This window comes from Leucopleurus acutus, assembly GCF_964270905.1.
Source record: "Leucopleurus acutus genome assembly, chromosome: X".
Classification (NCBI taxonomy): Eukaryota; Metazoa; Chordata; class Mammalia; order Artiodactyla; family Delphinidae; genus Leucopleurus; species Leucopleurus acutus.
In genome coordinates this window covers 23,556,718-23,628,806 of record NC_139148.1, presented here as the reverse complement: position 1 = coordinate 23,628,806, position 72,089 = coordinate 23,556,718, and the positions used below count along the sequence as shown (strand labels likewise).

The 72,089-nt window shown below is 37.1% G+C and overlaps 1 protein-coding gene across 1 annotated transcript; it reads right to left on the bottom strand.

Moving 5' to 3' along the window:
• Positions 1-18,760: 18,760 nt before the first annotated feature.
• On the bottom strand, positions 18,761-54,720 carry LOC309978528 (programmed cell death protein 7-like; the record flags this gene model as incomplete). Its single annotated transcript, XM_082865079.1, has 2 exons — positions 18,761-20,017; positions 54,599-54,720. The coding sequence occupies 2 exons, from the start codon at positions 54,718-54,720 to the stop codon at positions 18,781-18,783; spliced, it is 1,359 nt and encodes a 452-aa protein (XP_082721205.1). The 3' UTR covers positions 18,761-18,780.
• Positions 54,721-72,089: the final 17,369 nt, after the last annotated feature.

The following is a 72,089-nucleotide window of genomic DNA, read 5'->3' as shown; positions in this document are numbered from 1 at the left end:
GCTCGAGACCCACCAAGAGGCAAACCCAGTTTTCGGGTAGCAGTTACCTTTTGGAATGAGGAATATGTTTGGAACAAGATAGAGGCGGTGATTGTACAACATTGTGAATGCAGTAATGCCACTGAATTATTCACTTTAAAATGTTATGTGGATATACATCAATGAGTTATATTTTTAATATTATATATAATACAATCAATAGATTGATTGATCCCACTATATATATAATATATATAATATATAGGTATATGTATGTATGTAAAATCAATGGAATGATAGAATCAGATAGAATGAGAGAATTACCATTCTACAGCCCCTAATGGATTAATGGATAAGGGTGAAGATCCTCACTACCTGTCAATACCACCAGGAAGCAGAAAACAGACACTATGTATCTCCTAATGGAAGCACACAGCTTGGTCTCAGGAGTGAACTTGCCAATAAACAAACTGGTAAATCAATAAGCCTTAATCTGAACAAGCTGTTTCCTACAATTATGGAGGATCCTTGATGCTGAGTTCCAGGTATATTGGGTTCATTATTTTATTCTCTGTAATGTTGTATATGATTGTTTTTATTATAAATATCATGCCTTTAAACTTGAAAACCCAAGTAAAACGGAACAATTTTTAGCAAACTATAAATCACTAAAGTGAAAATGTAGTCCAAACCCAGAGCACCATCAAAATGTGCCAGGACAATCCAGGTTTGGAGCTCCCTCACACCAAATGATCAGGGAAAAACTAATCACCACCTTATTTGAATTCTTCCAAACCATACAAAAAGATAGAAAACGGATCAACCATTTTAATAGGGTAGCCCTCCTTGATACAAAGTCCAGGTAAGAATGCCCCAATAAAAGGATACTCACACATAACCATGTGATTAAATGAAGAAATGGGCTATGACTAAGGAACGCAAAGATATCATATTAGAAAATACTGACAGTTGGAAATCACTGCACTAACAGAGAAAGGAGAAAATGCATTTCTAAAGGGAAAGAATATTTGTCTCTACACTTCTATTCCCAAGCCTGTTGACACCAAATGTATGGGCTTTTTGTTTTCTTTTGCTCACACAAACCAATTCTCTACCACCAGCTGAGTATCCTACAATTCAATTCAATTCTGACAATACCTACCTGCAGTTAGCATCAGATCCCACAAGGTAAGGGCTCATTCCCAAAGGATTGCCCTACACTTAATCCAAACCCAGGTCTCCCATAATTCTGACTGACTGGCTATAAATTGGGGGCTCCCACAACCCCCTCCCTGGGTTTGGTAATTTTCTAAAGTGGCTCAAAGAACTCAAGGGAACAGTGTACTTACTAGATTACTGGATTATTATAAAAGGATGTGACTCCCTAACAGCCAAATGGAAGAGATGTTTAGAGTGAGGTGTGGGGAAGGGGTGTGGAGCTCTCATGCCCTCTCCAGCTGCATCACCCCCATAGCACCTACCTGCGTTCGGCAAACTGGAAGCTCTCCAGACCATTTTGGTTAGGATTTGTATGCAGGCTTCATTACACAGGCATAATTAATTAAATCATTGGCCACTGGTTAATTAAGTCAATCTCCAGCCCTTCTTCCCTCAGAGGGTAGGACTGAAAGTTCCTAGCCCCTGATCACATGGTGGGTCCCCCAGGCAGCCCCCCACCCTTAGGGGCTTTCCAAAAGTCACCTCATCAACATAAATTCAGGTGTGGTTGAAAGGGGCTTGTTACCAGTAACATGAAACACTCCTTTCACCTTTCTTGCTCTTTTCACTTAGGAAACCCCAACAGTTTTAGCAGCTCTGGGGACAAAGACCAAATATATATTTCTTAGTATAAATCACAATTTAATTATATGCAGGGGTAAAGAAAGGGCCTTTGATAAAAATTTTACACCAGTCCATGGTAATAACTTTTAGCAAACTCACATTAGTAGGGAATTACTCTTCTGTAAAATCTATACGTATTAAACATACTTAAATGTGGAATATTATCAGAATTCCCAGTAAAATAAGAAACAAGACACAGATATATGGTACCACCTCTACTATTTGACAAGAATTTTCCTGCTCTGCCACGTGAACATCTTGGAAGTCATCACTCCCATCCTCACAATGACAAAAAGCTGAACAAACTGAAAATCAACAACTCTTCTTAGATCCATCAGAGAATTGAAGTTACAGGGAAAACCAATGCTTCAAAACTGAAGATGCAGGGAAATACAGGGAATCACAGCTCACTGGGAGCTGAAAGTCCTGGATCCAGGAAGGAGGAGAAAAATATGCATTGTACTTGATGCAACACTGGAAGCTATGTGTGACAAGCTTCAGAGCCCAAAACTCCTAGGAGCCTAGTCTTAGGGGAGCCCACACACTTCTGTGAGTTTTACCTTCTGGGGTCCTAACAGGTTCTCACCGTAAAGATCCAAGAAAAATGTCCTCATGCTTCTGGCATGAGGGGGACATAAACCCTTTTGAAGTACACCTAGGAAAAAGTAACCACAGGCCCAGATGTTTCTGTTCTGTGTACTTTCCTAAACCAACTAACTTGGATGAAGGGAAAATCCTAACTCCAGCTCCCTCCAGACTTCCTATGTCACATAACAGGGGGGATAAAAGCTGAGAAGCATTTGTGAAGGCAATAGCCCAGGGGGCACAGAGCCACTAAAACATGGACAGCTAATCACAAGATTATAGAACACTTCCCGGACAACTTACCACGGCATCAACAAGGTCCAATATAATACCAGAGGATTCCTGCTGAAAGAACTGCAAGGCTTAGACTACTTATGAAGGCGTTCCTAGGGAAAACCAAAGACAACAAGAACACTCAAGGAAACTGAAATCTCAGGTGCCTACATTAAGAGCAAACACAAACTCTCATGCTAAAGGCCCTTTAAATCAATTCCTATTTTCCAATACATTAAGTCCAGCCTTCAACGAAAAATTATAAGATATGCTAAAAGGCAGAAAAGCACAGTCTGATTAAAAAGCAAGTAAATTAACCGCACTCAGGTATAGGAGATTATTTGGAATATCAGACTAGGATTTTACAATACTTATGATTCATACGCTAAGCCTCTAATGGAAAAAGTGAACAACATGCAAGAATAGTAGGTAATGTACGTAGAGAGACGGAAACTGTAGGAAAGCATCAAAAGGAAATGTGAGAAATCAAAAACATCGTAACTGACATGAAGAATACCACTGATAGGCTCACCAGTAGACTGCATATGGCCAAGGAAAGACTCAGTGAAATTAAAGATATACATTGATAGAAAACCCTCAAACTAAAAAGCAAAGAGAAAACAAAATAATTTTTAAAAAGGAAAAGAGTAACCAAGGATTGTGGAACAATTACAAGAGATGTAACATATGCATAGTGGGAATAATCTGAGAAGAAACAGAGAAAGCAGCAGAATTTTCAAAGTAATAATGACTGAGAATTTCCCCAAATTAATGACAGACACTAAACCACAGACCTAGGAAGCTCAGAGAACACCAAGCAGGATAAATAGAAAAAAAAAATCTACACCTAGGCATATCATACTCAAACTGCGGAAAACCAAACAGAAAGAGAATTCTTGAGACGAGGTAGAGAAAAAAAGAAGTTACTATAGAGGATCAAGGGTAACAATTACCAAGATTTCTCTTCACAAGCGATGCTATCAAGAAAAGACTACAGTTAAATTTTTAAAGCATTGAAATGGAAAAAACCCAACAACAACAACAAAAACACTGCCACCAACCTAGAATTCTGTAGCCAGGGGGAGAAAATCCTTCAACAGTAATGAGAAATAAAGACTTTCTCTGACAGACAAAAACTGATGGAAATTTGTCACGCAGATCTACTTTGCAAGAAATATTAAAAGAAGTTCTTCTGGGAAAAGGAATATGATATAGGTCAGAAGCTTTGGCCGACATAAAGAAAGGGAGTAACACAAGGAGTAAATGAAGATAAAATAAAACCTTTTATTTTTATTATTTTCAACTGATCAAAAAAGATAACTATTTCTTCAAAATAATAATATAACAGCAATGCATCCAGTGATTATACATTATGGATAAGAGAAATAAATGGCAGAAATGGTATACTTGCACTGTTACGAGATACTTGCGCTAACCGTGAAGCAGGATGATGTTATTTGAAAGAGGACTTGAATACGTTGGAAAAGTATAACGCAAATGCTACAGAAACCACTAGAAATTTTTTAAAACTATAACTGATATGCTAAAGAGGACAGAAAACGGAATAACATTAAATCTTGAATTAAAAGTAGAGAAGGCAGAAAAAGAGCAGGGGATTAAAAAAGAAACAAAGAGTAAGCTCAAAGAGTAGAAAACAGTTACAAATATGGTCAACGTTAATCCAACTGTATCAATAATCACTTTTAATGTGAATGGTCTAAATATACCAATTAAAAGGTAGAGATTGATAAAAAGAATGAAAACAAAGGTGACCTAACCCTATGCTGTTTATAAGAAACCCAGTTTAAATATAAAGACATGAAATGATTAAAAGTAGAGGGATGGATACAATAGCTGGTCATGGAAGCAACCTAAATGCCCATCGACAGATGAATGTATAAAGCAGATGAGATACATATATACAATGGAGTATTACTCAGCCATAAAAAGGAACAAAATTGGGTCATTTGTAGAGACGTGGATGGACCTAGAGTCTATCATACAGAGGGAAGTAAGTCAGAAAGAGAAAAACAAATATCGTATATTAATGGATACATGTGGAATCTAGAAAAATGGTACAGTTGAACCGGTCTGTAAGGCACAGATAGAGACACAGATGTAGAGAACAAATGTATAGACACCAAGGGGGGCAAAGCGGGGGTGGGATGAATGGGGAGATTGGGATAGAAATATATACACCAATATGTACAAAATAGATACCTAATAAGAACCTGCTATATAAAAAAATAAAATAAAATAAAATTCAAAAAAAAAAAAGTAAAGGGATGGAGAAAACTCTACCATGCTAATAGGAGTGGAAAAAAACAACATCTGCTCTAGCTATATTTATTTCAAACAAAGCAGTATTCACAACAAGAAAGTCAGGAATAAAGATGGGCATTACTTAATGATTAAGTGGCCAATTCTCAAAGAAATCATGGCAACCCTTAATGTGTATGCACCAAAAAATTCTGTTAAGATACACGAGGCAAACACTGATGAGACACATCTACTCTTATAGAAGGAGATGTCAACACATCTCTTTTCATAATTGACAAATCCACTAGGCAGAAAATCAGTAAGGTGCAGTTGAACTGAAAAGCAACATCAATTAACTAGATCTAAATGACATTCATAGAATACTTGACAAAAGCAGAAAGCACATTATCTTCAAGTCCACATGGAACATACACCAAGATAGATCACATTCTATGCCATAAAACACACATCATCAAACTTAAAAGAATATAAATGATACAAAGAATGATCTCATTCTGCGATGGAAATAAACTAGAAACTGATAACAAAAAAGTAGCAAGAAAATCAAGGGTATTTGGAGATTAAACAATATACTTCTAAATAACACATGGGCCAAAGAGTAAATCTAATGAGAAATTTTAAAATATGTTTAACTAAATGAAAACAAAATTACAACTTATCAAAAGTTGTGCAATATAGCAAAACCAGTACTTAAAGGGACATGTATAGCATTGAATGTCTATACTAGAAAAATCTAAAATCAATAATTTAAGCTTCTACCTTAGTAAGCTGGTGAAAGAAGAGAAAAAAAGCAGAGGAAAAAGAAATAATAAATCAAAGCAGAAATCAATGACACTGAAGAAAGGGAAAAAATAGAAAAAAAACAGCAAAACCAGAAGCTATTTCTTTGAACATATCCAAAAGAAAAAACAAGAGAACATTCTAACCAGGGTACTCAAGGAAAATAAAAAGAGAGAAAACACCAATGAAATCGCTAATAGCAGAAATGAAAGAAGGGCCATCACTAGTGATTGCACGGACATTAAAAGGATAATAAATGAATGTCATAAACAACTCTAGGCCTACAAATTTGAAAAGTTAAATCGACAAATTACGTGAGGATACAATTTCCCAAAACTATACAAGGATAAATAGATAATCAGAATAGGTCTGTATCTATTAAAGAAATTTAATCTATAATTAATAAGCTTCCAATAAAGACAGCACCAGGCCCAGATGATTTCACTGATGAATTCTAACAAAAATTTAAGGAAGACATGAAAACAATTCTCTACAATCTCTTCCAGAAAACAGAAGCAGAGGGGACACTTCCTAATTCATTCTATGAGGCCAGCATCACTCTAATGTCAAAACCAGAAAAAGAAATTAAAAGAAAGGAGAATTGACCACCAATATCTCTCATGAACATAGATGTAAATTCCCCAACAAAATATAAGCGAAACAAATCTAACAATGTATAAAAGGAATTATATACCACAACTAAGTGGACTTTATTTCAGGTGTGCAACATTTGAAAATCAGTAAGGATAACTCATCATATCACTAGGCTAAAGAAAATAATCACATTATCATATCAATAGATGAAGAAAAAAATTTGATAAAATCCAATACCGATTCATCATAAAATTTCCCAGCAAACTAGAAGTAGAGAGGCATTGGCTCAGCTTCATATACTGAATAGAACATGTAAAAAAAAAAAAACAACAACAGGTAAAACATCCTACTTCATACTGAGAAGATAGATGCTCTCACACTAAGATCAGGAACGAGGCTAAGTTATCCCTTCTCACCATGCCTATTCAACACTGGACTGGAAGTCCTAGCCAATGCAATAAGATAAGAGAAGGAAGCAAAAGATATACAGATTTGAAAGGAAAAAATACAACTGTTTTTGCTCACAGATGACCTAATTGTCTATGTAGGAAATCTCAAATCATCAATCACAAAAAACTCCTGGTATCAATAAGCAAAGGTTAATATTCAACAGTCAATTGTTTTCCAATAAACAAATGGAATTTGCAATTGAAAAACCTAATGCCATTTACATTACCACCAAAAAAAGATTGATTATAAATAATTCTTAGAAAAATATGTATAAGATTCATATGAGAAATACAAATGTCACTGAAAAAAATTAAAGAAGATCTAAATAAATAGAGAAACACTCCATGTTCATGGATAGGAGGATGCAAGATTGTTGAGATGTCAGTTACTCCCAACTTGATTTATATACTCAAAACAATTCTGCTCAAAACTCCAGCAAGGTATTTTGTAGATAGCAACAAACAATCTAAAGTTTATGTAAAAAATGAAAAGATCCATAATAACCAACTCAAATCAATACCGAAGAAGATCAAAGTCAGAGAACTGATATTACTGGATTTCAAAACGGACTTTAAAGCTACAATAATGAAGACCACATACTATTAGCAAAAGAAGAGACAAATATACCAAGGCACAGAATAGAAAACCTAGAAACAGACCCCCTCATACAGTCAACTGATCTTTAACAAAGGAGCAAAGGCAATTCAATAGAGAAAGGAGTCTTTTAACTCACAGTGCTGGGACAACTAGACATCCACATACAACAAAAAAGAATGCTGATACAGACTTTACATGTTGCAAAACAATTAACTCAAAATGGATCACAGACCTAAATGGAAAACTCAAAATTAAAAAAAATCCAGGGACTCCCCTCACGGTCCAGTGGTTAAGACTGCACTTCCACTGCAGGGGGCATGGGTTTGATCCCTGGACAGGGAACTAAGATCCTGCCTGCCATGAGGAGTGGGGAAAAAAAAAAAATAGAAGGTAATATAGGAGAGAGTCTTGGGTTTGGCAACGAGATTTTAGACACAACACCAAAAGCACAATCCATGAAAGAGAAAAATGATAAGCTGAACTTCATTAAAATTAAAAACTTCTACTCTGTAAAGGGTACTATTAAGAGAATGAAAAGAGAAGCTGCAGACTGGGAAAAAATAATTGTAAGACACATATCTGATAATAAACGTGAATCAAAAATATACAATGAACTCTTAAAAAACTCAACAATAAGAGAACAAAAAAGTCAATTTAACAGTGGTTAAAAGAGCTGAACAGACGCCTCACCAAAAATATACACAGATGGCAAATAGCATATGAAAAGATGATCAACATCACATGTCTCCAGGGACTTTGGGATTAAAACAACAATGAGATACCTATCAATATGGCTAAAACAAAAACAAACACCTGACAATACCAAATGCTGGCAAGGATGGGGACCAAGAGGAACTCTCATTCAGTGCTAAAGGGAATGCAAAGTGATAGAGACACACTGGAAACTGTCTGGAAGTTTCTTTTAAGCTAAACATAATCTTATCACATGATCTAGCAATTAAACGCCTAGGTATTTACTCAAAAGAGTTGAAAACTTATGTCCACCCAAAAGCCTTCAAACAAATGTTAATAGTACACTAATTCATAGCTGCCAGAAACTGAAATCAACCAAGATGACCTTCAGCAGATGAATGGGTACACAAACTGTGGTAGTCCACATGACGGAATGCTATTCAGCCATGAAAAGAAATGACATTTCAAACCACAAACAGATATAGAGAAACTTAAATGTATATTGATTAGCAAAAAGAGCTAGTTTAAAAAACCTACTTATTGAGTTATTTGTAGTGAGGTGGATGGACCTAGAGTCTGTCATACAGAGTGAAGTAAGTCAGAAAGAGAAAAACAAATACCTTATTCTCACACATACATCTGGAATCTGAGGGAAAAAAAATGGTCATGAAGAACCTAGGGGCAAGACAGGAATAAAGATGCAGACCTACTAGAGAATGGACCTGAGGATATGGGGTGGGGGAAGGGTAAGCTGTGACAAAGTGAGAGAGTGGCATGGACATATATACACTATCAAATGTAAAATAGATAGCTAGTGGGAAGCAGCCGCATAGCACAGGGAGATCAGCTCGGTGCTTTGTGACCACCTAGAGGGGTGGGAAAGGGAGGGTGGGAGGGAGGGAGACGAAAGAGAGAAGACATATGGGGTTATATGTATAACTGATTCACTTTTTTATAAAGCAGAAACTAACACACCATTGTAAAGCAATTATACTCCAATAAAGATGTTAAAAAATAAATAAATAAATGAAAAGCCTACATACTGTAGCATTCCATCAATATTATATTCTGGAAAAGGAAAAACTTCAGAGAGAGTAAAAAGTTCAGAGTTGTCAGGGGCTCAAAGTGAGGTTTTGAGGGATGGACAGGTGGAGCACGGGGGATATTTAGGGCAGTGAAACTCTTCTGCATGATGCTCTGTTGGTGAGTAGATGATGTCATGCCTCTGTCAACCATTATAGAAGTGTAAAGCACAAAAAGTGAAATGTGTTATAAACAGTGGACAATAGTCAATAATAATGTATCACTATGAGTTGATCAATTATAACAAATGAACTTGTATCCACTGAACCAATACAAGATGTTAATAATAGGAGAATCTAACTGGAAGAAGAGAGTGGCTGTATGGGAACTCTCTGTACTATCTGCTTAATTTTCTGTAGTCCTAAATCTGTTCTTTAAAAAAGTCTATTAATTTAAAAACTGGAAAAAAAACCTGGACAAGAACACATAGCCAGTACAGAGCTATACACAACAATAGCAAATAAATAAGAGTCATGAGTGACGAAAAGCAAAAGATAGCAATGCCAATAATTCGATCCTCTAATTAAAACTCTAAGGGAATCGGCACAGAGAATAGTCAAACATATAAGGAACTTCAGAAACCTGGTGGAAAAAAGATCACCACAGCAAAATCAAGAGACTGGCCTGAAACAGTCAACAATTACTTAGATCATGTTAATCAAAAATACACCAAAGACAAAAGCAACAATATAAAAAACATACCTAGAAGGAAACCATACAAAAATGTATATAATCTACATGGAGGCAACAATAAGAATTTCCTGATAGACTTTGGAAAAAGAAGTCTCAACCAGAATAGTATGTTATGTGTATTCATGAGGAACAGATATTGTAAGAATATCGATTTTCCTTAATTCTTTTACAGATTTAGTACCTTATCCATAGCAGCTGATGATAATCAAACATGGGCTACTGTTTCCTGTACCCAAAATCAACCATGGAAAAATTATAGAAGGAATAAAGAAAAAAACATTAACAAAAGCAAAAACACAAAACTGAATAATCCCTGAGGGACAATAAGTCTTCACTGAACAAGAACCTGAGTGTGGGCAGGTAGGGGGATGCCCTGAATTCGAGACAGGTCTGTAGCCTGCAAGAGAGGCAGATGACAGGGTTGACTGGAGGAAAGCCTTTAAACTTGAGCCCTGGATTCTTCCACTGTGCTCTGGGACCATGAATCTCCACTGCTTCACTGAAGGAATCTGAGGCAGCATTTCAGAGCCCACATGCCAGGATGGCACCAAAGGTTGGTGTTGTTTGAAACAGAATAATGAGTCCAGAGGCTGTGCAATAACCACATGAAACCTCTTTAGAGGATCAGGACTGACCTTTTAAAAAAATTAATATTATGATCAAACATAAGGAATGGAAAGAATGAATCACACTTAACAAGGGTAGGTGTTCTTTCATGAAAAAATGCATATACACACACACTTGTTAGAGATATAAATATATTTCTTAGTATGAATGAGGGTCAAAAAATAAAAGTGACCACACTGGACTGAGCAATGTGAGATAATATAAAAGAGCTAGGTCTCACAAAATCCTGTAGCTTAGCCTCTTCTCCTCAGAAAGTAGATCTTTTAGAGTAGAAGGTTCCCCAAAGTCTAAGTATGGCTGGCGAACAAACGCTATGGGCCAGTGTGCCTTTTCTTTTACAACCCACCATGTGTCCTGGGACCCCGCCTTATACTGCAACTTTCCCGTCTGGTATGTAGCCTGGGACTCATCCATTTTCTGCAAGGTTTGCAGGGAAACAGCTCAGAGCTTTCAGAGAGTTAGTATTTCCCAGGAAGTCTTTAAAGAAGCAGCCAAGAGGAGGACACCCTACTCCATGCCTCCACCTTGAGGAATGACGCGACAACCCACCCCAGAATAGAGGAACCCGCACAGAGCCCCGCCCCCGCTTTCGCTCCTGGGAAACCCAGGGCAGAGCTGTCACCATGAGGTACTGACTGACTTCCACCTCCAGGGTCTCAGGTCTCTGGAGGGGAGAGGAGACGCTGAGAGTGAAAGGAGGACGCTTAGAATTGCAGGAACGTGCCTCCCTAGAACAAAGGAGACATCATAGAACGCCTGCTACAATCCGAGGCGTGCTAAAAGGCTAGCGGCAAAACTGTTAGGCCCAACGCACCGTCAGTTTTGCCTCGGGGTCTCAGGGAATGAAGACGTTGATCTGAGGCTGGTGGTCTCAGATCAACAGAGGAAAACATCCCAGGCTTTACCTGGCGTCGAGAGGAGACTGAGCGAGGACTGAAGGCACGCTCAACCCGGCACACACACTTGCTGTCCCTGCGGTCCACCCTGGGAGGCCCCGGGCAGGGCTGTCAAACTCCGGCGGGGGCCGGGGATGGGGGCGGCTTGGCCTGGTGGGGGTGGCAACATGAGCGACGACTGAAAACCCTAACAAAGGGGGTGGCAACCTGAGCGATGACTGAATCTAAGTGTATGAATGATATTGCGGAAACGCAACGCTGGCTGACTGTGGATCTGAGGCTCGTAAGCAACGCAAGCCGGGCTCTGGGAGAGGAGGCGGCGGGGCGGGGCAGGTCTGATTTTCTGTTTCGTGCAGCCAGCTGAAGGCTAAGTGCAGCTCTAGATGGCGTGAAGCATGCCTGCATCCGCGAGCAAAGGAACTAGCTCCTTGGGACTCACTGAAGTATAAAAGTTTATAATTTTACAGCAGTTGAAATACTGACATCAATATTAAACCCATCAACCCCTGCTCCTGTTGTCAGCTCTGGAAGGCCCCAGCAGGGGTGGCCCGCTAAGGCTCTCCCTCATTTCCTCCTGGGATGGGGGGTGGGGTTTAGGGAGGGAAGGCCATTGGTGGAAGGAGTTTAGCTTCAGAGCGGTAAAGGGGAGGATGGCCGGGCCCTGCCAACAGTTGACACGATGATCCTAAATGTGAACTGAGAGAATTATAGAGGGGACCACACAGAGCCTAGACCTGCCAGCCCAAGGCACACTGACTTCTCTGCAGGGGTCTCAGGGGACAGGCTGATCAGAAAAGAAGCCCTTTGGGTCCTAGTGCAGTGACCTCACAGAAAACTGCAGAGGTGGCCTTGGTTAAAGCCAGGGAGGAATCTCCCCGCTGAAGGTGCTCACAGCATCTCCTTGTCCCTCCCCCAGGTGCCCTCGTTGCCTGCCTTCCTGCCCACACTCCCGCCTGCTGGCCCTGACCTGTGTCATCATGCCTCGGCGCCGGAGGAACAAGCGCCGTCCCCGCGAGAAACACAGTCAGGCCCGGAGTGAGGCTCAGCGTCTCCAAGATGCTCAGGCCCCTGCAGCAGAGGAAGAAGAGTCTCTCTCCTCCCCCACCCCTCCTCTTGGTGGTAATCTCCAGAGCTCCCCTGCTTCTGGGTCAGGTAGAAGATCCCAGGGGTCTCAGAGAGCCCCATCCACTACCACTACTTCTGCAGGTGTTTCATGCACAAGATCTGATGAAGGTGCCAAGAGCCAAGATGAAGAAAAACCAAGCACCTCTCGGCATCACTCGGCACTGATTTTTCCTGCAGAACCGTTGTAGACCAGAAGGCAATTCTGTTGGTGCAATTCCTGCTGTGCAAGTATAACATGAGAGAGCCCATTACAAAGGAGGGTATGCTGAAGCATGTCATCAAAAAGTACAAGGAGCAGTTCCATGAGATCCTCAGGAGAGCCTCTGAGCTGATGGTGCTGGCCTTTGGCATTGATGTGAAGGAAGTCGATCCCACCAGGCACTGCTACGCCCTTGTCAGCAAATTTCAGCGCACCAGTGATGACAGGATGAGGGGTGAGGAGATCATGCCCAAGACCGGCCTCCTTATGACAGTCCTCTGTGTGATCTTCATGAAGGGCAACTGCCACTGAGGAGGATATCTGGGAAGTACTCAATGTGATGGGGATATATGCTGGAAAGAAGCACTTCATCCATGGGGAGCCCAAGAAGCTCATCACCAAAGATTTGGTGCAGGAAGGGTACCTGGAGTACCACCAGGTGGCCAACAGTGATCCTCCACGCTATGAGTTCCTGTGGGGCCCGAGAGCCCACGCTGAAACCAGCAAGATGAAAGTCCTTGAATTCTTGGCCAAGATTCATGATATGGTCCCCAGTGCCTTCCCACTCTTGTATCAAGAGGCTTTGAGAGATGAGGAAGAGAGAGCCCAAGCCAGATTTGCAGCTATGCTTCTCACTGGTGCCGTGGCCAGTGTGCGTTCCGGGGCCGACTTCCAGGGCAGCTTCTCCCACCTGTAGTGAAATCTGAAGCACCTTCCTGCAGTAGTGTAGGGGCTGAGGTGGTGTTGGAGGGATCACAGTGAATAGCATATTAGAATAACTTACAGATTTATGTTTTGTTGTTGAAGGTTTTCAAATGTTGCTTCTTCTTTAAAAAAGTTTAATTAGCTTCAGAATCTAAGTATATGAATGATATTGGTTACATACTTAATGCTGTTTATGAAGTTTAAGAGTAATAGTTTTGCCATTTTATTAAACAAATAGGGTAACGTTCCATCTTTTTTAGTGACCTGGAACAAGAAAAGATAGCATTGTAATAGGCATTTCCTTAGAAATGTGAAAGAAATTAGCAGTAAAATAGTTGGGATCAAAAAATAGAGAAAAATGTAAAAGATGATCAATTCTCGGTTTCCCTTATTCCTTGTATTTTGCTGTTCTGTAAAATAAAAGTTATACACCTGAACTTGCTTTGTTTATTCAATAATATAGGAGAAATAAAATCATAATAAATTGTTCACTTTTTTTCCCCTCAAACATTAGTTGAACATCTGGTCTTTGGAAGGCTCCATGGTAGTATGGGGGGTGGTAAGAAAAAGAAGACTGCGCCTTTTCCCATTGAATTAGAGTCTAGCAGCAGCTAACATATAAGGAAGATGGTGAGATGCCCTCTAAGACAAAAAAGACAAGCAAAAAAAAGGATGAGGGGGAGGGGGAGGGCCAGATGAGAGCACTTAAGTATAAATGTCCTGAGGTAAGACAACTTGGAGCCTTGGAAAAACCTCAAGTCCTTCAGTGAGAGGTAATTTTCAGTTAAGATGGGTGGTGGGTCAGAGGAGGGTGTGTGAGGGTGGTGAGCAAGGGCCAGACCCTTGCGTGGTGTGTCTCAGAGTTGAGAAACTGAGCCTCCTATGGAGAACTGCTTTTAGCGGTTATTTTGGGATCATGGATTAACCAGAGAGAAATCTCCACGCGGGGAGGGAGTGGAAGGTACCCTGTGCTCTTGTCCCAGTGCACAAACTAGGTGTTTTATCCACATCATCACCAAGGAGATTCTGATAAATAAGGGTGATACTTCCTTGAGGTGGGATGCCAAGAAGCCACTGTGCCCATATCCTACTCTTTAACCTGGACTGGGAGAAACAGAGCCTGCTCCATTAGTAGGGTATTTTAACTGGGTTAATGTGAGTAAAATTTGGCGACCCCTATGGGAGGGCTTGATTTTGGTAGGAGTTAAATGAATGAAAATAGGGGTGATTTGGATCCAAGGGCAGCTGGGAGGGAGAGAAGGAGTTGGTTCTTGATACACATTTAGCTTTGAGTTGCATCCAGATGGGGAGGATTCCCCAACATCCAAATTAAATAATACATCCTCTAAGGGGCATGACTTACTGAGGTATATTTTCTTGTTAAGCAGAATTTTTGGCTGACTTGATGTTCAGTGTCCTATAGCACTGCATATTCTCAGATATCTCCTGGTTTAAAACAACAGCAAAACAAAACAAAACTTCTCGGCAGGAGGGTTGGTATTATCTGGGTCAAAAAATCATGGCAAAAATTGCCACTCTTTAAAGTTTCAATGCACACCAGTCACTGTGCCAGGTGTTTTGCATACATTATACACATTCCAACAGTCCTAGAAGACAGAGCTTATCAAACACACTTCATTGAGGAAGAATCCAAGGCTCACAGAATTTGGTAATGTGCTGAGTTCACATAGCTAGTGACAGGGCAAAACTAAAGCCCTGGTCAAAATTCCTCCAGAGCCCATACTGTTCCACTCCTCCCAGCCTGAGGCAGCCCTTCTGTCTCTTAATTCATTTCTCTTCTCACTGCTCCATGATGTCTCTCAGGCAATAAGAAAGAGGAACTTGTAGCCAAAATATTAAAAGCAGGCCTAAAGAAGGAAGGTGAACATGAGAATCAGACACCATTTGGGGATTGTCTGTGGGCTTCGTTTACCTAGGATCCTCCTGCCCCTCGCCCCAGACTTCCCTGAGAGCTGATTGCCCCGGTCCCGGCACGGGGGTCCAGTCCCAGCACCTTGCGGCATCACAGCGCCCTGCCCCTGGGTCTTCCCCAGTGTGCCCTCGTGTCCAGACTGGAAGCTGACCTGCTGGCCAGCTCTTCTCTGCATCTTCCTCTGGAGGCTGCACTCAGTTCCCAGAGGAACGGACAGCCCATATGCCCTGCCCTTCCCTGACTCGGAGCATCCCGACTCCCCACAGATCCCGTTCGTCACCGTGGACCCCTGGGACAGCAGCTGCCCTTTCCATGTAACTGTTCACTTCAGACAGTGACGTTTACACACCTCCTCATCCCCACTGGGTGCCTCCACCACATTCTCAGTGTTTGCAAACCTGCTGGTGACGAGACTCTGATTTGGCACAGAATCTACTGGTTGTTAGGGTAATAACCCTGAAGTTAGAGAGGAGGTTTTGGAAACCACCCTGGCATTTGCAGTAGAATTTTAATGGGCTGAATTATTTGAGATTGGCCACTGACCACATACCAATGGTTGAGTTTACCTTTTTGGTCAAAACCAAAGCCTCCTCCATAAGAAGTAGATAAGAAAAGATCATCTACATAGACAGAACTCCTAAAAACTTAGGTGTACTTCTAGGAGGTGGAAAATGGTTCTGTGGCAGATGTGCCATCCTTGATAAGAAAAGAAAAAGTCAACATTCTTCCACTGCCTCTTGTCTCTATGTTTGCCCCTGAGGAAAATTTTGGTTTTAAGTAATAGTACAAATGCTCTTACTGCCCCCAGATTCTAATAGTATGGATAACTCACAATTCCCCTTCCCTATCACATTCCTCTAGAATTCATCCCTCTCCTCAGAAGCAACCACAATTAAAATTTTGTGTTATTTTAAAATTGATTCTAGACTTTTCCTTACATAGATGTGTTATAAAAATACATTGTGAGTTTCTTAATATACATGGATAACAGTGTACATATTGTCCCGTCTCCTGCCCTTGTCACTTACTAAAACGAATGCAGGGTCTTTCCCTGAGAGCACATATAGATTCATCTCACTCTTTTAACTGCTCCTAAGTATTCTGAAGTGTGTATGTGCCATAATTAATTTAAACATTCTCCTCCTGATGGACACATAAATTATTTCCCATTTGTTGCTATGATTAATAGAACTTGTATCAACATTACTGAGCATGAATTCTTGGGCAAATATGTATGTTTTCTTATAGGAAATACATAGCAAAGTGCAAACTGGATTGAATTGGAAAGAATGTGATGATTGTAAATTTTTATGAATATTGCTGATACTCTGTTCAAATAAAGCTGTACTGATTCATATTCTCACATATTAACGTATGTAATTTGCACTCTCACAGGCATTTTATTGTATCAACCTTTTAAATTTTGGCCAAACTTTTAGGTGAAAACATATTGTCTCACTGTTATTTTAATTTCCAGGTTTTCTAAGTAGGTTGAGCAGAAAATTAACTTAAGCCCTCATCCATAGAAAGTGGGATTTCTTCAGTGATGCTTTGAGTATCAGAATTCCTCTGGGCATGCTTTAAAATTCTGAAATGTCAATAAGATTTTTCTCTTTACTTTGAGAAAGAAGAATTTGATCAGACCGACCAGGTGTCAGTGAAAGGGTTCAGACAGAACACCCCCAGCCAGTGAGGAACATTAGAAAGAACCGGGGAGAGAGCAGTGACCAGAGTCCATGAGAGGGAATATGAAGTCCAGAGAGGCCAGAATTTCACGACACAACCTGTTATCTAACTGGTCTATAGCAGCTATAAACATTTTAGACTTAGGGCCTCTTATTCCAACTTAAGCCTTCCCCAGAAATCCAATCTGTGATTTGAAGGCAGTTAGGATGCTGTTATGGTAGCCATTATTTTTGGACTACATTCATCCTATTCCTACAGCTTAGACTTGTCTGAAACTGTACCAAATTACTTGGGGTGTTCAAAGAGGATGCTCCCCTCTGGCTGTTCAATATTTAAAAGTCTCCCAGCCATGTTTGTCTTCCAATAGTTGTTCAGCTCACTGCTCTCCAGTATTTTTTTTAACTCCCCTGGTAGTTGCCCTTTGCCCAGTCCCATGGAGTCCTGCCCTTTACGTGAGCAGCTTAATGTTCAGTGAAAGACCCAAGGGGACCTTCTACAGATTTCTGGAGCATTAACTCCACCCAGCTCTCTTCTCTCCACCAACTTGCTCTGCAAATTTCAGCAGCTTTACTATTCCCAAACTCTACTTACTGTATCCTCAGTTCAATGAGTCCACCACGCTCTGTTGTGGCTTATCCTCCTTGCACTACAGTCTAGACATTGCCTCTAAGCAGAAATACAGGGTCATTTGGGGAGCCTACCTCATCTGTTTTCCTACTTTTTGGGATCATAATCTTGTGCTGACTGTTTTCCAGTCACTTCATATATTCTGCCTATTTTGAAAGTTGTTTACAGCAACTAACGTGGAAGTCCTCCTGAATATTTTATAATGGCAATTTTTTTAAATGAGTATAAAAAAATAAATTTTATTATTTTTATCTGCTTTTCCTCCAGCTTAAACTACATGTATATTTTTGGAAGCTTGAGTTCCTAAGAAAATTCCACAATTTCCACTATACCAGCTCCCACAATGTGACTGAGTGAGGTTAATCAAGGTCCTACTCCCATAAGGAAATTAATTTTTATCCTTGCAGATTCTGAACAAGCAGACCTCTAGGAACTTAAAAAGCAGGTGCTTTCATTAGGATCCTTCTAATATGGGGAAAATGCAGCCATCATCCATTAAAACACAATCCAGTTTGGGTACAGGTACTCTTCAGGCTTTCCAAGTTCTCCACTTGACTACCAGACAACGCCACCAGCTTTTCTGGCAACCCAGCCTCTCCAGCTGCACCAAAAGTGGGATTCACAAAACTGAAGATAAAGCATTTCTGACCTTTCTTCCTGGAAGTTAGGAGGCTCTCTGGGTAAGAAAGGTAAGGAGGTTTTGCATCAAGCTTGCCTTAACAAGGAGTACTAGGGGAGGGACTGCTAAATCTACCCAGTGCACACCTGTGTCGATGGTATGAGTGTATAGCGTATACTTATCCATCACCACACAAGAAAGATAAGAGTAAACTTATAAATCAATCTGGACCAAGCCCCTCAAAACAGAGGCGAATTTCATGAACCAAGGCCACTGCCTGTCGTAAAAACCTCAGTTCACCTAGGTCCTTTCCTGAGGAACCATATTAATCTCCTGATTCAAGAGGCACCTTGGCCAGGACAGAGGACAGAAGGGAAACGTAACTTCTGGGTAGGGCAATGCCACATGGAGTTTAGAGGTTGTGATTTATACTACAGTACAAGAAGATGGCAGGGTCACTAATACTTAGAGCTGGAAAGAGCCTTGGCTGGACGACACTCCTGGAGCATCTTTACTAATGCAGCTTAATGGCGGTTGCCCAGATGTCGTTGCTGGGGAGCGGGGGAAGAACCCATCCTTGGGGAACGGAGTTGCCTTTGGGATGATCAGATGGCACCAGGTACTGATCCCAATCATGTCTTATCTGGATGAGCGCTGGCAGCGAGTGCTTAGCCTGGAGGTAATACTGCCGGAAAGGCTGCAAGAGGTGAGCAAGTGGGAACTCATCTGGATCCCCAAATAACTTGGACTCAATTTCACGCTTCTGTAGTAAAAATTTCTCTTTTTCTTTCCTCTGTTTCTTCTCTAATTCTCTTTTCCTCTCTTCCTCTTGTTCTCCTTCCAACATAACTCTGAGGGCTCTCTCTTCAGCTTCATATAATTCAGAGCGTTTTTTAATGAGTTTTCTCAGTCGCTGAAGGTGATGCTCAAAGGTCTCATCTGCTGAGGCTGGAGGACAGACCCCTTTCCTTGCTGCAGCCTCTTTCCTGAGTTTCCTCAATTTCTCCAAGGCCCGAAGAATGTCCACCATTCTTTTGGTGTCTGCTTGTTTTTTCTTCACTTCAGATAGGACACCAGCAGCAGCAGCAGCTTTAAGTTCCTGCTCCCGCTTCTTCTCCTCCACCTCCTGCACGCACTTGACCCTCCAGCGGTCAATCTCCTGCTCGCGCTCCGCTGCCCGCGTGGCCTCCGCCTCCAGCTCGGCCTCGCGTTCCCGGGCCCTCTCGCGAAGCCGCAGCCGGCGGCGCCGGACCCTCTCCAGCCTGCGCCGCGCCTCGCCCACATAGGCTGCCTGGGTCAGGAGCTGAAGTCGCTCGGCCAGCTCGGCGCGCAGCGGCTGTGCCTCCGCATGCAGCTGTGCCCAGGCCACGCCGTCAGCCTCGGCCTCGCGCAGCGCATGGCCCAGGTCGCGCAGCCGCCGCACCAGGCGCAGGGACCCGCGCAACCGGGCCCGCACCTCGCCCAGGTTGGGGCCGGCGGGCGCGCGCGGAGGCACCGGGCAGCCGGCCCGCCGCGGGGTTCCGAACACCACCTCTAGCCACTGCCGGTCGCGCAGGCGCTGCAGGGCCGCGTCCCCAAGCACGTCGTACGGCGGCGGTGCTTCAGGCCAGCGCGGGCTCCAGGGCGACCCCGGGCCTGGAGGCGGCGGCCGCGGGCGCTCACCGGCGTCGTTCCCTGGGAAGGGCCGGCACTGGGGCGGCGGGGGTATAATGGCAATTTTTAAAAACGTTTTATTTGAAACTACTTTTAGACTTACAGAAAAGTTGCAAAAATAGTGCAGAGTTTATCCCTCATCCAGCCTTGTCCAATGTTAACATCTTAGGTAACCATCATACGAGTACTAGAACAAGGTAATTATTTTTGTCTTAGTAGCATTAACCAAACTAACTACCTCATTTAAACTTCATAATTTTTTCCACTATTATCCTTTCTAAAGATCCTAATCAGTGTCCCACATTGCGTTTAGTTGTTATTTCTCCCCGGACTCCTACAATCTACAATAGTTCCTCAGTCTTTCCTGCTTTTTCAATACACCATCAGCCCTGAAGAGTATTGATCAGTTATTTTGCTGAATGTCCATCACTTTAGGCCTATCTGGTATCTTCTCGTTACTGGACTGAGGTCATAGTTCCTTGAAAAGAGAACCACAAAGGGTCTTCCTTGGTGGCACAGTGGTTAAGAATCCGCCTGCCAATGCAGGGGACACGGGTTCGAGCCCTGGTCCAGGAAGATCCCACATGCCACGGAGAAGTTAAACCTGCATGCCACTACTGGGCCTGCGCTCTAGAGCCCACAATCCACAACTACTGAAGCCCGTGTGCCTAGAGCCCGTGCTCTGCAACAAGAGAAGCCACCGCAATGAGAAGTCCATGCACCGCAACAAAGAGTAGCCCCGGCTCCCTGCAACTAGGGAGAAGTCCGCGTGCAGCAACGAAGACCCAACGCAGCCAAAAATAAAATAATTTATTTTTTTAAAAAAAGGAGAACCACAGAAATGGTGCCATTTCTTTCAACAGTGCACCAATATCACAGGGTTCCTGATTTCAATGCATCTTACTACTGGCAACAATGACCTTGATCACCTGGTCAAAATGATCTCTGCTGGGCATTTCCACTGTAAAGTTACTATGATTTCTCCTGTAGTCAACAAATATCTTGCAGGGAGATAATTTGAGACAGTGCAAATATGTTCTCTCCTCAGATGCACTGATTGTATCACCCATTAGTAGATTAAGTATGCAGTAATCACCACTGTGATATATGCCTAATAGTGGCTTCCATTTCCCTTTTTTAAATACTTATTAATTGCAATTCCACTATGAGGAGGAGCTGTCGTGTCTCTTCCATCTACATATTTAATTATTTATATTGTTATGGACTCAGGAATTTTTTTTATTCTTTGGGTTATAATCCAATATTAGCATTATTTATTTTGTTGCTCAAAGCTTTGGCCATTAAGAGGTCCTTCTCCTAATGTTGTCTTCTTTCAACAATGCTCTCTTCCCTGTATCTTTTGAGAATATTCTTTTTTTTTTCTGGTTCTACAAGATGTTCCAAGCTCATTTTGATTTTTTCCATCTCAGCCCTGAAAGAACCACCTTTCCAAGGATCCTTGGTTCCTTTTATAGAAGAATGATGCTTAAGAAACCAAGATCTTGTCTCTAGGTATGCTGATTACTACTGGAATCTCATTGTTTCTAGGCTCTCTCAGCAGCCAGGACTGGGAAATATTTGTGTATTAATCCACGTATACACACATATCTATTTTTATATCTGTGTGTGTGTGTGTATGTGTGTGTCTGTAATGAGTTTATACTAATACCTCAGATTCCAATTTAACACCATAGGAATCTTTTTAATCTCCCCAGTTTATTTAATTGTAATTTCTTTCTCCAATTGTAAGAAATCTTAGTTTTATTGTTAACAACTTATTTACTTATTTGTTCAATTCTAGTATTCACATAAATTAGTTTCAGAATGTCTTATCAATGCCTCTATGAGAAACATATTTACTGACTACATAACATTTGTGCACAGTTCTTTTCATTTTTATCCTTTTAGCATCCAGTCAAGTTATTGTTTTCTAAGGTTATTTGGGTTAGTTCTTTCCCCCTTACCTTCAGTATAGTTATGTTATTGATTTTTATTACCAGTAGTTTCATTTGTTAGTGTTTGTATCTCATGTTGGGTTTCTCCCACATCCTGATTGGTTTTAAATATTCATTTATTAATGGCAGCATTTCTTAACCAAGTATTTATTTCTATTGATTAATGCTTTACCAACAGACATCATCATACACACAGTAGATGACCTCATAATATCCATATCAGCTGGCCGTGATCATAAGGATGTGCCAAAAATATGCATCCAGATATTTAAATTAGAAAAATCTGTTTGTCTTGTGCATTCCAGGGGTACTTTGTTTATTCAGGTGAATGCCTCATGTTTATTCACTTTTTTCCACATACTAATTCACATACAATGGCTAAAATGTTTTACATTGCTGCACATACCAGAGCTCAATCTGATCTTATGCACTGGGCTTAATTCTTGAAGGCAAGAAATTTAATGTCTCCATATGGCCATTAAAACCAGCTGAGGAACTACTATTTGTCATGATGTTGATGATGGGTCCTTTACTGCTTGTGTTTTTTTTTTATTATTATTGTTGCCAAGTAACTGAAAAACTCATGCAGCAATGCTGAGGATAAGACCTTTCCCTATTAAGAAGAAAAAGATGACAGCCTGCTGTGTGAACAATAGGGAAACTACCCTTATCATTCCCAGCACAAACACTTCATCAGTAGGGGTGCATCTTTACAAAAAAAAACTCTTTTAAATTTTTCTGTAAAATATTCTGTTCCTGTTCACTGACATGAAACTTTTAGAGCTTTTAAAGAAAAAATAATATGTTAACTGGCAGGAAAAAAAAGGAGATAAAAATCCAGAAAATGTATTACACATCTGTCTTTACCAAATAGTTGGTATCTTAAAACTTCACATTAGGAGAGATAGAAGCAGTTATTATTATCACATGGCATCTTGCCCCACTTAATTCCAGCAGAATAAGCCGCCTCCCACTGTGCTGTAGAGAAGGATAGTCTCAAGTCAGATCAAAGGCCAAGCTGTGATTATTGTGAAAAGAAGAGAAGAGGATTGCATACTCTTTTTTTAGCTATCTATCCTCTCAAGATATAATTTCCCATTTGAAATATTGCTACATGAATGTCAAAAAAGTATCAGATGGTAAAACAGTATCAATAGCTCAACTTTGTGAAAAATAGCCTTTGAAAATGGAGGTCCATGGAAACACAGTTACTAAGCTCTTTCAAACCAAATCTTCTTAGCATTCCACAGTGATTCCTTCAAGAATAAAATTACAGACTTAAACTCTCATCTGACATTTAATCCCTTTTTTATAAATAAGAATTAATTTTTTTCATATAACATGGAAATGTAGAAAATTTATACTTTTAGATTTATCTTCATGACTTGGATATTATTAAAAGTTAGAGATTAATCTTGCTCTATCCTCGAATGGACAATATGATGCATATGTTTAACTATATTATAAACAAGAATACTATAGGAATTTAATATGTATAGCAAAATTGATGTGTGCCTCTTTAAAGCAGATATTCACCTTTAAATGTTCCCATGTGCTAAAAAATACTGACATCTTTATTCATACAGCCTTTCCCAGGAATAACTAAAATTCTCCCTTTTCCATGCCCTCTAAAGAGGCAGTTGAATACCATGTGCTGGTTTATTATCAAACAAATGAACAAATATATGATACTGTATTTCGAAAAGTAACCCAAACTACTTATTGTACATATGATGAATAGAAATTAAATCTCCCCTCCTTCTGGGTATCTCAGTACATATTCTTTTACATAAATCACATATTAAAATATACAAGATAAAAATCTTTGAAAAGTTCTAACCTCAAATAAACAAAAATTAATAAATCCAGTGTGTATATATATATATATATATATATATATATATATATTTTTTTTTTTTTTTTTTTTTTTTTTTGGCCACTCCGTGTGGCATGTGGGATCGTACTTCCCGGACCAGAGATTGAACCCACATCCCCTACAGTGCAAACACAGTCTTAACCACTGGACTGCCAGGGAAGTCCCAAAAATAAATCCTGTATTAAGACCAGTAACAAAACATATTCAAGTCACATGATCAATGACAGAATAAATGAGCTTATATTCATCTCTGATCCAATATTTCATTTCTCCAACCCAATTTTCAAACCAAGAACTGGAATTTTTTAAAGCACTTTATTGTGGTATGACTGACATACAAAAAACTGTGCACTTTTAATGTATACAACTTGATGAATGTAGAGGTAAGAATATATCAATGAAACCATCACCATGATTTATGCCATAAAGCCATCCATGACCTCCAAAAGTTTCCTACTGCCTTTTTATTTATAATAATTATTATTTTGTGATAAAATGCTTAATATAAGATTTACCCTCTCAACACACTTATAAGTATACAATACAGCATTATTAACTATGCTGTACAGTAGATCTCTAGGTCTTATTCATCTTACATAAACAAAACTTTGTGCCCTCTAATATCTCCCAGTTTCCTTCTCCCTCCAGGCCCTGGCAAACATCATTCTCTTCTCTGCTTCTATGAGTTTGACTATTTTAGATTGCTCTTATAAGTAGTATCGTGTAGTATTTGTTCTTCTATGTCTGGCTTATTTAACTTAGCATAATGTCCTCCAGATCCATCCATGTTGTCACAAATGGCAGGATTTCCTTCCTTTTTAAACTTGAATAATATACCATTTTATGTGTATACTTTATGTGTACATTTCTTCAAACCAAGAACTTGAAAACAGATTCTCCCTCACTAAAGATTAAGGATATCTGTTAGACCCTTTAAAATTGGGGGGGGGGTGCTTCAAGATGGTGGAGGAGTAAGACGTGGAGATCACCTTTCTCCGCACAAATACATCAAAAATACATCTATGTGTGGACCAACTCCTAAAGAATACCTACTGAATGCTGGCAGAAGACCTCAGACCTCCCAAAAGGCAAGAAACTCCCCACGTACCTGGGTAGGGCAAAAGAAAAAAGGAAAAACAGAGACAAAAGAATAGGAATGGGATCTGCGCCTCTGAGAGGGAGCTGTGAAGGAGGAAAAGTTTCCACACACTAGGAAGCCCCTTCACTGGCGGAAACGGGGGTTGGGTGGGTGGGAAGCTTTGAAGCCATGGAGGAGAGCGCAGCAACAGGGGTGCAGAGAGGGCAAAGCAGAGAGATTCCCGCACAGAGGATCCGTGCCGACCAGCACTCACCACCCGAGAGGGTTGTCTGCTCACCCGCCGGGACGGGCGGGGGCTGGGAGCTGAGGCTCGGGCTTCGGAGGTCAGATCCCAGGGAGAGGACTGGGGTTGGCTGCATGAACACAGCCTGAAGGGGGCTAGTGCACCACAGCTAGCCGGGAGGGAGTCCGGGAAAAGTTTGGAGCTGCCTAAGAGGCAAGAGACCATTGTTTCAGGGTGCACGAGGAGAGGGGATTCAGAGCACCGCCTAAAAGAGCTTCAGAGATGGGTGCGAGTCGCGGCAATCAGCGTGGACACCAGAGGCAGGCATGAAATGCTAAGGCTGCTGCTGCTGCCACCAAGAAGCCTGTGTGCAAGTACAGGTCACTATCTACACCTCCTCTCCTGGGAGCCTGTGCAGCCCACCACTGCCAGGTCCCGTGATCCAGGGACAACTTCTCCGGAAGAACACATGGCACTCCCCAGGCTGTTGCAGCATTAAGCTGGCCTCTGCCGCCGCAGGCTCGCCCCGCATCTGCACCCCTCCTTCTCCGTGGCCTGAGTGAGCCAGCGCCCCCTAATCAGCTGCTACTTTAACCCCCTCCTGTCTGGGTAGGGAATAGACGCCCTCAGGAGACCTACACACAGAGGCAGGGCCAAAACCAAAGCAGAACCACAGGAGCTGTGCAGAAAAAGAAGAGAAAGGGAAATTTCTCCATGCAGCCTCAGGAGCAGTGGATTAAATCCCCACAGTCAACTTGATGTACCCTGCATCTGTGGAATACCTGAATAGACAATGAATCATGCCAAAATTCAGGAAGTGGACTTTGGGAGCAACTGTAGACTTGGGGTTTGCTATCTGTGACTGACCTGTTTCTGATTTTTATGTTTACCATAGTATAGATTTTAGTACTTGATACCTTTGGTGGATTTGTTTATTGGTTTGGTTGCTCTCTTTTATTTTTATTACTTAAAGAAGTTTTTTTTATTTTAATGATTTTTAAATTTTAATTATTTTACTTTATTTTATATTTTTATTTTTTAAAATTTATTTTCTTTCTTTTTTTCTACCTCTTCTTCTGAGCCATGTGGCTGAGAGGGTCTTAGTGCTCCGGGCTGGTGTCAGGCCTGAGCCTCTGATGTGGGAGAGCTGAGTTCAGGACATTGGACCACCAGAGACCTCCTGACCCCATGTAATACCAATAGGCAAGAGCTCTCCCAAGATCTCCATCTCAAGGCTAAGACCCAGCTCCACTCAACAGCCAGCAAGCTCTAGTGCTAGACACCCCATGCCAATCAACTCACAAGACAAGAACACAACCCCACCCATTGGCAGACAGGATGTGTAAAATCATACTAAGTTCACAGACACTCCAAAACACACCACTGTCTTTCTGGTGGGCCCTGCCCAGCAGAAAGACAAGATCCAGCCCTACCCACCAGAACATAGGCACTGGTCCCATCCAACAGGAAGCCTACACAAGTTCCTGAACCAACTTTACCCACTGGGGGCAGACACTAAAAACAATGGGAACTACAAACCAGTAGACTGTGAAAAGGAGACCCTAAACACAGTAGGTTAAGCAAAATGAGGAGACAGAGGAATATGCAGCAGATTGAAGAGCAAGGTAAAAACCCACCAGACCAAACAAATGAAGAGGAAATAGGCAGTCTACCTGAAAAATAATTCAGAGTAATGACAGTAAAGATGATCCAAAATCTTGGAAATAGAATGGAGAAAATTCAAGAAACTTTTAAAAAGGACCTAGAAGAACTAAAGAGCAATCAAACAATGATGGACAGCACAATAAATGAAATTAAAAATTCTCTAGAAGGAATCAATAGCAGAATAAATGAGCCAGAAGAACGGATAAGTGATCTGGAAGATAAAATAGTGGAAATAACTACAGCAGAGCAGAATAAAGCAAAAAGAATGAAAAGAATTGAGGACAGTCTCAGAGACATCTGGGACAACATTGAACATACCAACATTCATATTATAGGGGTCCCAGAAGAAGAAGAGAAAAAAAGGGTCTGGGAAAATATTTGAAGAAATTATAGTTGAAAACTCCCCTAACATGGGAAAGGAAATAGTCAATCAAGTCCAGGAAACACAGAGAGTCCCATACAGGATAAATACAAGGAGAAACAGGCCAACACTCATGTTAATTAAACTTTCTAAAACTAAATACAAAGAAAAAATATTCAGAGCAGCAAGGGAAAAGCAACAAATAACACACAAGACAATGCACATAAGGTTAACAGCTGATCTTTCAGCAGAAACTCTGCAAGCCAGAAGGGAGTGGCAGGACATATTTAAAGTGATGAAAGGGAAAAACCTACAACCAAGATTACTCTACCCAGCAAGGATCTCATTCAGATTTGATGGAGAAATTAAAACCTTTACAGACAAGCAAAAGTTAAGAGAATTCAGCACTACCAAACCAGCTCTACAACAAATGCTAAAGGAACTTCTCAGGTAGAAGCCACAAGAGAAGGAAAAGACCTACAATAACAAACCCAAAACCGTTAAGAAAGTGGTAATAGGAACATACATATTGATAATTACCTTAAATGTAAGTGGATTAAATGCTCCAACCGAAAGACATTGACTGGCTGAATGTATACAAAAACAAGACCTGTACATATGCTGTCTACAAGAAACGCACTTCAGACCTAGGGAAACATACAGACTGAAAGTGAGGGAATGGAAAAAGATATTCCATGCAAATGGAAATCAAAAGAAAGCTGGAGTAGCAATTATCATATCAGACAAAATAGACGTTAAAATAAAGACTATTACAAGAGACAAAGGAGGATACTACATAACGATCAAGGGATCAATCCAAGAAGAAGATATAACAATTGTAAATATTTATGCACCCAACGTAGGAGCACCTCAATACATAAGGCAAATGCTAACAGCCATAAAAGGGGAAATCGACAGTAACACAATCATAGTAGGGGACTTTAACACCCACTTTCACCAATGGACAGATCATCCAAAACGAAAATAAATAAGGAAACATAAGCTTTAAATGACACATTAAACAAGATGGACTTAATTGATATTTACAGGACATTCCATCCAAAAACAACAGAATACACTTTCTTCTCAAATGCTTATGGAACATTCTCCAGGATAGATCATATCCTGGGACACAAATCACACCTTGGTAAATTTAAGAAAATTGAAATCGTATCACGTATCTTTTCCAACCACAATGCTCTGAGACTAGATATCAATTACAGGGAAAAAACTGTAAAAAATACAAACACATGGAGGATAAACAATGTGCTGCTAAATATCTAAGAGATCACTGAAGAACTCAGAGAGGAAATAAAAAAATACCTAGAAACCAATGAAAACACGATCACCCAAAGCCCATGGGATTCAGTAAAAGCAGTTCTAACAGGGAAGTTTATAGCAATACAATTCTACCTCAGGACACAAGAGAATTCTCAAATAAACAACCTAACCTTACACCTAAAGCAATTAGAGAAAGAAGAACAAAAAACCCCCAAAATTAGCAGAAGGAACAAAATCACAAAGATCAGATCAGAAATAAATGAAAAAGAAATGAAGGAAACCATAGCAAAGATCAATAAAACTAAAAGCTGCTTCTTTGAGAAGGTAAAGAACAGTGATAAACTATTAGCCAGACTCATCAAGAAAAATGGGAGAAGACTCAAATCAACAGAATTAGAAATGAAAAAGGAGAAATAACAACTGACATTGTAGAAATACAAAGGAACATGAGAGATTACTATAAGCAACTATATGCCAATAAAATGGACAACCCGGAAGAAATGGACAAATGCTTAGAAAGGCACAACCTTCTGAGACTGAACCAGGAAGAAATAGAAAATATAAACAGACCAATCACAAGCACTGAACTTGAGACTGTGATTAAAAATCTTCCAGCAAACAAAAGCCCAGGACCAGAGGGCTTCACAGGCGAATTCTCTCACACATTTAGAGAAGAGCTTACACCTATTCTTCTCAAACTCATCCAAAATATAGCAGAGGGAGGAATGCTCCCAAACTCATTCTACGAGGCCACCATCACCCTGATACCAAAACCAGACAAAGATGTCCCAAAGAAAGAAAACTACAGGCCAATATCACTGATGAACATAGATGCAAAAATCCTCAACAAAATACGAGCAAACAGAATCCAACAGCACATTAAAAGGATCATACACCATGATCAAGTGCAGTTTATCCCAGGAATACAAGGATTCTTCAATATACGCAGATCAATCAACGTGATACACCATATTAACAAACTGAAAGATAAAAACCATATGATAATCTCAATAGACGCAGAAAAAGCTTTTGACAAAATTCAACATCCATTTATGATAAAAACTCTCTAGAAAGTAGGCATAGAGGGAACCTACCTCAACATAACAAAGGCCATATATGACAAACCCACAGCCAACATCATTCTCAATGGTGCAAAACTGAAACCATTTCCACTAAGATCAAGAACACGACAAGGTTGCCCGCTCTCACCACTATTATTCAACATAGTTTTGGAAGTTTTAGCCACAGCAGTCAGAGATGAGCAAGAAATAAAAGGAATCCAAATTGGAAAAGAAGAAGTAAAACTGTCACTGTTTGCCAATGACAATATACTATACATAGAAAATCCTAAAGATGCCACCAGAAAACTACTAGAACTAGTCAATGAATTTGGTAAGGTTGCAGGATGCAAAATTAATCACAGAAATCACTGGCATTCCTATACACCAACAACGAAAAATCAGAAAAAGAAATTAAGGAAACACTCCCATTTACCATTGCAACAAAAAGAAGAAAATACCTAGGAATAAACCTGCCTAAGGAGATGAAAGGCTTGTAGTCAGAAAACTATAAAACACTGATGAAAGAAATGAAAGATGACATAAACAGATGGAGAAATATACCATGTTCTTGGATTGGAAGAATCAACATTGTGAAAATGACTATACTACCCAAAGCAATCTACAGATTCAATGCAATCTCTGTCAAACTACAATGGTGTTTTTCACAGAACTAGAACAAAAAATATCACAATTTGCATGGAAACACAAAGACCCTGAATAGCCAAAGCAATCTTGAGAAAGAAAAACGGAGCTGGAAGAATCAGGCTCCCTGACTTCAGACTATACTACAAAGCTACAGTAATCAAGACGGTCTGGTACTGCCACAAAAATAGAAATATAGATCACTGGAACAGGATGGAAAGCCCAGAGATAAACCCACGAACCTATGGTCACCTGATCTTTGATAAAGGCGGCAAGAATATACAATGCAGAAAAGACAGCCTCTTCAACAAGTGGTGCTGGGAAAACTGGACAGCTACATGTAAAAGAATGAAATTAGAACACTCCCTAATACCATATACAAAAATAAACTCAAAATGGATTAAAGACCTAAATGTAAGGCCATACACAATAAAACTCTTAAAGGAAAACATAGGCAGAACACTCTATGACATAAATCACAGCAAGATCCTTTTTGACCCACCTCCCAGAGAAATGGAAATAAAAACAAAAATAAACAAATGGGACCTAATGAAATTTAAAAGCTTTTGCACAGCAAAGGAAACCATAAACAAGATGAAAAGAGAACACTCAGAATGGGAGAAAATATTTGCAAATGAAGCAACTGACAAAGGATTAATGTCCAAAATATACAGGCAGCTCATGCAGCTCAACATCAAAGAAACAAGCCAATCCAAAAATGGGCAGAGGACCTAAATAGACATTTCTCCAAAGAAGTTATACAGATTGCCAACAAACACATGAAAGGATGCTCAAAATCAGTAAGTATTAGAGAAATGCAAGTCAAAACTACAATGAGGTATCACCACACACCGGTCAGAATGGCCATCATCAAAAAATCTACAAACAATAAATGCTGGGAGGGTGTGCAGAAAAGGAAACCCTCTTACACTGTGGGTGGGAATGTAAATTGATACAGCCACTATGGAGAACAGTATGGAGATTTCTTAAAAAACTAAAAATAGAACTACCATATGACCCAGCAATCCCACTACTGGGCATATACCCTGAGAAAATCATAATTCAAAAAGAGACATGTACCACTATGCTTATTGCAGCACTATTTACAATAGCCAGGAAATGGACGCTACCTAAATGTCCATTGATAGACAAATGGATAAAGATGTGGCACATATATACAATGGAATATTACTCAGCCATAAAAGGAATGAAACTGAGTTATTTGTAGTGAGGTGGATGGACCTAGAGTGTGTCATATAGAGTGAAGTAAGTCAGAAAGAGAGAAACAAATACTGTATGCTAACACATATATATGGAATCTAAAAAAAGAAAAATAAATAGTTCTGATGAACCTAGAAGCAGGATAGGAATAAAGACGCAGATGTAGAGAATGGACTTGAGGACATGGGGAGGGGGAAGGGTAAGATGGGACGAAGAGAGTAGCATGGACATATAGACACTACCAAATGTAAAATAGATAGCTAGTGGGAAACAGCCACATAGCACAGGGAGATCAGCTCGGTGCTTTGTGACCACCTAGAGGGGTAGGATTGGGAGGGTGGGAGGGAGATGCAAGAGGGAGGAGATATGGGGATATATGTATACGTATAGCTGATTCACTTTGTTATACAGCAGAAACTAACACAACATTGTAAAGCAATTATACCCCAATAAAGATGTAAAAAAAATAAAATTTTATAAATCATGTGCATTAACAATTTTTTTTTTTCTTAAACCATATCTTGCCGTATCACTCAGTCTGAGAATCCACTATAGTGTATGCAAGCTTTTGTATGTATTGATGCATTGTACAGTTTTCCTTCATGGGAGGGATTCAGTGCCTGTCATTATATTTTTTTAAAGTGTTAATGATTCTAAGATAGTTGAAAACTTCTTTTCCAGTATCTATCACACTACTGGAATTTTAAGTTAAATTCTAAAATTTATTAATTTTATTTTTTTAATGGCTCTGCAAGCAGAAGTTGACTCATTTGTATATGGTTAGGAGAATTGATAAAGAGGCAGAAAGGGTCAATTCAAGTGTAAAGAAGCATTTGATTTTGGATATTAAAATATGAAATGAAAGAACGCAAATACTTTTATTGAGTTAAAATGATTAAGTTCCAAAAGAATATTGTCAGATATAATTGTCACCTGAGCTGATAAATAGATATAGCATATAGATTATTATGTGGGGATTTTCAAAATATTTATTAGTATTTCAAATGTTTAAAATTATATATATATATGAATAGAATATATATAAGAATCAAGTATAAATATAGTAAGGTTAGGAACTAGTTATATATATGTATATATGCATATTTACACACACACACCCAACATTTTGTATATTGATTTAAGATGTTTCTGGCAGCCAGTGAAAGAAAACACAACTTAAACTGACCTAAACAATAAAGAATTTTATTTGCCCATATAACTGGCAGTGAAATTGTAAGTTAGGTTTCAGGTTTGGCTTATGCCAATAACTTCTGCTTTATTTTATTGAAATAATCTTGACACTAGCCAACCCCCTTCTCCGTCTTTAGTCTGCTAGCAAGATAGCTGTAGCAGTTCTGGGCTCCACAACGGCATATAACAATTTGCAGAGGATAAGAAAGAACTCTGGTGTTCCGGCACTCGAAGAGACGTTTTTATCACCCCCCCCCCATTACCCATTTATCTCATTTGCCCACTTCTGTCCAGTTTCTAGGAGGTAGTATGTGCTAATTAACTTAAGCCAATCAGACTCTCACACCAACGAGATTTGTAGGGTCAGATTCCTCTGAGGCACATGGAATGAGAGTACTAAATGTTTGACCTACATCAAGATTCTGTTAGGATTCAAAAGAGAGGAAAGGATGTTGTGAGAGCTTCAACAATGCCCACTACAGTTGTATACTGCTGCATATTTTACCAGATCAATAATATTTAACACTTTGATGGACGAGTATCTATAACGTGATAAAATTATATTTTACTTGCTGTTGCTGTTCTGTCATAGCTGTGGTGGTTCTAAATACATCTCATTCTATTACTATTTCATACCTTTAAAGACTGAAAAACCTCACTGAATCAAAAAAAGGAAATATTTAATTAGAAATAAAATGTATTCTGAATATTTCATGATTGTATTCTGTGCAGGGAATTCTTGATAATTTCCTGTATTATGAGAGATAATGTCAAGCTCAATTATTTTCGATCAGGCTAAATCTTTCTACATTAAAAGTGCTGAGATAAAAGCTCTTCAATTTACAGGTATTTTACTTAGAGCATAGGCCTCAGTCTTTGAAACATTTTAAGTGAAGTTCATTTTTCATTATGCATTAAAGTTCTACAAAGTTTCTCACATGGGACCTCAAATTTGGTTTGTCTTTATGAGGCTGGCAGGTTTCTAAAAATGTGTCCGTTGTTCCTCTGTTTGTTCTCAACTACATTCCTCTCCTTTTTTCCATTTTATATCATTGGGGCTGACCCCAGGAGAAATATTTCTCCTAGATTCCTGGGTCAGCTGACTTCACCTGTAGTCTGCCAATGGGAGGCACTATCAGAAGGAGGGAGTATAATGGGTATTTCTCACTCTCTCTGCCTGCCAATGGGGCATTTTTGGCATCAGCTGCTTCTCCTCTGTGGCTTCAGTTCTTACAAGAATTGAATCCAACTTTCACCAGGAGGACCCCCTGGTTTCTGGGCTTCTCCTCCCTTCGTTCCTTTAGCAAAGGCACTGCAGCAGCTTTTGAGATTGCTAATCTCTGAGTTGCCTCATTATCTCCTATTAGGTTTTTCACCTATCACCTATGTAATCACTTCCAATATTAAATTCCCTCTGTCTTAAATATTCTGAAATATTTCTGTTTCCAGAATGGAACGTAACATGTGCATACTTAAACACAGTTTTATTTAATTTACCTGTACTTAACCCTCTGTTATATGTTTTCTGCTTCCATGCTCCCGCACTTGAAATTGCTCTGGCAACATCATTAGTGGCAAAAAATATTGCTAAATCCAATGGACAAATTTTAGATTTGGATATTTCTGCTTTGTTTGACACTTCTGACTATTCACTTTCTTAAACTATTTGTTTCCTTTATTTCTACAGTGCTAATCTTTATTATTTCTACCTCTCTGATCATCTTGCTTAATTTCTTTCATGACCTTCTAATCCCTTTCTCATTTTTTTTTAAAAAATGTCGTTTCCTTTCATCTCATTTTTATCCTCTACTTGGATGAACTTTCCTAATCTTAAGATATAAAGTACCATTTAAATGCTGATGATTCTCAAATCTATTTCTCCATCATTAACATATTAATGTACCTCAGAAGCATATTATTTGGTACTTGCTGATAATTTCCAAAAGTGAATTTATTACCTTCTAACTTTCTAGAAACACACACCAAACAAAGCAAGCACCCACAATAACTCTGCTCCTCTTCTATTGCTTATCTTGTAGATGTCACTATAATCCAACTGAACACTGAAGACAAAAATGTTGGCTCTATTATTGACCACCATGTCTGCAATGAGTCTTGCCTCAGGTTATTCATGCCTATGTGTAGTCATCTTGCACGTATGCAACTAATAGGATATTGCCCAAATGACTGTGCTTGACTTCAAACACAAAAAGGTTTGCAGCTTATACCTTTTCCTTTTTCTTGGATAACTGGTTGTTAGGGAAAGTGAGCTGCCATTTCATGAGGATACTCAAGCAACCCTATGTAGATATTTATTGGCAAGGAAATTAGTCCTCCTGCCATGAGCCAGCAAGGCACAGGCTTCCTGCCAACAGCCATGTGAGTGAGCTATCTTGAAAGCAGATCCTTTAGCACTAGCTGACATCATGACTGCAACCACATGAGAAGACCCAAGCCAGAACCATGTAGGTAAAGCTGCTCCAGATTCCTGACTCACAGAAACTGAAATAATAAATGTTATTGTTTCTAGCTGCTAAGTTTGGGGGTAATTTGTTGTGTGGCACTGAATAACCAATACAACTATTCTGTCTCTCCTTACTAATCATCAAGTTCTGTCAATGTCATTGCACAAATATTAATGAAATCCACTTTTCATCTTCAAATACTATTGTCCTAGTCAGGTCTTCATCAACTCTGGATTGGATTTAGCCCTCAAAATTATCTCTTCTCCTAGCACGATACTTTTCAAATCCATTCCCCATTCCACTTTCTAAGTGACTTACAGAGAATTCAAATTAAGCATTCCACTTTTATGCAATAAAGATGTTAAAAAAACCAAAAAACTCCAGTGGTTCTTCTGCATTAATATGAAAGTAAAGTATTTGCCATGAAGTAAAAAGTCTTAGGTAACCTGAAAGCTTTTATTTTCCTATCCAGTTTTATTTCTCACTACTTCTCAGAACTCACTTTGTACAATAGAAATAAATACTGGAGTGTTTTTTGACCTTGACACACAGCAGCTACATACCTCTATGTCATTTCTCCTAAGTTTCCTCTTCTTATAAACCCTTCTATCATCTTCTTCCTGACCACTTCATTATTAACTTTTGAGACCTAACTCAAGAATCATTTCCTCCAGGTAAACTTCTATAACTCCTGGAGGTCCGATGAAATAAACTCCTTTTGTTAACCTATAGGACTATTTAAATCCCTCTATCATAGCACTTACCACGTCATAATAAAATTCTTTAAGCATCTGTTTCTCCTACTACTATGTGTGTGCAATGAACTGAATGCTTGTGTCTCCCTAAAATTCATATGTTGAAATCCTAACCCCGTAGGTAATGGTATTAGGTGGTGGGACCTTTGGGAGGTAATTAGGTCATGAGAGTGGGTCTCTCATGAGTGGGATTAGTGTACTTGTAACAGAGACCCCAGTGAACTCTCTAGCTCTCTTTCCACCATGTGAGAATAAAAGGAGAAGTCAGGAGTCTGAAACCTCACCAGAACCCAACCATACTGGTACCATGATCTCAGACTTCCAAGAGTGTAAGAAATAAATGTATGTTGTTTAAGACACCCAATTTATATTTTTGTTATAGCAGACCAAACTGATGAAGACAGTGTGGAAGAACAAATCTTCACATTGATTTTGAATAGAAATCTACTGATTGCATGCTTTATTTACTTGTAGTTTGCAAGTCTGCAAATGGAACAAAGAGACTCAGGGGATTGAGGTTTTCTGACTAGCAGAAGGAGTTATATGAGAGAGAGAGAGAGAGAGACTACACAAATTTAGATAGAAATAGTGGTGGATCAAATTAGTACAAGGCCAGTGGGTTATTTTATGTGCTAAGTGATCAATTTACATTTCTAAAAGAAATATTTAATAATTTAAGTAAACAATATTTCCTGCAACAAACATGATTTACAAGTTTACATGGATAGACTATTACATTTATAAATCTTGCTTCTTTTTACTACTTATTATGCATAAGAAGAGGTTCTTGTAACTCAGACAACAGATTATGCATAGTTTGATCTTAAATAGATTTTTCTTACATAGTCCTTTCTTTACAGTATTCTGAGTTAATCAGAATATGTTATCTAAAATTTACTTCCTTATTTTTAATGAGATATGTTGTACCAATTCCAGCATTTTAAGTCAAATAATAAATATAATTGTAATTCTCCTTTTCTTCAATTATAGGTGTAAAATAAAAACAGTTTATAATTGTTAATGTCCAAAATAGGAAACATCTGAATATCAGGGATTATGTCAATCATTTCTATACATTCAGTACGTAGATAATACCTAGCCTATATCAGATACTCCATAAATATTGTTTATATAAGAGTGAATTGGATCAAATGATGGATCAATGATATCACTAATATATTAACACATCATATATGGGCTAATATGAGTAGATTATCATTTATTTAAGGCTTGAGTTTTGATCCAATTATCTGAGAAAATAATCATTAAAGACTAAAACATATTTTAATAAACTGTACACTGTAACTTAGATTTGCAACAAATTTTAATAATATTGATTAGGGTCACACACATGGTGGTTAGTGACATCAACTCTAGGAAGTGAGAGAATAAGTGTAACTGATCCCATGATACACTTTTCGGGGGTTGGGGAATGAAAGATATATGCAGGTGTAATGAGGTCATTAATTTAGGATGATGTCTAAAATATTAAGTAGGATTGTTGATCTGTTCATTTCCTATCAACCGTAATATCTTGCTATGATAATGAGAACATTATAGGTGTAGATGAAAGGGAAATAAGAGAAGCCTCCTACCGAGAGTGACAGTTGACAAGAATGGAGAAAGCAGAGATATCAACAACTATGTCAAAAAACATTACAATTGGGAGAATTCAGAGAGTAATTTAAACTCTGAAAAATTTAATAATGCCAGGGAATATTATTGATTTCTAGCACAATAAAATAAATCATTTTCATAATATTTTCTTCTGTCATTAATAAAAAGTAAAATTAGGTTTAGTATACCCAGTTATAAAGTAATTGAAAATCAAGAGAATGCACTGAAAATAGCTTATTTCTAGAAAATGTTGAAGACTTAATTATGCAATGAATTCATCAAATAATGTGTTATTTCTAAATTACATAATATAATGTCCTTCTAAAACAAATATAATAATTTAAAATAGATGCATAGTATAAAACATAAGACAAAGATAAAATGTATTTACCTGCTTTATCTTTTAAGGATATAAAATATGCACAACTCAAGTTTCACCTTTTATCCCCTTACCATTTCTGCCTCCAAAAGTAGCCTTTATATTGCAATTGGTATGTACCCATCCCATGCAGGCTTTTAAATTTTTCATAAGCATGAACATACATACAACTATAATAATTGTAGTAAATAAAATTGACATTTATTGAGCATAAATCTGTGAGAAGCACCATTCTATGTACTTTACAAGCATTCATTTATTTAAGCTATGTAAGTAACTCCTTATGAGATAAATTTTATTATTCCTATTTTATTTACTTATTGAAGTATAGTTAGCTTACAATATTATATTAGTTTCAGGTGTACAACATAGTGATTTGATATTTTAATACATTATAAAATGTTCACCACTATGAGTCTGGTTACCGTCTGTCACCACATAAAATATTACAATGTTATTGCCTATATTCCCTAGGCTGTACATTACATCCCCACGACTTATTTATTTTATAACTGGAAGTTTGTACTTCTTAATCCCCTTTACCTATTTCACCCACCATTATTCCTATTTTAAGCATGAGGAAAGTAAGATACAGAGAGGATAAATAGATTTACCCAAGATGACAGGATGTAGTCTCAGGATTTGAACCAGATAGTCTCTATCTAGAGTCTGAAATTTTAACCATTAATTGCACTTATTTTTTAAATTAAAAATTTTATTTTGAGATAATTATAGGTTCATCTGTAGCTATAAGAAACAATATAGAAAGATCCTGTGTCCCCTTTACCCAGTTTTCCCCAATGGCAACACTTGTAGAACATTACTACTCTATGAAACAGGATACTGAAATTAATAAAGTCAAGATACAGAATAATTTTATCACCACAAGGATCCCTCATGATGACTTTTATAGCTACTATCTGCCTGTCCCTGGCCAACTGAAACCACCAGTCTCATCTTCATTTCTATAATTCTGTCATTTCAAGAATGTAATATAAATGGAATAATATAGTTTGTAATATTTAGGGGGATTGCTTTTTGTTAATCAGCATAATTCCCTGGAGATCATCCAATTGTTTTGCATATCAATATTTCATTCTTTTTCATGCTGAATAGTATTCCATGATATGGATTACCACAGTTTGTTTAACTATTCACCGTTTGAGGGACATCTGGGTTGTTTCTAGTTTTGGCTATTACAAATAAAACTGCTATGAGCAGTTAATTAGTGTACAAGCTTTTGTGTAAACATAAGTTTTCACTACTCTGGGATATATATGGCTGGGCTGTACAGTAATTGCATGTTTAGTTTTATAAGAAACTGCCAAACTGTTTTCCAGAATGGCTGCACCATTTTTACATCCCCACCAGCAACCTATGAGTGATCTAATTTCTCCACATCCTCACCAGCATTTGATGTTGTCATTATTTTTTATTTTAGCCATTCTGATAGTTGTGTAGTGATATCTCCTTGTGGTTTTAATTTGCATTCCCCTAATGGTTAATGAGGTTGAACATCTTTCCATGTAACTATTTGCCATCCATATATCCTCCTCAGTGAAACATCACTTCATATCTTTTGCCCATTTTATGATTGGATCTATTGGCTTTTCGCTGTTGAGTTTTGCAAGTCTTTATATAGTATATATAGTATGCTAGATATTAGTCCTTTGTTGGATAGCTTGTCTTTTCGTCCTCTGAATAGGATATTTCACAGAGCAAAAGTTTTTAATTCTTATGAGACCCAATTTATCAGTCTTTCCTTTTATGGAACATGGTTTTGGTCTACAGTCTAAGAACTCTTATCTAGACCTAGATTCCAAAGATTTTTTTCCTATTTTTTTCAAAGTTTTATAGTTTTCCTTTAACATTTCCGTATCTGTTTTTAAGTTAATTTTTGTGTAAGGTGTGAGGTTTAGGTCAAGATTCTTCGTTGTTATTATTGTTTTGCCCAGGGATGTCCATTTGCTATAGCACTATTTGTTGAAAAGGTTATGCTTCCTCCATTAAATTCCTTTTGCATATTTGTAAAAAAAAAATCAGTTGAGCATATTATGTGAACTGCCTCTGGTCCTCTATTCTGTTCCTCTGATAATACAACACTGTCTTGATTACTGTAATTATATAGTAGGAGTTAATATTGGGTAGAAAGATTTCTCTCATTTTATTCTTTTTCATTGTTTTAGCTATTCGAAAGCCTATGCCTTTCCATATAAATTTTACCATAACATTTTCTATATCTACAAAAATCCTTGTTGGGATTTTCATAGTAACCACACCAAACCTATAGATCAATTTGGGGAGAACTGACATTTTTACTATATTGAGTCCTCTAATCCATGAAGACAGTATGTATCCCCATTTATTGAAGTCTTCCTTGGTTTATTTCATTAGTAAGATATTGTAACTATTTTGTGAAGACAATGATCATTTCTCCCCTCTATCTCATCTGAACAACCTCAATGTCCATTATGCTGGTCACTCTGCAATCACCATGCTAAGTAAAAACTAAAAGAGCACCTATAGCTGGCTGTTGCTAAAACTCAAAAAGATATCACACTTCATTAAGCTTCACACACACACACACACACACACACGGTACACTAAGAAATCTCCAAACACCTATCCGGGGGATCACGGCCATTATGAAACACACAAACACTCTCCCATACACTCAGCAGGGAGGAGACCCTAACAAGGAGGGATCACAGGGGTAACAGTGAGACTGGCATTTTATCTGCCTAGGCATTCTGGCGCTATTGACCAGGATGGATGCAGACTTCTCACAGGAATTTTCAGCATACATATTCTGTACATGATTTGTTAGATTTATACCTAAATATTTCATATTCTTTGTTAATGTAAATGGTATTGTTTTTTTAATTTCATTTTCCACATGTTGATAGCTAATATATAGATATGCAATTGATTTTTATGTGTTAATTTTGTATTCTAAAACATTGCTAATCTCACTTATTAGATCTAGTTTTTTTGTTTTTTCTTTTGGATTCTTTAATATTTTCAATATAGACAAGGATGTCATCTGCAAATAGTGAAAACTTTATTTCTTCCTTTCCAACCAATCTGTATGCCTTTTATTTATTAATTATCATCATCATCATCATCATGCTTTATTTCAGTGGTCAGAATGCCGAGTTCTATGTTGATTAAGAGTGGTGAGAGTGGGCATCCTTGTCTTGTTCCTGATATTAGGGGGAAAAATAATGTCTTTCACCTTTAAAGATGATGTTAGCTGTAGGTTTTTTGTAGGTGCTCTTTATCAAATTGAAGAAGTTCCACTCTGTTCTCAGTCTGCTGAGAGTTTTCATCATGAATAGATGTTGGATTTTGTCATATGCCTTATGTGTCAATTGGTATCATGATATGATGTTTATTCTTTAGCCTGTTGAATTGTGGATTAAATTCACTTTCAAATGTTGGACCAAAGTAGTTGCATCAACATGCATGTCCATTAATGTTCTTAACCAATACTAGGCCTTTCACACTTTATAGTTTTTGGCCTTCAGAGGGGAGTGAAATTGTATCTAGTTGTATCAATTTGTGTTTTCCAAATTTCTGGTAAGAATATATTTTTATGTTAAATTCAAGTTTCCTATTCTGTGAAATTCCTGTCTGTGTCCTTATCTGTATTAGGTTTTTGTTAACGATTTATAGGAGTTATTTGCTTTGGTACCCCTAACATATATATGATATTTTTGCATATAATATCTGTTGTATATGATATTATACTTCATAAATTCTGCTATAAGTGGCAAATTTTTTCAACATTATATTTCTGAGATTCAGCCATACTGAAACATTTGGCTTAATTTCACCTTTCACATTTTATGAAAATAACACATTCCATACATCCATTATCTTGTTAATAAGTATATACAGTAAGATTGTTTCCATTTTTTTCCATTTTTATGAACATTTTTCTACATGTGTTTTTTGGAATATTTGTAAGAGTTCCTCTAGGAGAAAAATTATTGACTTATAGACTAAAGGCATTGTGATAGAGTACTAACATGTCTTCCCAAGATTCTTATCCCCGGTATACACACACTTTCTCCCAGCTTCTCAATAAAACACTAATCTAGGTACTGGTGTGAAGAGATTTTGCAGATGTCAAATAGTCCCAAATCATTTGACCAAGTGTTGTCTTGAAATCAGTCAATTGAGCATGGTATAACTGACTGTGGTCTCTGCAATTTCTACCCCAGGGGTAGTAATTCTAAATTTTTGCCTCCTCATCTTTATTGTATCAGCCATTCCAATTGGTGTATTAGCCTCTAATCTTTCTTTAATAGGAGGTGTTTTGGTTTTCTGATTAATTATGACTGATACACTTTTTCTTGCAGTATTTATCTTTGTTTTTAAAATGTTCATATAATGTCTTATTCTTGCTTGAGATATGATGTGACTGTGTATTTCCATTGCTACAAAAAAAATAATTTCCATTTTCTTTAACTCTCTCTTGTACATCATATGCCATCTATTTTTAAATCGATAGCATACAAACAAAAAACAGCATATTTTTTACAGGTACAGAAATAAAATGATTGTGAGAAGAATTCACTACATATCACTCCTATTGTTACTAAAATGACTTAGTACCTAATGTCAGGGAACATAACACTTTTCTTCACTGAATACCCTTATGTGTATCCTCAAGAATATTGGAAACTGAGAGAACTTGATCCACCTTGCTGGAGTGTATTACATTTAAAGTGTACCTGAGTATTTTTAAAGAAAAGACTGCAAAATTCTTCTATAAAGCAATTCATCTTCGAGTTCCTCCTCCTCCTTCTCTTTCTTCTCCTTCTTTATCTCTTCCCTTCACCTTCACCTTCCCTTTCTTTTTCTTACGTGTCCCATCTTAATTATGCAAATATGAAGAAAGGAGGCGCCTGTTGCCTTGGGAGATGCATATATCTGCAGTATAATTAGCCTAGCAAAGAAGGCTCTTCTTAATATCCCTTGGTTGCAGATTCTGTTTACTGGGAGGAGATGGATAAATGTGCCTGAGAGCCAATGAGTCACATGGGAGGAAAGGATTAAAACTCTTGCAAATCCCTTTGGAGGTCAAACATTATTAAAAACTCACTGATGTTTTGTGATGGTTCTAGGCAAGATCTGCTGACATGAAAGGCCACCAAGCACAAGCTATGTGCTATGTAGAAATGGGTAAAGCAGTTGAAGATCTAGACTCTTTATTAAGAGGACTATTCAACTCAAGAAACAGAAACTGGATTCCTGCTGATATAATCATTCGAGGATGCGAGCATTTGATTTGATTTCAAGTTCAAAAAGCAAATCACACTTAAACTTTAAATAAAGCAGTGCATGTAAAGTACCTCTGTAGTCTCTGACAGTAAGTGGCTACTCAGTAAATAACAGTTATTTATCCTATAACTCCTCCTCTACCCACACTGGGGGGAAGAAATAGAATATGTATCATTTGGTTGGAATTTGCAGATTTCTTTTGGGCTTCTGTTCACTGCAAAGCACAAACTCCCAATTGATCCTCCCTTCATCTCTAGAAAGTCCTCTTACCATTATTATTAACAGCTCTTCTATAAAACTGCCACAATTCAAGTAACTTCGTGTCTTAGACCTCTTTTCTGTCCTTACAACATATGAAGGGACTTCCTGTGGCTGATCAACATTTATTGATCCAAATATTTGCTGTCTTCCAATAGCATTGAATTAAAATTATTCTTAATTATATCAATCCCAAAATTTTAAGATTATCCCATTATAGATGTACTTTATTGAATTTAAATAATCTAATTATCAAAATATTTATATATTAGGATTTCTAAATTCTTTAACACTAATAAATATTAACACTGTGGAAAATATTTCATCTTCTGACGTTGTTTATTAACAAACTCAGTTTGTGTGTGCATCACAGTAGTACACTTAATCAAGCCAAACTATTTTTATCCAAATAGATGGAGAAAATTATTAGGTCAACTCTTTTGCTTAGTAAATCTACACTCATTTCAAAAAATTATTCATGGAGATCCCCACCTTCTATATGCTGTCAATATTATCAATGAAAAAAATAGTGCTATTTTTGAAATGGCAGTTATATAAACTTACCTTTCCACATTTTCTTAAAAGTGACCTACCTTTTAAAGATTCAAGGCATGTATTTTATTTCAAATAGCATGTTTTACTACTGTAACAATTTAATCTACTTGCCTACTCCTTCAAAACTTAAGTTCTTGATTTTTTTAAACTCATCACATTTTTTTACAATCCCTTCTCCCTCTTCATAGACAGCATTCTTGATTTTTAATAGAAATTGCATATATTTAAGGTGTACAACATGATGTTTGATATACAATACATAGTGAAATGATTACTACAGTCAAGTTAATTAACACATCCAGCATTCTTGTTTTTACTTAAAAGCATCACAATTTTCAAAATTGTATTCCTCCACTTGTCATAGAGTAAAAACCTCCTTTTGGCTTAAGTTATGGGTGTTTTCCTATCTCATATTTTGCTCTGGAAATAGAGGAACAACTAACTTTAAATCTAAAACGTATTTATAAATTTACATCAAGAATTTTAAAGTCTTTTTAATAGAATTATGGCATGTTTTATACTGTTTTGTTAACAACCACTTGCAAATAAGAGGCATTTGGCAATTGTTAAACTGAATTATATTCTCCTTATTATCATATGTAGATCTATATCTAAGATGAACCCCAACAAGACATAGCGGCATCTTGGTATACTCAATAGGAATAAATACAATGAAATGTTTGCTCAGGTTATTAGTAAACACATGCTAATTTGTTTCCAGAAAAACTTCAAATGTTGTATTTAAAAAATACTAGAGATATTTTATACTTTAGCTTAAAAAACAAAGACTAGTGTATTGATAAATGGTAGTTTGTGCAATCACTTCTGATTTGGTATACTGGGGTAGAAATTTTCAGAAAAGTGAGAAATAACTTACTAAAAGTGAGTATGTACTATGTATTTTGTAAAAGTACAGGTAGTTATCATATTGCTGTAGCCCTTCATTATGAAGATAACTATATGTTATTGCAGCCCAGACCATATTCGCAAGTTTGTAAAGAGATACCTAACTAGCTGTGTTCACAAAACTGCTACAAACCAAACACTCACAGCATTTCATTTCATTCTCAGTGCCAAATCAAAGATGCAGTACCTGGATAGGGTATGCCTTTGTACAATTAAATGGGAACATTCAGGATGAAGGAGCAAAATTGCCCAAGTTCACACAGTTTGAATATGTCAGATCAAGAAATAGAACTCACATCTTGTGCGTCCAGAGACATTTCTAAGACTGTTTCTATATGACTGTTGCTTCTAGACTATCTGTATCCAGAACTATGTCCATAGATGATGTTCTCTTCCCCCTTCCTAGATGCCTCTATACACATCCCTTCTTCACCTGTACTGAGCTAATTGGCTTTCATTTGAGGTAGGAAATATGACTCTGACCCTTGACAGATTTAGAACAGATTTTTATTTCTATTCTTGTTTCACAGGGGTGAGATTTATGAATGCTATTTAAATACTTCTTAATTCAAATGTGCTAAAATCATATGAAGTTAGAAACTCTTTAAATGGGTGGTAATTCCAAGTATTCAAACACATTAGGAAATGTAGACGAGGTCATTTTGCAAAGTTAAAAGTGCAAGAACTCAAAGTATCTAATTTAAAAATTAATTTATTCTTGTATCTGTTATGGAATTAGTTCTCCTCTTCCTTTTTTTCCTGTACTATTTTTCTCTCCTCCTCTTACTTCACAGGCATATATTCAGATATCCAGCCCCTGTCAATGAGCCTCCTTAATTGAGCCAGGTGGTCTTGGAGGCAGAATTTCACCAGGAATACTGAAGGTAGTGCTTATGTGGATGCTCTTTAAAGCCCCAGAGGACATTTGGCAATGACTGAAGACGTTTTTGGTGTCATAACTAGAGTACAGGTGCTTCTGTCATCTAGGGGATAAAGACCAGGGATCCTGCTAAACATCCTTTATGCACAAGACACCCCCCAACACACACACACACACACACACACACACACACACACACCCCAAAGAATTATCTGACCCAAAATATCAATAGTGCTGAGACTGAGCAACTCTGACCTAGGTAGGCATGGATCTCATTTTCTACTACGGAAATCTTGTAAAAAGTTTTTTATGATTAACCTCTTAGCAAGCTCTATCTAACTCACTGGCAGAGATTATATTTATGATTGATATGATCTAGTGCACTATCCAGTATAGCAGTCACTAGCCACATGTGATTATTTACATTTAAATTAAATTTGTCATTGAATAAAGTGAAAATTTCAGTTTCTTGGTCATACTAGCCAGATTTTGAGTGCTCGATAACCACATGTGGCTGGAGGTTTCTTTATTAGAACATTTCCATCATTGTAGAAAGTTCTATTGCACAATGCTAATCTAGAGACTCCACATATGAACCACAGTGAAAGTGAAATATCTGATAGATACCATGAATGATATATCACGTGTGTGAAGGAAATGGGGGTGGGAAATGTTATTTATTCTGGAGTTTATATTTTTACTTTTAATGATCAGTCATGTACCTACAACAATATCTAGAGAGGTTAAGGACTGAGCAAGATAACCAAAAATAAAGTAAAATAAAAATAAATTTTTCTTGAGAACGATTGAGGCCACGCTCTAGAATTTTAACTATACACATATAATATGCAAATATGTGTTCAACAGCCTATACGATGGGTTTTAAACATTGATTTCCATTTCTTTTACAATCAATGAAATAGGATAATAGTTAAGCAACTGTTTTCCTCTTCTGTGTCAAAAGCTGCCTTGGGCCTACCTCACACTATTTGCACTGGGATATATGTCTCTGCTTCATAGCTCTGATTGTGTAAACCTTACTGGGTTTGCTAAGAACAGACTGTAATCATAAAGTCTGTGTAATTTCCCTCTGAAAAACTATTGCATTCCTCTCATATGTTTGGTTTAACCCAGATTGTGGTCCTTACTATAGCTGCAATATCTGATCTTATTCCACATAAAATTAGAAGGAAACAGAATTCTCTATGCTTTAAAAGAAAAATTGCACCAGATCGGTTCAACAGCCAAAGGAAAACATATTCAAGACTATTGCAATAGGGGAGAGAGATATAACTCAGCTTCACTGAAACAAAAAGCAGGAAAATTTTAAAGGCTGAGGTGAGCTAATGGAAAAATACTGGAGGATGTTGGAGGGAAGTGTGTCAGTGTGATTAGGCTATCTGTGTTTGCTAACTGGTGCTTATTTAAGTTAGTCTTCAACTATCACAGAGTCTGGGAAACATTTCTGATAATTACATTTCAAAGGGATGGCTCCCAGGTCTTTGAAAAAGACATTCCTAGGTTGTAGAAGACTTACATCTCAAAGAGACAGAGAAAAAATATTATCATTGCCAGTTTTCTTAAATAAATGTTCTACAAAAAGGAAGTCAGGGGTCTGTAGTTAGGAAGAAGCCTGGCTAAAGTTTAGTCAAGCTGAGGGGAATGTTAAGGCTGTCTTGGTCAGTGCACAATGAACTGTGACATTTTAACCCTAAGTTGCTGGGAAGAATAATTACTGATTTGAGTTTAGGTCAGAAAATGGAATCTTCCATTGAGCAATATCACACCGCCCCTCATACAACACAATTTACACATTTTATCACCCTGAATGAGGCCTAAGACAGTGCTATTTAGTTTTGTTTTGTTTTCAGGTAAGCAGCTTCAAGAAAACCAGTACTGAGTAATGGAGGGAAGAAAGAGTCTGAAACAGTAAGGGCAATTGTACCTAATTATCAACTTGATGACAAATTGAAATTATAATGGAGTTAATCACAGTTAAGGCATACAAAACTGGAGTTGGGCAGCCATTAAGGATCTGGTTTCAGACACATCTTTGCACCACTGAGAACTTGAATTTTCTTTGAACTCTACCAGAACCAAGGACATCACCAGCCAGCTGCAACCTTATGGTCTTAAGGTTGCTTGTAACTAAGCAACCATTTCGGACCCCAACCAACCATTACTTAACAAGCACCCTTACTTCTTGCCAGCTCCAATTATAATTCTTGATAAACAACTTACGTAAATAACTGTAACCTTGAGGATTTTGCCTTTATCAGCCTCCCCCCATGTTGTAGTCGGGCGGAACACAATTCAAGTGCTTCTTGAAGCTGTGTCTCCCAAGGTGCAGTACTAACAAACCCGAAATAAACACTAAAAAGAAAAAAAATCCAATCAGTTCTCTATTTCTGAAATTTTGTTTAACAAGCTGAACCGAATTAGGACACAAAATTCATTCATTTTCAGAGTTTCTAAGAGTATCTTCTAAGTCCATAGCTATACTATAGTGAATCAGATTTGAGGACAAAGTCTCCATTTCAGATGCTCACAGAGTAGGAGAGATAAGCTCCTGGCCAATTGGTCATCTCAAAGAGAATTTGCATGGGGCAGACGTGCAGAGTTTCCTGGTTTCTGAGCAATATTTTAATTTTAACCTCATAAGACTATTGTGCTGCTTTTACCCCAAACAGTGTGGGTTCTAACTTCTCCTTCATCTCCAGAATAAGGCAAGTCTCCCAGTCTCATTTGTCCATAACATTGCCTTTGAAAGCATTTATCACAATTGCAAATATTTAATTATTTGCGTAATCACTTAGTTTTAAAATTACCTGCCCTAGTAGCCTGTGAACTCCATGAGAGCATGTATACTCATAGCTTCCTTTTCCATTGCTGTGTCTCTAGCCTCTAGCTTAGCACATGGCCAAGAGTAGGTATTAAATGATTATTTTCAATGTAGTGATATTGTGTGATAAACTCTTTGCTTCTTAAGAAACTTACATGTAAATTCCTTTTACTCTGCATCAGACTTCTTAAGGAAATTTTCTAAAATGTACTATTTGTTCCTTTAAAATAATATTGCATATTCAAAACAATTCAGAGCACAATGAAGCATTTCATAAGTTATGAGCACAGATTTGTCTCCATATGTTATATGTCATAATATATATGTTATTAATTTTCAAGATAGAGAGAAACCCAATCTCCTCACATACTTCAAAATAAACATTTTATAGATAAAAGTGGCATAACCGAAGTGAACCATATCAGTTTTTAAAAATGTACAAAGAGTATGTGGCCAGTAGGGTTGGTGTGTATTTCCACTGATGGTCAGAAACAATTTTAGACTAAAAAAATAATGATGTAGTCATGAAAAACAAAGGACACAAATGAGACACAATAAGGGCAATGAGATTATGCTACTTAAATGTAACTCAAATATATTGTATGCCTAATATATCTTACTTTATAAATTGCATTTAACAAAGTAAAATAAATTTTTTGTTGAGGAAATATTACCCTAAGAAGGTTAGCTAGAAAATAGCAACAGAAGCTAAAAGAATGGAAAAATGATAGTTTAAACCTTATCCCTAAAACCTAACTCCAGTATTTAAGTTTGAATTACATGATTTTCCCAACTGAGATTCTTCATGTATTTAGTAAGCTTGACTGGACTGATTCTAATTCATTTTCATACACAATGAGGCCTGCTCTTTAGAAACTCTACACTATGTAATGTTTCACGTCACCTTTACATTTTTAAATAGTTCACTGCCAACCAACATTTGCTCATAAGGGTTCAATAAAAATGATGAGGATATAAAGAATGAATGATATTTTAATCTTGTTCTTTTCTCTTCCCATTGGGCATATTACATTATCACAGTGTTCAAATCTGCATCAAATCTTATAATCCTGGGTTATTTGTAAATGTTTTAGAGATAGTTGAATTTTTTGGAAAGAACATTTTAAATTAAATTTATGTATTTAATTTTCTGATAGACAATCAGAGCCTTTTGATCTAAAAATTATTCCTCAAATGTCTTGTAGAAAAAGTGACTCAAGAATAAACTCATGCAGAAAATATTTTCTCATGCAGAAAATATTGCCTGAGCTTTATTGAGATATAACTGACACATTGTGTAAGTTTAAGGTGTACAATGAGATGATTTGATACATTTATATATTGTGAAATAATTACAACAATAAGGTTAGTTAACATATCCTTCACCTCACATAGTTACCATTTTTTAACTATTTTAGATGGCCAATTACTTTTCCAAGTTATATGTCAATATATGTAAAGAGAGAGGTTTTCTCTGAAAAGTCCTACTTTTTGTTTAATATTTCTGTTATATAACATATTGTATTATATGTTGGGGTTAATTTTTACCAAAACAAAAATGAATGTTTAATACTTTGTTCTTAAAAAATAAAGTATATGATATGTTGATTTTAAATTTTGAAGAAAACTGTGATATTCTTATAAATTAACCAACTACTTTCCCTCCCCCTCTCCCTCTTTTCCAGATGCCTCCCTTATCCAGATGTCTAGGACTTCCAACCAACTTCCAAAGGCTTTGCGTTTTTCTCATCTTAAAAAATTTCCCTATTATTTGATTCCTATGATTGTATTTGCTTACTATATACCATTAAGTGTCGATCATGTTGTCTAGGGCTCAGCAAACTACCTCCCCTTGGACAAATCCAGTCCACCACCTGTTTTTGTTAATAAAATTTTATTGGAAGAAAGCCACACCCGTTCATTTGCATGTTATCTTTGGCTGATTTTATACTACAAGGACAAAGTTGAATAGCTGTAACAAAGATCATATGGCCTGCAGAGCTTAAAGTATTTACTATCTGGCCCTTTGCAGCAAAAGTTTGCTGTCTCCTATCCATTGCCTGATATATAGCAGGTGCTGAATATATACTCATACATTAATTACATTAATAGATGATGGATGGCAAATGATAGGGAGATGCAGGCTTTATGTAAGAGGAGACCACTTCCTTCATTCCGGGTGTTGAGATCCAAATTGGCTTCTGGAGTATGAGTGGGTTTTATTATGGTTAGAGAGAAAGAAAAATGTAACTCTTCACAGAAACAATAAATATTGGGACCAGGTGGTGAAGTGAACTAAAAGATTTAGTTCTTGGCTGTTGTAAAAAAACATATAATTTCATATCAGAAGAGTATACGAATATCTGATTGCCTCCAATTCTCAAAAATTGGATGCTCAGTAAGAACACTAAGTGTGGTAGAGTTCACTATTACCTAATTTAAGAAATTTTCACAGCCTATTGTGTTTCTTATCCTGAGGTACTTTCATTGCTACTTCTACCTTTGCTGTGGAACTGTTAACGAGTCAAAAGTGAAAATAAACAGTCAATGAATTTCTTTCTAAAGATTGCTATAAAATACTTACAGTATAAGTTAGGAGTTTGGAATTAACCTATTCACACTACTATATGTAAAACAGATAACCAACAAGAACCTACTGTATAGCACAGGGAACTATATTCAATATTTTGTAATAACCTATGAGGGAAAAGAATCTGAAAAAAATAGATATATATGTATATATAACTGAATCACTTTGTTGTACACCTGAAATTAATATAACATTGTAAATCAACTATACTTCAATAAAAATAAGTAAATAATTTTTTTTAAAAAATGCTTAAAGTAGAAGAGCTTGTAATATTTAGGGTTTTTAGTTATCAGAGTTATATTACAGTCCTTTGAAATATGGATAAATAAGAGCTGGCTTGAAAAAAAAGTTTAATAGAAATTATGCAGCAGAAATCCAGAGAAGGAGAAAGAATATAGTTTCTTCAGTTAGTGAAACTTGATTTCTTAGATTTCTCAAGTAGTTACTGGACTATGGAATCTCCAGAGAAGTGACTGAACACCAGAAATTTTCATGGTTGATAGAAATACATTTTCTTTGGTCATATACGAAGCAATCTTGAGGATGGGCAAATATACTATATAAAGAGACTGTCAAACGTTGTTGTTTAAATTGTATTGCTTTTGTGGATTTAAAGTGGGTTTATAATTGTATATTATAATATATTTAGTATAAAATAGAATGTATAATTGGATTCTTCAAAATATAGAAATGATATTTATGTCTCATTTCTACTTTCAGAATTCCTTATTTCATTTTTTCCATTTAAATTATCTCTGTCGTGCTGTTTTACATTCTTTTTATCTGCTGTTTTATTTATATTTATATTTGTTTATGAAGATAGAAAAATTCATAATAAAGGATGTGGTTGGCAATAAATAAGCTGTGAGACTGCATATTTTGTAACAGAGGAAGCTTGGGACATGAAACAGAAGCCCTGAGCGTTAAACTTTCACTCTCTGTGGACGCAGGGGGCTGCGGCATTACTCCTGAATAAAAGAAGACCTGGCTGTGGAGCTGTGAGGACTTGAAAAATCTGTTTACAAGCATGGTGCCCAATTTGCAAGTTAAAGTGGAATATACCTGGAAATAAATTTAAGAAGCAAATCCACCTGCCATAAAGAGCACTGCTTTTCAACCAAGAGGCCAAAGAAAAGTAATAGTTGGGAAAGTCCTGATCTTAGAACTAGGCAGTTTGAATAAAAATTATTAACACTGGACAGGGAACTGCCATATAAAATGCTTGTATCAGACCATCTAGTTTGGTGGATGAGGAAATCCGGCATATCTAGTCATGAGGTATTTGCAGGACAAAAAGCAAAATATCAATCCATTGTTAGAATATCTTCCATCCTCCTCCAAATGGTAGAATTCAAGAATGAAAAAGAGACCTTACAAATGAAGAAGAGACTGAAATGTCAATAACAGCCTACAAAAGAACTGACTTTTCTTTTCTTTCCTTTTTCTCTTTCTTTTCCCCTTTCTTTCTTTCTCTCTCTCTCTCTTTCTGTTTTTTCATTTATCAATGCTTTATACAATCAACAAGCATTGAGTGGCAATTATAATTTATTGTGATAAACACTGAAGATAAAAAATAAAGCAATATAGTAAATGGATTAATAGAAATGTGCACATAGTATTATTGGGCACCTAGAGGAAGAATGTAACACCATTTAAGATGAGGAATTCAGGAAAGAAATAACCTCAATATTGAGTCATTGGTATGAGTATGAATATTGAATATTGAGTCATTGGTATGAGTATGAATTGGCTGCGGGAATAGGGACAGGAAAGAAGTGAGGTAGAGATTGAGCAGAAGATATTTTTGGCAATTAGTGTGTTATAAGGAAAGTCTTTGAAAAGCAAAACTACACAGTGTATGAAGGAAACAAGTACCATTCTGGGTTATTGAAGCCAGAAATTTGAGGCAGGGAAATGGTCAGTGATAAGAAAAAGGGTCAGGTCATAGAGAGCCTTGTATAAGTCTTTTAGAAATGTTGGAATCCATACTATAAGTAACTAGGACCCATGGAAGCATTTTAAGCAGCTGAATTATTTGAAATATTGCTTTTTAAATAATGTTGGTGGCTTTTTACAGGGTTTCCACATTTTTAGTGGGGGTCACTGAATATTGATTAGTCACCCAAGCAGATTTAGGAAGTTGTAATAGTGAGATGTTAGATTTAAACTTGAAATATTGAAGTTGTTATGAGAATGAATAGAAGGGAGCTTATTAAAAATATTTAGAGGGTAAAACTGACAGACTATTATAACGAATTTGATGTCAGGGTTGAAAGAAAAAAGAGATTTAAAAATGATACCTAGCTGGAATGGTTGGGTGGATGGTGGTATAACTAAGTAAGATATAAAATAATCTAGAAGGAAACAAAAATCTGGTGGAGGAAAGAATAGTGCAGTATTCTTATATGCTATATTTAAGGTGTCTGCAGACAGCTGGATTTAGTGTGTAACTCCAGGAGAGATCTGGACAGCATAATGGTAAGGATGAGACAATGACAATGACTGGGATCTCACATATAGAGCAGTGGGTGAAAGGTAGACCATTACAAATTTTCAAGGTTGACAGATATATCCAGAATTGGAAAAACAATGGGTGAAGAATGCGAACCAATATTAGAGGCATAGGTTCAAGGAAGTAGATCATTGAAATAAGGAAACAAAACATTTGCGGCAATGTGTAGGTCAATCCAGGCTAGCTCCATCATGTCATGCTCTGTCCACTCCTAACCAAAACTTGGCTGACTCAGATGGAAGGTCCACTTTTCATTTCATTTCTCTTTACTTTCTCACTTCCATCTTGAATTTAATTCTTTGCTATATTCCTTTTGGGTTCCAAAAAAGCTCCAGATTTGAGCATTTTCATGCTTCCTCTCCCATAGGCTCAACTTTCCCCGTCCCCACACCCTTGTATGTATGCTTTTCAAAATCATGCCAGCATCCTGGCAGTCTCATTGAAAGGTGATTTTGTTATTGCTTTTGTTGTTGCTTACTTGCCTTCACCATATTTGTGCCAAACAGTGTGATGGATGTTGAAGAAAGCAAAAATAAGAGGATGTTAATTCCAGTTCTTTGGGGGTTTGTAATCTAGGTATTAAGATATGCTTAAAAATCACTATCATTTGCTGTAGGAATTAGAGTGAGGTAAGCGAAAAAAAAATGTAATATAATATGATCCCAGTATTTTTAGTTTCCTTCCTTTTTCCCACTTTAGAAGTGTTAAAACTAAAACCCAGAAAGCTGATCTTGACTTTGCCAAGATCACGGTACTGGCTAATGTTTAAATGAATAGTTCTTTGGTGAACAAATGGATATTGTGGGGGCTGAAGATTCAGATTTAGGAGTTGACTGCAGGATTAACTATGCCCGCACAAAGTGCACGTTATCATAGAGAGCTATCTATTTAACTGCGTTTCTAGAAAAGGCATATTACTTAATGGAAAATTCAAAATACATGACATGTTCATTTCCATTCAGTATATCTTGCTAAAATAATTCCATGTGCTTAGTAAAAAGAAAGAAAGCTCTCTAAAAACAGCAGGCCACAGTCTTTCCTTGTTGAAAACCTTACTCTTCTTTGTCATATTGGCTGATGTTCAGCTGCACACAAAGAAGCAGGTTGTTCCTGCTGGGCTTCACAAGGAGGAGGTGACAGAAGCCCAGGTATGAGCTCATAGCCATGGTCCCCGACATGGTAGGGTACAGCAGTCCCTCCATTCTGCACAGAGCCACATGTTAATTGTATATCTGTTGAAATGCTGCTCCCTCCAATCCTGATCTACAGAACACTGTGATGAGAGCTCTAGGGAAGCCCTGTTCCAGAACCAAGGAATTTTTATGGCAGTGATATAGGAAGATGAAAACATCTCATCCACAACTTCCATTAAGTTGGCTACAGTAACCAGGCCAGGGGACCTAGGCTCCTGGTGGGAGAACTCACAGATCTTTGTGGCATGCCTATAAATGTCCAGATAGCCATCATGGATCCCCAGAGAGAGCTACTATCTTCCTGGCTACCAAGCAGATGGCACCATGCTCAAAGGCTTTTAAGTACTTGAGTCAGGACACTAAAATACGCTGTAATTGGCTGTTAAGTATAGCAATGGAAGGACATATTTGGAAGACACAGTCAGCTAGATATTGGTTCATAATTATTTGTTCTGGAAGATTCATTGTGCTGGCAAAGGTCAGGATCACAAACCGGGCCTCCTTGTGATTGGGCCAAAGAAATTGTATACTATATCTTATTTTGACTCCACAGTTTGAATTCATCCACAAGCAGCAAGACAGTCTCCAGAGATGGTTCAAAGCTATGTGATAGCAGTTTTACTATGAACTACATATGTTGGCCTTTACACATTAGAATAGGAAGCTTCTCTAGAGGAAGGTTTCTGAACTCTGGCACTATTAACATTTTGGGTTGAATAATTATTTGTTGTTGGGAAACTGTCTTGTGCACTGTAGAATGTTTAGTAAGGTCATGATCTCTGCCTACTAGATGCCAGCAGTAACACCTCATCAGTTCTGACAACCAAAAATGTCTCCAGATATTTCCAAATGTCCCCTGGTGGAAACCACTGCTCTAGAATTTTATTGGTAAATATATTCATATGGCTATGTTTTGTTTTTTTATTAAATCAACTCACTCTTTAAGTTATTTAATAGATTTTATAATACTGATATTTAAAAAATGTTTTTGATTGTCTATTTACATAATAATTATTTATCCAAATTTAGCAAAAATATAAGTAAGAATTCCATGGATACCAACTTTAACCAAAATTCCTTTGTCTAGAGAGGAAGGTATGAGCAAACACAGAAGGACCCAGGTAACAGCAGTGGCATTATGTAAAGAAGTGTGTGTTGTTACATATGTAACCATCACTAAAGTACTGTAGAAGAACAGAAACCATTCAAAATTTACTAATTTTAGCATGACTTTGAAAACTACTTAGTCTTTTAGAAATGTTGGAATTTTTTAAGACTGGAATTTACGAGTATCACCTTAACATTTTTCTTCTGCTTTCCTTTAATTTCTCATATACGTAGTGTCATTTCTTAATGGTGACAGAGGCTTTTGGTACCAACAAGCTTTTTACCAGGGAGTAGTATGTTTTTTTCTGCAAGATAACCAGCCTACGTTTTGGCATTAGAATTTTCTAAAAATAATAAATATCTCACTTTCCCTCAAGGATTATCCCAATCCTAAATAAAATTAATTTAGTAAGATGCTTAACATTTAACTGGCAATGGTCTTCAGAGCTGTTTCATTGGATAATTTTTCACTAGGATTTTTTTTAGAATCTCTGGTATCAGAGAAAGCTTATAGTAAAGGAACAGATAATTTTATTTTTAAAATATGCTTTAAAATTACTTAAGCCTTTGGTGGGAATGTAAAGTGATACAGCCACTATGGAGAACAGTATGGAAGTTCCTTAAAAAACTAAAAATAGAACTACCATATGACCCAGCAATCCCACTACTGGGCATATAACCTGAGAAAAGCATAAGTCAAAACGAGTCATGTACCACAATGTTCATTGCAGCTCTATTTACAATAGCCAGGACATGGAAGCTACCTAAGTGTCCATCAACAGATGAATGGATAAAGAAGATGTGGCACATGTACACAATGGAATATTACTCAGCCATAAAAAGGAACAAAATTGAGTTATTTGTAGTGAGGTGGATGGACCTAGAGTCTGTCATACAGAGTGAAGTAAGTCAGAAAGAGAAAAACAAATACCGTATGCTAACACATATATATGGAAATCTAAAAAAAAAAATGGTTATGAAGAACCTAGGGGCAGGACGGGAATAAAGACGCAGACCTACTAGAGAATGGACTTGAGGACATGGGGAGGGGGAAGGGTAAGCTGGGACAAAGTGAGAGAGTGGCATGGACATATATACACTACCAAATGTAAAACAGATAGCTAGTGGGAAGCAGCCACATAGCACAGGGAGATCAGCTCAGTGCTTTGTGACCACCTAGAGGGGTGGGATAGGGAGGGTGGGAGGGAGACGCAAGAGGGAGGGGATATGGGGATATATGTATATGTATAGCTGATTCACTTTGTTATACAGCAGAAACTAACACACCATTGTAAAGCAATTATACTCCTATCAAGATGTTAAAAAAAAAGATACACTTATGCTGCAACCAGGAAACACAGTACTAGCTATTTACCCAAGTTATATGCAAACATGTATGTTTGCACAAAGCCTTTTACAAGAATGTACATAGAGCTTTATTCATAAAATCCAAAACTGGAAACACAGCTCAAGTGTTGATCAATAGGAGAATAAATAAAGTGTAGTATATTCATATAATGAACTACTTAGGACTACAAAGTAGCAAGTTCCTTGCACAGAAAGTGACATGGATGAATGTCAAAAACATGCTGAGTGAAAAAAGCCTCACACAAAAGAGTACATAGTGTATAAACAAATCATAGAAAGTCCTAGAACAAGCAGAGAAAAATTAATTTTTGGTTGAAAAAAGTCAGAATAGTGGTTACCTTTGAAAGCAGGGATGAAGTGAAAATAGACTGGAAAGGAACATTTGAAAACTTTTCTGGGGTGATGACAACATTCTATATTGTGATAGGAGTTTGGGTTATTTGTCAAAATTCATCAAACTGCCTGCTTAAGCTCATGCAGCTCAATATGAAAAAAAACAAACAACCCAATCCAAAAATGGGCAGAAGGCCTAAACAGACATTTCTCCAAAGAAGATATACAGACTGCCAACAGACATATGAAAGAATGCTCAACATCATTAATCATTAGAGAAATGCAAATCAGAAGTACAGTGAGGTATCATCTCACACCAGTCAGAATGGCCATCATCAAAAAATCTAGAAACAATAAATGCTGGAGAGGGTGTGGAGAAAAGGGAACCTTCTTGCACTGCTGGTGGGAATGTAAACTGATACAGCCACTATGGAGAACAGTATGGACGTTCATGAAAAAACTAGAAATAGAACTACCATACGACCCAGCAATCCCACTACTGGGCATATAACCTGAGAAAACCATAATTCAAAAAGAGTCATGTACCACAATGTTCATTGCAGTTCTATTTACAATAGCCAGGACATGGAAGCAACCTAAGTGTCCATCAACAGATGAATGGATGAAGAAGATGTGGCACATATATACAATGGAATATTACTCAGCCATAAAAAGGAACAAAACTGAGGTATTTGTAGTGAGGTGGATGGACCTAGAGACTGTCATACAGAGTGAAGTAAGTCAGAAAGAGAAAAACAAATACCATATGATAACACATATGTATGGAATCTAAAAAAAAAAATGGTCATGAAGAACCTAGGGGCAAGATGGGAATAAAGATGCAGACCTACTAGAGAATGGACTTGAGGATACGGGGAGGGGGAAGGGTAAGCTGGGATGACGTGAGAGAGTGGCATGGACATATATACACTACTAAATGTAAAATCAATAGCTAGTGGGAAGCAGCCAACATAGCACAGGAAAATCAGCTCGGTGCTTTGTGACCACCTAGAGAGGTGGGATAGGGAGGGTGGGAGGGAGGGAGACGCAAGAGGGAAGAAATATGGGGACATATGTATATGTATAACTGATTCACTATGTTATAAAGCAGAAACTAACACACCACTGTAAAGTAATTATACTCCAATAAAGATGTTAAAAAAAAATGCCTGCTTAAAATTTGTACATATTGTTATAAGTAGATTTTACCTCAAATTAAAAAAAAACTGTAAAAAAATACTGACCTCTAGCTTATGAGTTGCATACTAAAATGTTTATCACAAGTATACTGATGTGTGCAAATTATGATAAAATGCCTACAAAAAATACGATGGGTAGAAGGATAGCTAGACAAAGAAACGTGATAAAACAGGTAGAGCAAAATGTTGTGTCGAGTATTGATGTTGGGTATATGAATGTTCACTGTAAAATTCTTTCACATTTTCTGCACACTGGAGATATTCTATAATATATTATATATATATTTATATATATATTTAACACCAGAAAGTGGCAACAACATTTTCTCTGGCTTTATGACTAGATCTGTGTTACCCACCATTTCTGCAGAGGCAGGAACACTGAAATCGTCAGTACGATGGAAGATTCCTGAGGAGGCTCTGAGGTAGCAACTACAAATGCTCTAGAAGGCAAAAGAGAAAAAGAAGGAAAATATATTATTCAAAATGAGACTCTTAATCAAATGCAAAACATGAATAAATGGTTTTTTACAAAAGAAAACCATCAAAATTCACCATTGAAAATATTAGTGCAATAAATCCCATGAAGGAGGCTGCACAGCCCTATTGAAATATAATCAGGTACTCTAGATGGTGTTAACTGCTTCTAAGAAAAAGAAAGTATAATTAAAACATCAAATTGTCATTTTACAGCATAACATTTCCCTGATGGGACTTTGGATTGGTACATGCTATTTTAAGTATATAAAGAAAGGTACCAGAGAAACAAATATATCCAATTATGACTTGGTCTTGGAATGCTCAGAAACAATTCAACTCAATGTATTAAATTAATGCATGCACTCATTCATTCAACAAATGTTTATTAAACACTTAGAACAATCCAGGTACTATCTCTATAAAAAACAGCTAATTACAAGGCCCATGAAGAGTATACTTTTGACCTTTTTTTTAGTGTTATTGATATAACTGACATACATCACTGTATAAGTTTAAGGTGTACAGCATAATGGTGTATATAGTGAAATGATCACCACGGTAAGTTTAGTTAACATAAATCTTCTCATATATATACAATAAAAAGGAAAAGCAAAAAAGAAAAGAAAAAATATTTTCTTCTTGTGATGAGAACTCTTAGCTCCTCAGGGTTTACTCTCTTAAGAACTTCATCTTTACCTCTAAAGCATTAAGGGATGACAAGGGTAAGCCTAGAAATAAAAGCTATATTGGGCATCCAGGGTTAGTGAATTGAGTTAGCAAAAATAATGTATGCAAACTACACTTATTAGATGTTCTTTTTCATTTTGTCTCTACTTGAGGCTAACAAGATATTGGGGTGGGCTCCTGATTGCCAATGAATGCAAAACACATTTTTACTGGGAGACCTTAAGTTAGTGCTTTCTTATATGTGGTCAGGAAGAATTTTAGGGGTTGAGTATGTGATTTCTCAAATACTTAAAAAGCTATTATGTTGACAAAACCCAGAAATTTTATTAACTGAACTGAATTATATTTAGCTGAATTGTTGGTTAAAAATTTTAATCTATATGTTTGTTGAAAGAGACATGTAATGCTATTTCCTCAATTAGCTTCAATACAGACCTCAGCATATCCACATCTTCTCCCAAATAATACACACATGTCAAAACTATTATTCATTTATCTATTCAAAAATATTATTGATCAGCAACCATTTTCTCTGCTAAGGTTTCTCTGCTAACTGATAGGAACACACCTGTGGTCAAAATAGATATGATTCCTGGGGCTTCCCTAGTGGCGCAGTGGTTGAGAGTCCGCCTGCCGATGCAGGGGACGCGGGTTCGTGCCCCGGTCCGGGAAGATCCCACATGCCGCGGAGCGGCTGGGCCCGTGAGCCATGGCCGCTGAGCCTGTGCATCTGGAGCCTGTGCTCCACAATGGGAGAGGCCACAACAGTGAGAGGCCCACATACCGCAAAAAAAAAAAAAAAAAAAAAAAAAAGATATGATTCCTGACTTCATGGGGCTTATGTTCTTGAGAGGAAGATTGACAATAATTAAAGAGAAAAAAAGCCAAGATAATTATACGATCTTTTCTCTATAATAAATAATGGAGTGCCTATTGAATCTAAGAGCCTCTTACCTTGATTCAGAATTAATCCAGTGGGGGATTTTTGAAGTCCTTAATTTAAAGAAAAGTTTATGTCAACTCAATTGTACTCTTTACATCCTTGATGGAACTTAGTAACGTCATTTTTTTCTAAGCATAATGGGCACTGAAATAGTATTTCACTGTGCTTTTAATTTGCATTTTATTGGGGCTTAATTCACATTTCCCCAGTAACTAGTGAGTTTGAACATCATGTTTATTGACTGTTTGAGTTTCTATTCTGTGAACTCTCCCATCTGAGTTTCTATTCTGTGAACTCTCCCATCATGTGGTTTATACTTAATTTTGTTTATGGACTTTTTGTACATTTTAAATTTTTTAATGACAAAGAATTTTTTTCTCATCATGTTCATACACATAAATTTTGACCTTGTCCAATATTCTCAAATCTTACATATACAAACCCAGGTTATCAGTAGACAAAAGGTATTCCAGTCTTTAGAACCTATACATTTTAGAAAGTGGTCAGAGTTTTAAAATTTAAAACAAAACTTTCTACATAGCAAAATTTTATAATTTAGATAGATGGATAGATGATTGATGATAGATAGATTTTTATCAAGTGTAATTGGTTTCAATTTACTCACACAGGGACAGACAATGTGCAGTGTTCGACAGAAGACAAAATGTGGGAGGTTGAAGCTTCTGTTGGAGCAACTATGGAGAGACTTTTTTAAAGAGCAGATATTCCATTATTTGCTTTTACTTTTACATTTCAGCTCTGTAAATCCCCCCATCTGTCCCATATTTCAATAAATTTTGCTACACAACAGCCTTTTGTATGGATAAAGGAAATGAACAGAATTCTATATCTAAGCTAGCATGATGTAGAACAGGGAAAGCGTGAATGACTCTTTAGATCATCATCATCTGGACCGATTTAGAGGGGAAATGGAATTTAGGGTCAGAAGTGAACATGAGAACCCAATCTGAGGAGCTTCACACAAATGGAAATTGGACTTTCTGCATACCACGGAATGGCGTCTTGAGCTAATGTTCATTATATTTAAAGGAACAGGGCAATTCTAGATTTGGTTTTCTACTTCCAAGATGAGAGAAGAGAGACCCAAGTAATGCAGCAGAGAAGCTGAGTGTGTTAAGGCCATACAAATAAAGATTTTTTTGTATGTAGTCAGGCATCAAACCAATCCTTTCACCTTCTCTTAGTACAGTTTACTTTAATTTAATAAAGTTTTATTGAGAAAAGTGAGGAAATAGGTTGAATTCCACATTTAATTTGGATTCCTAGACACACAAAAGGAAAAACTTTAAAGCTGAGAATAGAGAACAAAATGTCAGTAAAGGGGAAATTATAATCAAAGGTGACGAAGAAGAAATTAAGTCCAAACCATCCCATTTACCGCACACAACACAAATGAAAGTATACATAATGGGAGAAGAATGGGTTTGGAATTTGAGCTATTTTCTTTTAGATCTTGTGGGACACATAGATTGTGCTAACCCCATTCTCTTTAAGAAGCACAATACTCGCTAAAATTGCAACTGCCTATTGTATAACTCAATCTCAGGACTTCTCAAATCTGGTTTCATTTTAGAACCACATGGGAAGCCTTAAAAAATAAAAATATCGAAGCCCTATGACATACCAATTAAATAATACCCTCTGGGCTGCTTGGTCTTCTGCCCTGGTAGTTTTCAAGCTACCCAAGTGATTGTTAATATGTAAAAGTTGAGAACTACCACATTCTGAGTCTGTCAGGCTGAGCAAACCTGGGCAGGAATATAAGCATTCTAGCTATTTCTTTGCAGTTGGATATTTTGTAGACTTTCTGCAGGAGCCACGTCCCAGAAGCAGAGAGCACTGGTGGCATTAAAAATGTGCCTGCATGTTCCATACCTAGTTAAAGTGAAATGCATTACTGTAGAGCAATGTTTCTCAAACTTGGCTTTTCATAAGAATCATCTGAGGAACTTTTAAAAAATACATTAAGGGGCTCACCCACAACCTACTGAGTCAAAATCTTTAGGGATCTCCAGGAGAGGAGCCCAGAGCTTGCGTCTTTAACGAGGTAAATTTTATGGTGAGGCAAATTTGCTAAATACTGCTTTGGAAGAATCACTATTATTGATTAGGATATTGGACCTTCAATATCTCTTGTCTTTCCAAGAAGGCATCCTGTTATCACATAGGAATATGGACGCAGTCTACCTTCCATAAAATCTGGTAACTTTCTGAGGTAGGGCTAAGACATACAGTCAAAAGGAAAGTGGGATGCCACATTTTGATTAGGCTTTAGCCATCTTCGCAGAACTGGGATAATAAGTATGACTAATTCTTTTAGGGGACCTATTCTAAAGAGAAAGACCAAGCTAATTTCATTTTTAGACACTACTTAAAACTTTATGTATATACTTTATGATTTGTGCACTCTCTGTACCAATTAATAGTTAAAAAACAACAGTGCCAGGAAACCTCAACAATTATCAATTTTTCCTAATTCCCCAAAATAAAAGTGGGGTGATTTGCATAGTCACACACCCAGAAATCTTCTTTCAATGCTGAAGTTTTAAATAGGTCTAACTTCAGATTAATATGTGAGACCTGGGCTGGTGTGGAAATGATGCTGAACACCCAATTGGGAATAATCCCCTAACTGAGTAATTACAACTAGCCAATGGGCAGACTCACCTGGGGCAGTTTTAAATATACAGACCCCTGAGCTATGAAAGGATAAACAAAACTCAACAGTAACAACAAGAACAACAAAACTAAAATTAAAATGGCAAAAACAATATTACAAATTTACTCTAGAAATTTTCAAGCATACACAAAGTTAGAGAAACTAGTATACTAAACCCAGTCCTGTGATTAGTACTAGCCCACTTTTTGATCTTCTCCAAAATTTTGGGAGGTAGAAATTTATAAATACCGGACTTTATGTCGTTTTACAAATAAATACTTTGCTATAATGCATAAATGATAGATATTTTGATTTTTAACATAATGATTATGCTATTTTTATACATATCAGAATTTACAATAGTTTCTTAATGCTATCTAAATAACCAGACAATATTCATATGCTCTGATTCTCTCAAAGAGTATTTTTACAGTTAGTTTTTTTCATTTTAATTAGGTTCCAAACAAGATCTGCTTATCATGTTTGGCTCTTTTGTCCTTTAAATCTCTTTTATTCTGTAAGAGCTGCGGTATCCCCACTCCTTTTTCCCCTTGCAATTGATTTTCTGGAAAAACTAGGTCATTTGTCCTATAAAGCTTCTTACATTTTTTTTTTTTTACTTCCATGCTTTCTGGTAGTATCGTTTAACTTGTTCCTTAAAGCCATGTATTTTGTATAAACTCTACATTAAATCTAGAGGCTGATTTGATTTAGATTCAATTTTTTTAAGCAAGAATACTTCATTACATCACATCATGAGACACATGACGTCTGGTTGTACTACTTGTAGTGATGTTAAGATTGATCTTAGTGGGTCCAGGTGAAGCAATGAAGGAAATAATGTGAGAATGTATTCCATTATAAATGTGGAATGTATTCGATCTCATTCCATCATAAAAGTGAGTTAAATAATAGAGGAGGAATAGATTTCTTTGGAGATTTGCAATTCATCACCTTCCCCTCCTTTGTCATGGGTCTAGTAATGGGAACTTCCATACGGACACTCAATTGTGTAGTCCTGAGATATGGAGAACCTGTGCTTGATTCCTGCTTGAGAAAGCTTAAAGTGTCTCTAACCACAGGATTTGGGTGGCTGTGTTAGGATCAGCCTATAATCTTTGGGGCATGAAATGTTCAAGAGAGCCCTGTGGACTAGATATAAGAAAGAGCCAATATGACATTGTATTGAGTCCTCTTCAGAGGTAGCATTACATTTTGCCACTGAATAAAATGGGCAAGGTGAGGACAAAACAAAATTGTATTGTGCTCACATCCCCTGAGTTGTGTGTTCTATATTCTAGTAACACATGAAGATACAGATTGAATAGAAATACAGCTGTTGAAGATGACTGCAGATGAGTAAGTGGAGAGACATTTCTCAGAAATTTGGCTGTGATGGGGCCAGAATAATGGAGTGTTCACTGGAGGAAAATGCAAGGAGGATTTTATTTAATGTAATAAAGAGATCAGGAGACCATCCAATAGGGCCATCTAGAGGGAGGCAGACACCACCATCAAGTAATGGGATGTACTTTCGATACTAGGGCTTTGAAAAGAGCTGCAAGTGATGATCTGGGAGAGAAATACACTTGGATCAAGGGAAATGCAGGAGTGACCCCTAATAATAGGAATTTCCAAAGAATTCAGGAAATTGTCCCAAGAGAGAAGTTAAAGTTAAAAGGTAGGCAACCTAGTGATAACCTTTTGGGATACATGCAGAGTATTAGCAGCCATCATTCTGGAAGGCTGCACAGTGGAATCACTTGATCCACAACCCAGAATAATTCAATCAGAATCTCTGGGGGCAACCCAGATATTGGTATTTTATTAAAGATCCCCAATGGTTCCAATAGGCAGTGAAGTTTGAGAACCACCATCATAACTGATATGCTCACTTTCAAGGAGAATCAAGTTTCACTAAAGGTAAAGACATGATACAGTGATTTCAGAGGATGGAGTAGAAAGCGCAAAAGAGGAAGGCTGCAGTGGGGAAAAGTTTCAAAGATCATAATAAGCATAACAGCACGGGGAGGATGGCAGGCTTAAAGTTTGGGGTACCATAATCTTGGACTCTAATTCAGGCTCTACCACCTTTTAGCTTTGAGATCTTGAGCAAATTACATGCCTTAGTTCAAATTAAATTTCTTCATTTGTAAAATGATTTTATTACTAGAACCTATCTTGTTTGTTTTATGTATTTATTGCTTGTCATCTCTCACTGAAATGTCAACTCCTCGAGAATAGGAACCTTACCTGTCTCGTTCAAAACTGAATTCCCAGTCCCTATAGATCAGTGCTTGAACATGCAGTAGATGTTTATTACATGCTTTTGAATGTATGAATGGAAATACTTTATATTTTTTGTTTACGTATGATGCACACTTTTTTCTAAGCAGTTTACACCCATCATTTTCTTCAATTCATAAAACAACCCCAGGAGATCAGTACTATGATAATTTCCAATGTTCAGACGAAGACAATTAAGCAGAGGTCAGCTAATTAGTAGACAGTACACATGACATGATGCATGTAAAGAATTTAGCTAATCTAAAAAATTCTCACTAAATGCCAGCGAATAATGAGAAAAGGATAAAAGGCATCATGGAATTAACTGCTGTTAAGATTCCGAGAGGAACTCAGGTGTTAGGTTTTGTCCATAAAGTCTTATACATGGGAACTGAACATTAGGATATCAAAAGCAAGATGATGTTTAGAAGTATGCAACCTTTGTTTACATTCTAGATGAAACATGAGTTAAAAAGGCGTTTCATGCTTCTCCAAAGCTAGCCGAAGGTGATGTGGTAGCAAGTCCCATATACCAAGAGAGATTATTGCCCACCTTGGATTTTGGCTCAACCTCTTGTATCTATCATTGAGGAACCAGTGGGTCTCTGTAAAAATTTACTTTTGATTATTATTACGTAAGGGGAAGCATTGAAGGAAGTGATTTTTTGAGTCAAGAAATATAATATTCTTTGGAAAAGCTTGTAATAGGCAGTTTTTCTCCTGTTAATAGAGTACAAAAAAATTCTACACCAAACTCAAGTCTACCGGTCCTTACAGAAGGTGTGATGTGAACTCTCAGTACTTTCTAGCTTTAATATTACTAACGACAGGAGTAAAAGGTATTTCTCTCCCCAAACCCATCTTAAATCTAGCCATTCTGTTGAGATTGTCAACAATACAGAAAATTATTCCTTAGAACATTTTCATGGGCAGAATTTATTAAGTGGATAATAAATTATTTATTTAATAATTTTTCATACTATTTTTAAAGTGTCAAACTTCATTGTAAATCACAGCCTATTTTATTCTGAATTGTAACATTTTCCTTACCGTGCCCTTAACTTGACAATTTAGTCAGATGATCTCTTTGCAGTTCATCTATGTAATCACAGCATAACAGATGACCATTAGAGGATCAGAGCTGAAATGTACGGGAACGCAAAAGCAATCTCTAGACAGGATTAAAACCAAATTGCCTGCCAACTTGGTACCAATAGGGAGAGATTTGCTTTATGCACTGCCCAGTAAACTGCTGCCCTATTTAGCAAAGGAAGTATGTAAAACTAAATTAAAAATCATGTGTCTACTCATACAATCCCTTAGCTTCTGTAAGATTTCTATTTCTTGAAATAATGTAAATAAAATGACAGTGTAGAAGAAATGAATAATTAATGTTATCAGAGCCTCATAGTATGTGTTTAAAATTTAATCCTCTAAGAGCAAACATATTTTTCTAATGTGAATTTTTTCATTAGCCTATAAACAACATACCATAATTCTACTAAAGTATCCTTACATACATACACCATTTCTAAAGCTACATGGAAATATGTAGCACCTTAAAATAAAGTTGGTTGGAACAGTCTTGTTTAACAAAGCACAGCAACACTTCTGACGACTAAAGAGGAATGGGGTAGATTTAATTATTGTTCCTAATTCTTCACTCCCTCCCTTAACAGAATTCTGCACACATTCCCTTTGCTGTGCAACTTTGTAGAGCCTATTAACAGAATAGGTGGATTTTACATCTCTGCCCTATTAACTTTGAGCTTCACCGTACGACTAGCTTTGGACAATAAATAATAGATATGAAGCAAGTGGAAGCTTTAACTGGGCTGGTGTGGTCTGGCTTGGCCTCTTGTCCTTCTGTGCATGTGCCACAAAAATAACTGCTCCTCTCAGGAAGAAAGACTTGTGGAGCAGACCTAGACCCAACCCACAGCCTGAAACAAAGCCACCCTGACTGACCTGCAAACTTGCCAGCAAGAAAAAAGAATGTTTATTGTTTCAAATCACTGAGATTTGGAGCTATTTGCTTTGCAGCATCATTGTACAGAGACCTGAGGGACACAAGGAGAAATGCGGAAACTGAGGCTCAGAGGATGAAAAAGGCCTTTCTCAAGGTTATATAGCAAGTCACAAGACACTCAAGGTAAAACCTAGCTAGTCTCATTTAATCCAAGTACTTTATAACCTTGACTAATATATTATATTTTTGCTAGGTACAGTAACTTACTTTCCTATATATATATCTGCATATATGTGGCATCCACAAATTACAACTTAAAGTTTTGGGAAGAAAGAAAAGTTAAACTTTGAATATCCATTGAAAATAACAGAGGCAGCTCTGAGTATACCAGAACTCAGAAACTCTGGGTTAGCTATCCACATAGTGTTTTATCATGTATTTGATCACTGCTCTGCTCTTTATTTTCTCTGAACCTCAGTTCGTTTAATTGCTAAAAAGAGTTAACATGATTTTTTCAGAAGGTCTGTGAAAAAAAGATATTTTAAGTAATGGTCTTGTAAGTGACAGGCAAATGGTATGTAATCAATATTTTGTATCAAATATAATTTTATTTTTAACATCCTAAGATACTGTGTGAGTTAAAATATTTTATTGCTCATTTATACTTAGAACGTTGTTGATTTCGGTACATCATAGTTGATCACGTCTTCCTCTCTAGAGCTTGTAATCTAAGGCATGTGTCATCAATTTAAAAGTGAATAAAATTTTATATTCCCAAATATCCATCTATTGCTAACAGAGAGAGAAAAAATTCTCTTAGGAAGCATTATTGAAAATGCTTTGATATTACAAAACAATTGTGTAGAATGGAGAACAAATGACAAAATATGCCTTAAAAAACAAATTGTAAAGAATTTGTCCTTTAAAGCATTTTCAGAGTTTTGCTATTCCTGGAATCAATAATAGAAGTAGTAGAAATGCAACTGTTCTTTAACAATTTTTGAAAGGAAAATTTCCTTTACTGTATTTAAGTATAATTAATAGAAAACACCACAAAAACGTTGTTTTTCATGGTCAACAAAGTTGATAAAACTCAAAATGAAATACTTTCACAGTTATTTAAAGGAATCTTCTGCTGAGATGCAAATTAATAATTGACACAACTTTTTAACCTGTAGACTACAATACAAATGTCTTTCTTAAAGTTAAAGTAAAATTTATGGAACCTCATTATTATGTAGAATATTTAGAGTTGGTTACTATTACTTTCAATGTACCTGAAAATTAGAAATAATCAGTAGTGGATATTTTCCTAATAGGGTATATATAATTCCTCTCCAATACAAACACAGGAAAGAATTGATGTTGTTGACCAGCCAATCAAAAGATTAGGGCAACTTATGTCTTAATCCTATTATTACTTTGTACTTTCTAGTTCAGTTTCCAAGCCCAGAGGTCTGCAACTAGTGAGGTGGAAAAAAAGAGAACTGTAATCGTGTTTCTTATAATACTTAGAGTCTGGCAGAAGACAGTTAACCATCTAGTGCCCTTATGCCTTGAATAAACTCAAGTATGTCAGATGAGTAAGCAATATATTCCCAGGGAAATATTTATTTCCTGTGAGATCATTCAAACATACATCTATATTGAAATTTCCCTGATTTTCACAATATTTTTTAATCAAAAAATTCTGGGAAAAAAATAATAGCATCTATGTTTAATCAGACACAATTGTTAAATTAATGAATTTAATAGTAATTAATTAAATTAATAGGTTAATACAATTATACTTTATTGGTATATGCTGGAATACTTGTTGGTATCATAAACATTCAAATATTTTCCTTGAATATACTGAGAAGGTGTTGTAGAAAAATAATAATTTTACCTTTTTATCCTGAAAAAAATCAGGGTCATAATCCTAAGTTATTTATTTTTCTTTAAATAGTAGGATTAAAAAATAATAAATAAAAGGAAGGTAAAAATTAAAATAAAGCTAAACACTAGAAATTAGAAAGATCAACTATGATGTCCACTGCTTAGAATAGGTCAATGTTTGGAAGCATTTGGAAAAGTCCTGGAGATTCTCAGAGGTCTTAAGTTTTCTTTAATGTTTGCACTTAACTTGAACTTGCTTAATAAAACATGGAAACCTACAAAATTATCAAAGTGTTCCTTTTCTCTGTGTAATAATTTTGGAATGAGTCAGATTATTAAAAAGAAAGATATATAACCTCAATTTTTAAAATTAATATTTAAAAAACAATTAATTTTGGCAAAAAGAAAAAGGTAGCATAGCTGAAGCACTTTGAGGAACATTTTAAAATGAAAACTTCCCTTTATTCTGGAAAGCCACATATATATACATATATGTTTGTGGCTTATGTCCTCCTCTTCATCCTTGTCTCTTACCCCTCCTTGACATATAATGTAGCTTCCAGCCACGTGGAACCAGTTGTGGTTCCTACATTTTTCATGCTGGTTAGTGCACATGTGTCATTGCACATGCCATTGATTCTGCCCAGACTACCTTTGCTTCTCACTTTGACGATTCATTTCAAGTAGCACATCTTCTGAAAAGCTGCCCTGCCCCTGACCCCCACTCACGGTTATGTGCTCCATTTTGTGCACTTATTGAATCCTATATTCTCATTAAAGCAGTTCTCTCTCACACACACATACTGTATTATTATTTTCCTATCTCTTCTCTAGACAACTGCTCTCCAAACTTCTACGATTACTCACTCCAAAACTTTAAAAATATCTGAACATGCACTACCAATAAATGTGTGCATTATGATGTGTATGTTTGCATGTATACTTAACTTATTGATAAACATATTTCTTGACAATATTTCATTCATAAATATGCTTACTACTGATAATCCATACATCAAATTCTTCCAAGGCTTTTTTTTTTGGTACGCGGGCCTCTCTCTGCCGTGACCTCTCCCGCTGCGGAGCACAGGCTCTGGACGCGCAGGCTCAGCGGCCATGGCTCACAGGCCCAGCCGCTCCGCGGCATGTGGGATCTTCCATGACCGGGGCACGAACCCGTGTCCCCTGCATCCGCAGGCGGACTCTCAACCACTGCGCCACCAGGGAAGCCCCCAAGGCTTATTTTAAATAAACAATGAATATAGAAAAATTTAACATATCATTCCTTTAGTTTTGAGAATCAACTTGGTCTCTTCTGAGGTAAAGCACTCCACTTTATAGGCTACTCCTCTAGATTATTACTTCCTTGAAAGCAGATCCTTAAAAAAACTATCTGTAACCCCAGCACTTGTGCTTGATAATATCAAATGTGCATCCCTCATTAAATGCTATCCATAGGTTGATACCCACTGGGTTGATTTCAAGTGTCTAATTCATGGAACTAAGAATTATAGAAACAGATGGGAAACTTAAGACCACCAAACAGAATATCCTTATTGTGTAGATAAATAAACTAAAACTCGGACAGGTCAAGTGATTTACCCAGTATCACACATTCAGTGATTGATGGCCAACTGGAGCCTAGGCTCCCATTTCCAAGTCTCCCAATTCCAGTAGGGTGCTCTTACTATGATCTCCTTATAATGGTAAAGGAATTTGAGGAGAAGAGGCATTTTATACCACCTTTCCTCTCACACTTCTAACCTATATGAAATAGCTTGATATTTCAGAAATAGACCAAATACACTGGGAATAACCCCTTGAGTTAACTAGATTTTCTCTTTCAACTGGTTATTCTGGTTCACTAAAGCTGCCAGTCTGATCTGAAAGCTGTTGAAACTGACAGTTTCAAAGCCTAACTTAGAATATAGTCATCTCTAGACAATTGCTGTCCAATAGAACTTTCTCTAATGATGTAAATGGTCAATATCTGTGCTATCTAATACACAGTATGTACTTGAAACGTGACTATAATGACTGAAGAATCAAATATTTAATTTAATTTTTATTTTAATTAATTTGACTCTAAATAGCCACATGTGGCTAATACCTGCTCTATTGGAGGGTGCAGCTCTAGACTCAGAAAATAAAATGTCAAATGTAAATGTAGAAAAAGTACTTTTGTGGAAATGAAGTCTTTCCAATCTAGTGTCCACAAGAAAACTAGCATATTTTTGAGGCAGCTTGAGAACTTAGCATCCAGGCAAAGATGAGAGTAGTGAGTAGGCAAGAAAAAGAAGTAGTCAGTACATGATATGCAAATGAGAATAACCAGCTGGAATGTTCTTTTTCCTTTCATAAAATATTTTTGAATCATACTTCTCAAACTTAAATATGCATATGAATCACCTGGGGACAGTCTTT